At 43.8% G+C, this 72,089-nt stretch overlaps 1 protein-coding gene across 1 annotated transcript; it reads left to right on the top strand.

The window, feature by feature from the left end:
* Positions 1-15,106: 15,106 nt before the first annotated feature.
* SNX7 (sorting nexin 7) lies at positions 15,107-65,227 on the top strand. Its single transcript, XM_044432598.1, has 9 exons — positions 15,107-15,187; positions 31,455-31,637; positions 35,558-35,668; positions 36,721-36,885; positions 37,980-38,184; positions 40,978-41,177; positions 43,387-43,473; positions 47,415-47,567; positions 64,311-65,227. The coding sequence occupies exons 2-9, from the start codon at positions 31,494-31,496 to the stop codon at positions 64,398-64,400; spliced, it is 1,155 nt and encodes a 384-aa protein (XP_044288533.1). The 5' UTR covers positions 15,107-15,187; positions 31,455-31,493; the 3' UTR covers positions 64,401-65,227.
* Positions 65,228-72,089: the final 6,862 nt, after the last annotated feature.

Raw genomic sequence — 72,089 nt, 5'->3', positions numbered from 1 at the left:
TCTGTTCTGTTCGGTCACAAAGTTGGGGGCGACCCATCACAAACCCATGGACAACATTCCTCCAGATTTTCATGTCCACCATCCTCCAGAGTCCCTCTTGGCCTTTGGATACTGTCTATGGGGTTTTCACAGCAAGGATACTGGAGTGGGTTGCCATTTCCTTCTCAGGGGATCCCCTTTTGTCAGAGCTCTCTGCTATGACCTGTCCGTCTTGGGTGGCCCTGCATGGCATTGCTCATAGCTTCATTGCGCTATGCAAGCCCCTTTGCCATGGCAAGGCAGTGATCCATGAAGGGGAATCTTTCTATACCATGCGTTGATTTTACTAGTCATCCCTGGTTTTACTATATTATCGTTTGTCTTTTTTAGCTTTCTGTAGCTTATTCTCTACATTGTATTTCATTTTTTTCAATTGCATCTCCTGTTGTGTACTCCTTGAACAGCAAGGCCAAAATTTTAAAAATCTAACTGAAATAATAAAAGAAACAAATAAAAGACTCCACAGATTCAGATCAGTGTAGGTCAACCCATCTCCCTTTGATGAACCTATGCCCTGATATTGGCAACTGAAACAGCCACTGAAACAGAGAAACATTTTCTGCCACAATCCCTTCATTTCCCCCATGACATTATAATTCTGTTTATACAATTGCCACTGTTCACTTACCATCCAGCAATTCTAGTGGACTGTCTTCAGCTCAGTAACTCATCCAAAAGGTATCCAGATTCTAGGATTCTGCATACTAGGTACCAAATCCCCACTTGGGAACTTAATAAAGCATTTGTCTATTCAAAAAGGGAGGAATTTAATTGGTTGGCAAATGTTAATTTCAAGGAGATAATTTAATGGAGTAATTGTACTGATTAATTGATTTTGGCTACAATCCTGGGCACATTTTGCTGGAAATAAATTCCAGTGAACACAGTGTGATTTCCTTCTGAGTAAACATAAATTGGATGGTACTAGAATAGTTGCAGCATTGATCTTTAATTGCTTCAATGCCACCTTAAGGCACAATCCTATGGCCACTAGATTTTGTCTAGACAGCCATAGGAACAGTCTGAGGCCCAGCTGCATCCATGGAAATCCACTGGAACGCCAAATTCAAAGCATCATTCCTTCACCCTCACAGCTGGCTTTTTAGTTTTAATTTTGTCAATGTTTCAAATACAGTTGCATACACAACATTGCTTATGTATCTATAAATAATACAATTCATATATTATAACAATTGTTAAGTTCCAGATTAAAATATACTATCCCAGAAATCAAGCTGATTAACTAGAGGTCCATACCCCATTAAGTTCTTAATTAGGAATGGATACCAGGTTATTACAAAATTTTCATTCTTTATTTCCTCCCAAGCCAGATGAAACTGGCTGGTTGGTTTCTCTGCCAGTGCTACTGACAATATTCTACTAATTATTTCTGAAATATAATTGTATTTTTTTTTACAATAATTGTATGTTTTTTCCAAGTTCTAGCATTCTCAGTTCTTTCAGTACCTAAAATCACCACCACCAATTCTTTACAAAACAATGCCTCATTTTCCCCAGGATACAATGAAAACAATAATATTGCTTCATTGGGAATTATCTTTTGTTGTGTTACCTCATTCAGACAATATATTACTTCATGTCAAAAAAGACTGGATCTTTGGACAAAATATCCACATATGTTCAAGTGAACTGCGGTCTCCTCAACACATTTCAAACAACTCATTATTTTATGAAATTTTGTGGGGTACAATGCCATCAACTGTTTTTAATACCATTTCTTTGAACCTAGCGACACATTCTTATGGGCATCTCTTGCCCGTATTGTTGCCCGTGACTCTTCTGGTATGCTAATATTTAGATTATTTTCCTAAGTTATCTTGGATCCTATGTTATTACTATATTATTTCTTGATAATAGTCTTATAGATGACTGAGACTAACATTTTTTAAACTAAACTCTTCAGCATAATAATTTTGAAATATTGCAAGTTCTTCTATTCCTGCCATATGATACAAGCAAGTTGTGAAGTTTTTAATTAATATTTATTGAAATTAATTAATTCTTATTTGGGCAGTTTTATCATCTAATTGTCTTACTGAAATTGGTTTCAGTTTTAAAAAGGTTTCTAAGCTTATAAATCCTAACTTCTTTCCGTGACGTGAATTGCAGATTTTTATCTTGAAAATTAAAGTTGGGAAGTTCCAAAATGGAACATAAAGGATCAAGAAGAAATCTGATTGATGGGCTGTAGAAGAAATCTGATTGATAAATAAATAAATATAATGGAGACACAGTAGGTGCTAACTATTTTATATACTTACACCATATCTGAACCCATTCCGTATAAAACTGTTGGGTATTTCAATTTTATTTCTTTGGAGTTTGGTAAAAGAAATAAGACAGTGAAATTAGTATCATCAGATCCTTTTCAGTCTGCATCAGATCCTTATCTGAATCCAGCCAAGGCTACTATTCATTTTTATAAGTTTAACAGTTTGAGTGACCTGAAAAGCTGCATAGTGTTTCATTAAGCTTGGTCCTGCCAATCCACCTTTTGAAGCAGGCCTATATTTTTTACTGTTCATAAATCTTGAGATTTTATTAGTCCCAGCTATAAACTTTTTTCATTTTTGCCAGAATTTCATTTTATTTTGTTAAAATATGGATGAAACAGAAATTTTAAAAAAATTGTAACATATGAGCATTTGCTATTGCAATTTTACCTAAAACAGATCAATTTAATTTACCCCATTTCTTTTTTTTCTGTATGAAATTAAAAATGATCTTAGAATTACTATAAACTGATTAATATTTTGTTGTCCAAATTCCTAAATATTTAAAGCTAGAATAAAAAATATCCAAGTTAAATTTTTAATTCGTTTTTCCTCTTTCAAAGAGCTATCTTTGCATAATAATTTAGATTTTTCATAATTAATGTTTAAGCCTGTGTAGCAATTAAAATTTTCCAGTATTTGTTTTAAGGACTCTATATTTTGATTGTATTTTCAAGAAAGACAAGTTTATCTTCCATATACAAATTAATTTTATGTTTCCTATTTTTTATCTGTATTCCAGTAATATTAATATTTTTCTCTAATGACAACTACTAGCAGCTCTCTAGCTAAGACAAGTATCAATGGGGATAAAGGATCACCCTACCCTGCCTTGTACGTACAGAGTTCAAATTTTTCAGACTCCAATCCATTAATCTTCACAAGTGAACATGGACTCTAATATTTTTAATAACTGTAATATGTGTCTCACCCATATTCACCATTTTCATAAGCTCAAACATAGATTTCAGTTCCAGACAATCAAACATTTTAAATGCATCGAGTGAAAGTACAGCCATTTTTTCCCTTCAAGTTAGTCTTAGACTAAATATCTACGTAACACTACACATACACCTCCCTGGTATTATTATTATTATTATTATTATTATTATTATTATTATTATTATTATATGGTCTTGGTTTTGCAAGCCCATTTGCTGAAACACAAAGGCATGTTTCTTTCTGCACTGGCCATGCCTGCAGGGACAGAAGACCCACCCCAGAGCTGGTATTTTGGGGTGGGGAAAGTAGGTGTGAAGCTCCACTAGATTTCAGTGTATCTCAGCAGGGCATTCAGTCTTTCCTCTTTGTGAGCAGGGACAAAAATGTTAGATGGCCAAAATTTAAGGGCTTTGCAGAGCAGGAGGAACATGGAAGCCAATGTTGACTCTGTGCTCCCTCCATCCTCAAATAGAAGCCCATCATCCTCTGAGTTTGGAAAGTTAAGAGCACTTCCTATGGACCACATGCCCATTTGATTAGGTCACACATTCAAGATGAAACTCTGCAGCCTTCCCCTGTGCATGTTTTCTCAGGAACAAACTTACCTGAGTGAATGAGATTTTATTCCATGCACAGTCTGAAACTGAAGTGTATAGTCTGTCTTGCAGTTCAGATTCAAGACATGAATATCTCATAGAATCATAGAGTAGTAGATTTGGAAGGGATCAGAGGGGCATCGAGTCTAACCCCTAGGTCAGTGCAGAACTCCAAGTTAAACCATCCCTCTAAGATGGCTGTCCAGTTGCATCTTGAAGGCCTCAAGTATGGGAGAACCCGTAACTTTCCTAGGTCATTGGTTCCATTGTCATACTGCTCTATCAATCATGAAACTTTTCCTGGTATCTAGACAGAATCTGGCTTCCTGTAACCTGAGCCTGCTATTCTGTGTTCTGCGCTCTGGAAGATTGAGAAGAGATCTTGACCTTCTTCTTTGTACCAGCCTTTCAGGTACTTATAAAGTGATATTGTGTTCCCCCTCAATCCTCTCTTCTCAAGGCTAAACATGCCCATTCTGGTCTTTACTATTAATTTTTCACAGTAAAACATCTGGGACCAGTTTTGGAGGCAGATTTAATTTTCTGAATTAATTACAACTCTGTAGAATACCATATTTTTAGTCTGACCTAATTTATTTTAGTCAAAGAAGTTGATTACTTGCCCCAGCTCGTCCTTTTTTGTGGAGCACAGCCCAAAACAAATCTTTAGCGGACATTTGGATGGCTTGCCCCCACTAAGTTCTGATGGTGATTGTTACTGATAGAAAAGGTCTTTGCTTTTATAGCTGAAGAGGCATAGCACCACAGAGCAGAAGGAGAAAAATTATCTGAAAGCAAGTTTAGAAAGGACTTACAATCCATCAAGATTACAAAACTGTCTGCAACAACTTTCCAGAGAAGTTTTATCAGTGAATAGCCTTCCTGGCTTTACAGGAAAAAAATGAACAGCATATTATTTTGAGGGGCATTTGGACTGATCATGAAGGTTTAGATGATAAGGCTGGTTTTGAATACTAACTTCTGAAAGACTTTTGGAGACTATTTGAGTTCTTTTTCAAATAGTATTTTTGCTGATTTGTTTTAATTATTTCCTTGTTTTACAATTGCTTTGTTAGTTTTATGATTTCAATTACTGGAAGCTGCCTCAAGCATGGGGTGAAATGGGACATTAATTTTTTAAATATCACAACCCCCTTTTTTGAAAAAGCGAAGTAGCAAGGCTAAGCACTTCCTCCTGACTAAGCTCAACTAGATCAGACTTACAAACCTTTAAAAGACATTCTTTGTAAACAATAAGCAGTCATAATGCAGCTAGACAATAAATCAGAAGATTTTTTTAAAAAAACAAAACACCAGTAATCATTTTTCAAACTGAAATAAGAATGCTGAGTCACTTTAGGTCAAGTATATGAAAATAGAGTTTCCAACTGCAATTCTGCACAGAATACAGTGGACTTATTCTATTTTATAATGGATTGAAACCAGATTCTATACTTTTAACCAGCTTTTCCAGGTTTTGGGGCTTCAGATCCCATTATCCCCAGCCAGCAAGGCCAATGTTTAGAAATAAGGGGAGAGTAAAAAAAAAAAAAACATCTGGAGGCATCAGACTGGGGAAGCTGATTTTGACTATCCCATTAGACCTATGGCACTGTTTTGCTGTGTTTTGTGTTTTGTTTTGTTTTGTTTTGTTTTGTTTTCCCTACCTGTGGAAAGTCACACATGGAAGAAAATCAAAATGTAGAAGAGCCATTATTGCAACCAGTACAGGACAAAGCAATGAAGCTCTTAATATTTCTTAGATGCAGTGGTGCAGTGCTCATGGTGATATGGGCTATAGTGAGAGTCCTAAATTTCTTCTGAAACAGTTTGTAATATGGTATGGTATGGAATGGTATGAGTTAAATGTAAAGGCCCATTTGCAGATATGACCTCTTTACTCAGAGGCTATCTCTGCCAGCTCTCTTAAGGCTTTTTGACTCTTCAAATATCATCTTCTACTAGACAGATGTAAGGCAGATGTGAGATGCCACCATTTTCATATAGCACCCCCACTGTTACATCAGAAACAACAGTGAATGGATTTAGCCACCTACCCATCCACCCTTTATTAACAAGATCCTCTCACTGCCCATCAGTAGGTACAACATATCATGTTCCCGTCATGCTCATTAATCCACTCCAAACCTCAGTTTAGCTCCAGTTCTCCTCTCTGTTGCTGTCATGGCTGAGCTGCAAAATATGAGAGTGGCGACAGAAGCTGGAAGATAGGACAGAACTGAGTACTTCGTCCCCATGAGAAAGGAGTAGAGCAGGAGAACAGCTTCCAGTTCCAAACCGCCTTCAGGAACCAAGAAGTGCAGTCACAATGCTGCAACTGCCTGAACTTGGCGGCATCCAATGCAGAGTAGGAGAGTGGGGAAGGTCACTGCCTCCCTGATGCCCCCCGAGTGGCCAATGTCTAGCTGCAGCCCTTCAGAGGAGGTGGAATTGAAGCTGGAGTGCCACCAGGGCCCCAGCCTCCTCCCTTTGTGATCTTGGAAAAGCAGCCAGGGCAGGTCTGTCTGTGCCAGCTGTGAGGAGAGATGGGGTCAGAGCATGGCTTCCAAGCTCCAAGCCCGGGGCTCTGTTTCCGACCACAGAACTGGGAATCCGAAGTATCTTATGGCCAGAGATGCAAAGGATTGCTCTTTGAGGCATAACTGCAGAGAAATTATATGATTTCTACTCCTTTATTTGAAAGCAGATGGTAAATTATATTTGCTTCCTCTCTATAGATTTTTTTTTAAATGAGACAGCACCCATAGCAGAGATGTACTGGAAATGCAGAATTTTACTGTAATCTCAGGGATAACAGTCATGAATAATACTCCATGTATAACAAAATCTGTTTTGTGGCCTGGTTCTTCAAATAGCCAATTATGCTTTTTATTATTATTTTTCAGTGTTAGCAATCCATGTGAGCTGATTTTGGAGTTTATTGTTTCTATTTAGGTAGCCCTTGGCTACCTGTTAAGGAAGTATCTGGGAATGTCATGCAGTCATCTATGCCGGCTTGTCTCCATGTGCTAAGTTGACACTTTTGAATTTGCGAGAATGTATACATATTGCTCAAACGTTGGAGTATAACTAAAACATGGGTGTGATTAATCTGAGCATAAATGCTATAGAAGTTTTTGGAGCACCCCAAGCAAAGACCTTGACATATACCTGCACTGCAGAAGGTGCTGTGCATTTGACCATTTCCAGGAGTCCATCCCTGGTCATTCTCTGTTTCCAGTGATTGCAGGGACATAATGATCGTGGCCTCTAGTTTATTTTAAATTAACAGAATCTTTAGCCTTCACCAGTTAGTATGTTCATTGTCTCCAAATCCTAAAAGAATCATTGCCTTGCAAAACTTAGGAGGAAATATGAAAATGTTTTAAGAAGACAATCTGCAAAACAGTGTGATGGTTTATGCAGGTTCACCATAAATGAACCTCTGTTAATCAGAAGTCTCTGAGTGACTGTTTTATTTCTTTGTTCTGAGATCTAGTACAATGACTGAAGGAGAATCTCTCTCCTCTTCCTCCTCCTCCTCCTCATTTAAGTCATGTGCTACTTTTCCACAAAATGTGCCCAAATCAGTTAACAACACAACACCAACAGATTAAAAAAAACCTGAAAGCATATCCAGAAAGCACTTCAGATACAATATAACCATATGAAACTACCAAAACAGCTCATTTCACTTAAACATTGTAACATTACAAAACAATGAACATCAACCATTGCAGCACAGTATTATTTATTGTTTATTAATAATATATAAACTAGAGTCAACAGCATTGAATCTTTCCTATGCATTTAGGCATTAATAAACAATACAGAAGGCAAGCAGCTGCTCCAGGACTTCGAAATACAGAAAACAGTAGATCCAAAGATCTAAGGGCGATGCTGTTACTATTACTTCCCTGCACTCTGGTTGTTTTCTCCTTCTCCTTCTGCATGTTTGTCCTGCAGTACTCACAGCTTTTTCTTGCAGCAGCAAAGAGAAGCTTGTAGCTTCCACCAAATTCTTCCATGCTGCAGCAAATGGGCAGCCATGTTGGGAGAAAGGTGGACGCAATATCTTATCTGCAGAAATGATACCTGGTACAGCCACCTGGAAGCCATATTCATTCACAAGTTCCTGCCTTCAGTGCCACACACACACTGAAAACACACATTCATCTGTTTTCTAGGTGAATTACATATGAAGCTAAAAATACTATATGGCTTATTGGGGATTGGGGATCAACAGGGTGTACACCTTGATCCAGGGTGCCTTGATCCAGAGTTGGTCCCATCAAAAAATAGTTCCATGTATAAGAGCTGTGAAAAGCAAAGACAGACAAGTAGGTGATCACACGGTTTGGTTCTGCACGAGTCACTGAAATATTGTTTCAGTGTTCTGGAAAGAATTGCTGGCTGGAATGTGCTCCATTTGCTGGAAAGTGAAGCTAGAAAACAGCTGATGCCTCTAAAGCATGAAGCCGGGTTAGTGGGTTAAAAGTGACTGAAATCAGAACTGGCAGGTTAAATGTCCACCAATATTTTCTAGTTAGTATAAATTGCCAGAAACAAGTGCATGTGAAATTGTTGAGGAAAGTGTTTTGCTTTTGCTTCAGTAAGGAATACAAGAGTTAACCTAAAGTTCCTTGATTTTTAGTGCTCACTGAGGCATTATTCTCTCCCTCCTCCTCTTCTTTTCTTTCTGAGGGTTTTTTTTTTAAGCATACTGAGACTGAACTGTAAGGCATATGTAGCAAAATAATTTCAGTAAATACCCACCCAAAATAAACTGGCTAAAGATGTGCTTCTTCGTATTAGAAGATACTAAATAATCATGTAATAATTGCCTCTGCTGTCTGGGGATGATGGGACTTGTAATCCAATACACCTGGAGAACAGCAAGTTGGGGAAGGCTGACCCAGCCAACTGGAAACATTTCCAAGGATTAAATCCTGAACCCCACCCCACCCTCCTGCTGCTGCTCTGGAAGAAGCATCTATTATCTCTACTAGAGAAGGAACAATATGGATAAGTATATTGTTCCCCAGCACGGCTATCAGCCCCCTTGAAGGTTCCTAGGTGCAGAAATGGAGTTGGGGAGTTATTTTTCCTTTCCAAGCTCTGTTCCTATGATTGTAATCCAACCTTCTCTTTGCTCAGTTATTTTTAAGGAAAAGAAAATGTCAGATCAGATAATGAATCTTTCTCATTACATATGTTTTGTCGCCTAATCCCACTGATGTCAATGGGGAGTGGGATTAGGGGAGAATGTTAAATTCCAGCACTGAAATGTATGAGATGGAAAAGTGTTTTTTTGATTGGATACATACCCTTGCAATTCAGCACCCACGCAATCCAAATTTCCTTCCTCTGCCCCCTCCCCACATGAAAAAAAAAGGTATATTAGGCCATCTGTGAAATGTGCACCATTTTTATTTTGCATTCTTTATCCTGCTGTGGATTTTAATATTTTGCAGCAAAAAAAAAAAAAAAAAAACCAAATCTGGTTTTGCTAATTACATGGAGAGCCCATGAACTATCTAGACCACAGCTCCTCTGACCTCAGCAACTGGAAATGCGATTTGGCACATTTTTATGTAACATAAGTGAAATAATATTAATGGTCAACCACATACAATCCAAGACTGCTGTAATAGGGATGCAACACTGAACTACTACAATTTTATTGCATTTTGCTGTTTTAGCCCAGCCTGCAATGTGAGTAATAAAATTGCATCGCATCACATCATCATTTCTTCTTCCCTTCTTCCTCTTGTGATGAACCCTATGCAGCTTACAGAGTCCTCCACAATTCATTTTATCCTCATAACAACCCTCTGAGGTAGGCTAGGCTGGGAGTGGGCAACTGGCCCAAAGTAACCCAGCCAGCTTCACAGCTGGATCTCTTGAGTCCCAGTCCAGCACACAAACCACCACACCAGACTGGCTGTCAGGGTGCAAAACATTACGGGGCTGTTGTACTGACTCAGCAGCACTTTCACAGGGGTGTAATATTACTGGACAGCATAGCAGGGGTGTTGAAAACAGCCCAGAATATGACCTGCAGTACCCAGTGTGACTTGGGCTGTCATAAATAACTTTCTCCACTAGCTTCCAACCTATAGTACAAGGATAATGACCTGTATCTGGTTTAGAAGTTATTAGCTAAAGGTTTTTCTTCTTTTTTGTAAATATCTCACACTAAGTAAGAATGGCGTTAGAAAGAGCAGGACCTCTTCTCTGCTACTTTTTGCCCTTCCCACAAATCATCCTCATCCTCATCCGCATCCTCATCATCATCCTAATGCTGAATCCATAATTTCTATGGGTAACTCTCATGTGCTTTCCTTGAGATAATTAAAAATAGCTTCTCAAAACCATCCAAAGAATGTGATGCTTCCCTAAATTCTTTTAGATATCTGGGTATGTCTTCTTCCTTTCCTCTTTTCCCCGTCCTACCTGGTTTTCTCTTTTTCCCCAACAGTCCATCACCCACCCTTTTGTGCCCCCTGAGTCTTGTAGTCCTCACTGGGTCTCCCATACCTTTTCTCCCCCAAGGGATGTATGTGTGAAAGAGAGTATTTCTGCAAACTGGATAATCACAGGATTCTTTGGAGTTCTGCCCATTTGGCCACACACATGTAAACACTCTCCCCTCAAACTGGAAATAAAAAACAACATTTTGAAGCTTATTGAGTTGCATTGCATCAGATAAAAATGGCATTTTTAATTGCATTTCACACTTGATTTTTTTTACTAGTCCACAAAACAATCCAAAGATCCCACACTTCCGTAATGCTAACAAAGAAAATGAATAAATGCAATCAAGATCATCATACACTGAAAACCTATCATATTGGAATCCTAGCTGAAACAACTGAGAAAAACCAAAAGTATGAATTAGTTTCTCATCTGAATTATCTCCTGTGAAAGAATTGTCAGGTGAATGGCAATGTAGTTACCATCTGTAGTCACCTTTAAAAATTCTCTGTTAGGCACCGAAGCTCACTGTTATCCTTATTCAATATCCTTTCATATTCAATCTAATCAGTTTAATTAATCAGTCAGCTGCATTACAGGCAAGAGAGTTTATTGACCAAGAATTAATAGCCTCACCACCCTGTTAGTGACACTGAAACACTCCCAATGCAACCGTCGGCTTTGGTGACTCCGCACCATGGCCTGAGTCATGTTACCTGAACAGTGTGGGACTCACTGCAGCGTGACTGCCTCCCACGCCGTTTCACTAACATTTCAAGGAAAGCAATAATGTAAGTGGCCAAATTATGGTGGTGTTTCCATGCCAGAGGTACCACAGTGGGCTGTGCCCAGGCCAACCGGTCCCCCAACGCTCAGCTTATTTCCTTTCAAACACTATTGTATCATTTAGGAAGCCTAACTTGCACTGACCTGAAAAATATATGAATTGCGTTTTGATGTCTTTTGTACTTAGACAGGCAACAAGAAAATGTGTCCTGCCTCAACATGTATTCAAATTTTTCTTCAGCAGTGCAATAGTTTCCTTTGAAATGCCGGGCTCCAAAGAGCTATGGCAAGCACAGTGAGATTTTTTTTTTTTTTTTGCACACTTTTGTTACCTCTGTTTTCAAACTCCTTCTGCAGCCAATATTTATTGCTTTATTATTACATGTCGATTCTGCTTTTCTCCCCTTCTGCAAAGTGTCCAAGCAGCCCACCTGGTCCTCTTCTGCTCCATACGATTCTAACAATTCTGTGGGGCAAGGCAGCAGCTGGGCCAAAGTCCCTAGTGAGCTTCATGGCTCAGTGGGGACTAGAACTACTTTGTTTTCAAAGTGCCGTTTCCCTGTGCCCCTCACCTTTCAGAGTCCTTTAGCTGCATTTCTGGATGACACAAGAGCACTTTGTCAACAGTATTCATTAGCATAGGTTCCAACAGTGGTAAAAACATTTTGCATAAATACCACAACAGAGCTCCCTGTTCAACTGAAGGGAGTTTAGTACAGATCTGCCCCAGACTATAGTCTGGTACCTTTGTATCCTGGGACAACATGGGAACCATGAAGAAACAGAAAAGCTTCTTGACCACTCATGAGGCCTAAAGGGTGTGTGTGTGCACACTCTCTGAACACTTGAACTCCTAAGGCATCTGTTGCAAAGGTTATGGCACCAGGGGCATGGCTTGTGGCACTTAAAAGATCCAAATGGGACCAAAATCCACATCTTTCTGTAAGAGTGTGTCCAGTTTTGTGTTTCACAGGAGGCTAAACCAACTACACAGTGAATTTCTTATCAGATAAAATATTCAGATCACCCCAAAGCATGGGAGACTTTTTGGTGTGCTTGCTTGCTTGCTTTGTAAACCTCAGTTGCCAAGCAGGGAGATGTTTTTTCAGGGAGGGGTCATTGCAGCATATGAAAATAGAGAGTTAATCTTTCCTCCGCAATGGCAGGCCTTCTGGAAAATTGCCTTCTGCATGACCAACTCACTTGGTGAGGAGAAAACTTTCTATTACTATCAATGGACACTCAAGACTCTGTGGGATGGATCTAGGACCTTGAGAAATAGAGTTGGTGCTGGGGTCCTATAGAGATCCATAGATTTTTCAAAAAATTGTTTTGCGGAGTATTTCATTCCATTTATCCACTCATTCATGGAAAGTGTTGGCAACCATGTATTTGTGCAAATGCATATAAACATTATGCATTAGTGCCAATGTACACTTGTATGAACAAAACTGCGCAAAACTTCATGAGACTTGGGGGGAAAAAGCAGTCTGCTACAACATCCACAGAAATTCACGGAAATCCAAATGCATGTAACTCTATTGTAGATTTCGCCAACATCTGCAGGCCAAACAACACTTCTGCATGGCATTCACCTGCCCTCACTCCCCAGGCTCATTCTTTTCATAGCCCCTCTCCACCACTTACTGCTTTCTTTCTCCTATTTCTTCTGGAATTGCTGCTTCCTCATGCAGATGGCAACCACGGCCCATGTTCTTTACCTTGCTTGGTCCTTCAGGCTATTTGCCCTCCTCCAAATCTAATCCACATGACCTTGTCCTGTATTGTAAGCAAACCGAAGTGCATGTAGTTGAAGTAATTACAAATTCTTCCTCTGCCTTCTCATGCCTCCATTTTTTCCTCTGTTGTTTCCCTGTTTCTATTTTAGATTGCAGGTCCCTTGGGATAAGACCTTCTGTACCTGTTCTCTATAAAGCATCATGTGTACAGATGGCACTAAATAACTAAAGATGTGCAGTGCCCGGCATACCTAGAGTAGTTTCTTGGTTATGGAACAGCATGATGGAATACCGGGGTATTTACGAATATGGGTTTTCTGACTCTCACAAGCCAGATCTGTGAAAGGCCAGGCACCTCCTGAAAAGGGCCTGCATCTCACACCTAAGGGTACATGTGTGGTCCTATTGCCATCTCTGTCTGGATGAAGGGAAAAGTGGGTGTTTGATCAAGTGCTCATGTCTCTTTGGCAAATCTGGGTCATTTTTGGTGGAGGAGGACTTGTGCTTAAAGGCAAGCATTATCCCAGGGTAACATCAATAATAATGATTCTGGCGGAGTTATAAAAATATCGTATCAATGCATCTGGTCCTGGTAACTATAAAGGGCTGCTGTTTTGTAATGTAATAAGAAACATAATTTTAAGGTGGGACTTAGTATTTCAAAAGAGGGCTTGTAAGTTCATATTAGCCATCTCTTTCAGAATTGGGAGTCTTAAAAACTGGAGACTCTGTTGTTCCAAAGACGTTGTAGACTGGATAAACTGAAGCCTGAGCTATGCAGAGAGAATTTAGAAATGTTGCGAATGGCTTGCCAAAATATGCAATGATGTGCTCTTTAGTTCAGAGCCAGTCACTTGGAAACATGGCCAAGCAAACATTTTACGTCTCTGCCATACATTTCTCTTGCATAAGGTCAATCTAGGATAGCCTCCATGTATTATCTACAATAAACAGTGTGAAAACAATAAAAGAATTACACAGCAATGAGTTTGGGGCAATTGAACTGCCTTGTCTGGGGGTCCACCTTTCACTCTCCCATTCAGAGCAGAGCTGGATTAACCCTTTGGGGGCCTTTGTTTAATTACCAGGGAGATGTGATGGAAATAATCTTCATTCTACTTTAAAACTCCTTGCAGCTTGGCAGAACTTGGCAGCAAATGTGTGTTTCCTACCAGAAGTAACCTAAGACAGAACAGGGCCAATCATACACATCGATGATCTGACAGTCAGGCATACCTCATAAATGGGTGGGAAACAGATGCTCTTCTGACAAAACCAAAATGGACAGAAATAGACAGTCCTGGTGATTTTGAATGTGGTTTATATGGCAAGCAAATGAAAATAAGGATGCCCCAAAACCGCTGACAAAACACTGATTTATGAAACACATGGAAGAAATTCAACCACAGGAGGAAACAGACTTTTTAAAACGATGCAAGGAATTCACTGATAGGAACACAGAGTAGAAGACACTGTCCAGTTAGCAGATATTGGATGGCTGGATATGTTATGGTTCGTGCGTTTTCATAATTTTAAAGTCCTGCATGGCTATAAGAGGTGGAAATGCCTTTCCTTTTCGGATCAAAAGTCTTATCACCCTCTATCCAAGAACAGCCGGTCAGGTCTGCCATCTCTCCGGCAAACTTCATGTGCTTTTCACTGCTGTGTGATAGCCCATGGAGCTTCGCCCCTCGGTGCTAGAAGGACCGCACCGTGCAATGGCTGGCTGTCCCTCATTTAGAAGCACGGGGAGCTTTGCCGTGCGTGCGAATTGTTGCAATCCTATCAGGCTGTGGGAAACCCTGCAGCAGCGCCTCATGGAGACTGCAGTCGCCCCTTGCTCTTTGCTTTCTCTGCTTCTCCCTCGCCCCGCGGCTTCTCCTGTCCCCGCGGCTTCTCCCTGGCTCGCAGGAAAGCCTCGATCCAAAGGCAGCCCGCTCTGCGCACGGATCTGAGCAAAGCGCCAGCGTCGGCGCCGCTCCCTCGCGGCGCTCCTTCGCCACTCCTGCGCAATGGAAAGAAAGGAAAGGGCGAGCAGCTCCGGCGGCCAATTGCCGTGCTGGGAGGAGGGGCCCGAGCAGGGGATTGCCCGCCTCCCAGCTGGGACGCCCCACAAGCCAGCGAGGGAGGGATGGAGGCTGGTCGCTGCCCGCCGCTCGCGTCCCTTCCCCCTGGCGGCGGTGGCGGCGATGTGGCTGCAGCAGCGCCTGCCCTCGCCGAGCCGCCCGCGGACCGTGCGCCGAGCGCGCTTCTTCCCGCCTCCCCGGAGCTGCTGGAGTTCGACGACGACGAGGACCTGGAAGTGTTCAGCAAGGTACACTGGGGCGGCGGGGGCGGATCCCTCTCCCCGCTGCGCCCGGGGAGCCTGGCAGCCCTCGGCGTGGCCGTCGAGGCTGCTGAAGACGGGCGGGGAACGCCCCCGGCACAACCGCGGGGCAGCCGAGCTCCTCGCCGCGCCTCTGCGCGCCGGCCAGAGCCCGTCCCCTCTCCTGCTGGCCTTTGGTCTTGAGCTGCCCGGGAAGGGAGGAGGAGGACGAGGGCGAAGGGTGTGAGGACTGGGGAGGAGAGGCTACGCTCGCTTTCGCAGCGCGGCGAAGAAAACGTGGTGGGGACAAAAGGGGGTGACTGGCCCCTGCCCTGAAAGTGCTGCGGGAGGTCCTGCCTCTGCCCGCTGCGCGGAACAGAAGTCGGCGAAGTCCTTTTCGGAAAGCTGGGCGTTCCGGCGCCCCGCTTCCTTCTCTTCCCTCCCCAGAAGAGCCGCCTTGAGTTGCGAGTAGGAGAGCGGGATAGGCTTTCCTTGCGCTGACGCCCCTCAGATGGGATTTGGGACTGTGAGGCCCATCATCCCCAGCCAGCGCGGGCGTCGAAGTTCTAAACAAAACCGCTAGAAGACTGGGGCTTCCCCCGCACGTAGGAACTGCCTTCAGTGGATTTGGAGTGAGGGGGCAAAGCAAACGCCAAACCACTTTCCTGCCCCCCCACACACACCCTTTCCCCTCTGGTTACAGTTCATATGCTTGTCCACAGGCTAGGAGAGTGGGGAGACCTTGGCTCCCCATCCATGGCTCAAGACTGAAAGTGCTTTGCACTTGCCAGAGAGGAATGGATTCTGCAGTAAGCCCCTGCCTTCCATCACGACTGATGGGACTGGCACCATCCTGTCAGAACCCCTTTGTGGCAAACCGCTGAAGAGGTGAGGGTGCATGTGTGGTCTTGCAAAGTTTAGGGATCGTGTGGGGGGCCAGAACCTTGCAAGCAGATTCTCTCTTATCTTACTCTCTCTTATCACCCTCTTTTGTAAGGACTCAGGAGTGCCACAGATTTGGTCATTCTGTTTCATCCTGTGCAGTGAGGCAGGGGAGGCGAAGAGATGGCTTCCTAGCTCAGGGAGTTTGGCAAGCTGAATCTGAGCCCACCTCTTCCTATTCCAGGTCCAGTGTTCTCCATGGCTCCAAATGTCGTAGCAGGAGAAGCAGGATGCTGCAGCTTGTCTTGGCTCTCTAGCGAGTTCTCATTGGTGGTTCCCCTTTCCTGAGTCCATTTTGCAGCAGGGAAACTTGGGAAGGTTTGTCTCATCCTGCATTGACGTTTGGGCAGGCAAAGCTGTGATGAGGTGTCTCCTGCGCCTCCTGAGCTATGGAATGCCATCTGGAAACACCTGCCTGCCCTGCCCTCCCTCCCTCCCTCCACCAGCTTGGAGTGGAATGAACTGTTTCCTCATGTCATGCTAGGCTTTGGAGGAGGCAGATGTGGCTGCCCCAAAGCCCAGTGCAGTGCGAACCTTTCCCCCTGCCAGTCTGGACTTGCATGCTCTTCTGAGACAAGTGGATCTGGGGAGACCTCAGAGAGACATTTCTGTGTGTGACATTTACTTTGGCCCCAGCCCTGCTTTTCTAAAGGCCCGACTTCATTTTTTGTGAGGTGCACAACTTGCAGCCTTTCAAATACTTTTGCCTATAACTGCCATGTAGCCATTGGTGAGGGATCATGGGAGTTTTAGGCCAAAACATCTGAAGAATCACAGGTTGCCTCTTTATGTTGCTGGTCAGCAACTGTGTTGCTCAGTGTGAGAAGCCAAACTGAATGTGACACACTTTTACTCTCCTCTTTCCCTCATTGCTGTTTGCAGCTAAGGCTGGAGATGGAGCTGCAGCCTTTCCTTGACAGGACAGAGAGCTTCAGGGGTGGGCAACTGTCCTCTTCTGTCCAAAAGTTCATTCTAAGGAGGTTGGCCAGGGCTTCACCAGTGGGAGTGGTGCCCCAGCTGGTGGCCCTGCATGAGACAGTTTCAACGAAACAAGCCTTCAAGTATCTCAGCTAGCAGAAGGTATCTGCATTAGCCCATTGAAGTAAGCACAACAAAGGATCATGTGGCATCTTAACAGCTTTCTAGCACAAGCTTTCAAGGACCGTCTGATGAGTTGACTATAGTCTGCAAAAACACATACCTGGCAGCAGTTTACAGGCATATACGTTCCTGATGCCAAAAAGAGGAACCAGTCATCAATGATGCCAAAAAGAGGAACTAGACATCAGTGCATGTTTGCCTGCACCATCGTTGTTTTCATGGATCTGCTTTTTCTCAGCTGAGTTTATGGCATGTCGATAAAGGAGCCTCCCATGGGATGGTTTGGTGCATTTGTACAAGGATAGGAATGCGCATTCAAATAAGAGTAACTGTGAGCCAACATAGTCATTACTTTAGATCTCTTTGGAGCAGCTAAGCCTTGTTTCCTTTGTACTTTGTACTGTGTTCCTTTGCCTACCTTCTATGCTAGGGTGCAGAGAGACTGGCACCCTAGCATAGAAGGTAAAGGAACTTGTATGATTTAGAGTGGAACCTTTTACTCTTCAGCAGGGGTAGGCAACTGGTAGCCATCCAGGTATTTTGGGATTTGTAAGCTAAACATCTGGAAGGCCAGAAGTTGCCCATCTCAGCTCAGGAAATGAAAAATTAACATCCGTTTTGGCCTTGATTAGTCGGTGGCTGGGTGGGTTCCTTGGCTGCATGGATCAGATCAGCTATTCTGATATTCTCCTGATATGCTAAGCTGACTACTGAGGAGTGTCAGGTGCTTTGTGCATAGCAGCTTTTGGGGTTGTGCATTCATGTAAATAATGCATCCTGCCACTGCAGTGAATGTCAGATGTAAGACAATTTGGTCATTAGGAATCTTGGCAGAATCACCTGCTTCCAAGAAAGACTCCCTGACCGGGATACAATCTCAGGAATTGAGTTCCTGCAGCTACCACTCCAGACCACACCTTATCAAAGAGAGCAGATCCTGGCATTTGGCCATGCAGCCATCATGTACGAGCCTGATGTACCCAGTTAGAAGACTTTGCATAGAAAGAAGAAGATCCTGGCATTTTGCTTTTCCTATGAATCAGGAAGTTCCCTGTTTGACCATCACTCATTGGGTGCCTTTCAGAAAGCCTGTCTCTAAGAGTGTTCAGACACATCTTTTCTGGCTTAACCTTATGCTTAGCTTCTCCAGCACCAATACACCCATGAACAACTCTCACAGTTTCAACCAGGCTTCATGCCCCTCCTGGTCTATATTTTATTTCTCAAGATTTTTAAAATTAAAGCCATTTAGGGAGGGGAACTGGGAGGCTGGCTTGCTGTAAAGCAAAGTGCTGCTTTCCAGTGCTAGGTTGGTGGGAGTGCATAAAAGTAGTTTTGTGTTTTGGAGCTCAAGCTTCCACTTTGTGTTTCGATTCTTGGGCAATTCATGCTTCTCTTGGTTTCACGTATTTGATTTCTGGAAAAGGGTGTTTTTGTGAAGTCATGCTCAGCATTTTATAGTTGGACACACTCTCCCTGGCAGCAGTTTTGTGAAAACATCCACAGCATGCTTCCTGAATATGCCCCCCAGCTTTGAAAGGTTGAGGATCACTGATCTAAGTGCATCTGCAATTCCCATCTCTGTCTCCTGTACCCACGTCTCTCTGCCATCCATGTGTTTGACAGAGAGGTGAACACACACACGCCTTCTTCCCTTCACCTCCATGTGAGCAGGAATTCTGGGAGGCTGTGATTCTCTCTTGCAGGGAGGAGGCTGACCCTGTATAGCAGGGGTCTCAAACTCAACTTACCTGGGGGGCTGCTGGAAGTAGAGTCTGGGTGAGGCTGGGCCGCATCAAGTATTCCAGCACTGTGGTGGGGGTGGGCCGCTCATCCCATGTCGCTCCCGGAGGCCGGCCCGGGCACCGCCAGCGCTTTGAAGGCCGCAGGGCCCCTCCCCCGTGCCCCGTCCATCCCGGCAATTGGCCCGCGGGCCGCACGTTTGAGACCCCTGCTGTATAGGGTCCCTCCGTGCTTCCACTGTATGTATGGTTAGCAAGCACATGGGCTTGACTGGCAGGGGTATCAACATTTCACACTGTGGGTATGGTCCACTGTCACATGTTCAGTGGTTTCTGTTTCAGTGCTTAATTCATGGCCAAAAGACAGATGACATTTGATGCTGTGAGGTTTTTTTTCTTTTTGCAAGTTTTTTTTTTTCAAGAAATCTGGCATTTGGAGATGGCAAAGGGATTTTTTAACCTTCCTCTACCAGTCAGTTGTAGAGAAACCATTTGCTTTCCCTACAGCAGGAAGAAATAGTGTGATTGTTGAAGCTTTGTGTGTGATTTTAGAGGAAGGGCGGGGAATCCACCTCAAGTTCCTTCCTCCTTCCATTCCTCCTCCATCCTGACCCTGCAGTTTCACATTCCTGTCTTCTGTGGGGCTGTTTCTTGTGGCAAAAAGTACCATTACCTTTCCTGGAACTACGTACAGAGCAGTATCCATCAGAGCTGCTCCGCCTGCAATCTGCCTTGCACTCATGGGACCCACTGCTTGTGCAATGGGGCATGTACCCTTCTACAGATAATCTTGGAAATGAACAGAAGCACTCATTGCTAGTTTGAGGCAAGCCAGCAGAGCTTCCTTCTGTGAGCTCCACTGTCCTTCCTGATTCTGGAAACAAATGCTGATTTCAGCTTAGTTTTTTTTATTTTATTTTTTATTTTTCAATTTATACCCTGCCTTTTTCCTACAAAGGGCTCAAGGCAGCTTACATCATTCTCCTCCTCCATCTTATCCCCACAACAACAACCCTGTGAGGTAGGTTGGGCTGAGAGTCTGTGACTGGCCCAAAGTCACCCAGTTGGTTCCATGGCTGAGCGGGGACTAGAACCCAGATTGTCTGAGTCCCAGTCTCATGCTCTTAACCACTACACCAGACGCCCCGCTGCCCACTCATACAGTAGGATCTGTGATGTGTAATTGCGGCCTCTGCCCATCTCCTGTTGCAGTTTAGCATAATACTGGCCTACGTCACAGAGCTGTTGTACACATTACAGAACAAGAATGTCCATGCAGTGCTTTACATATTCTAAAGCACTATGTTTAAATGCTTTGGTAAATGCATTCTATGGATCCATTCATGATGTCATGCTCTTCCAGAGGTTTCTGTAAGATTATTGGACAGTTTTTCTATCTAGAAAATATTATCACAAGTGTTTGGTTTTACAGTTCTCAAAACTGTGAGTTTGGGTCTGCAGAGATCACATGCCTCTTCTTCACAGCAAAAATATTATAAAATAAACATATGGAGTTGAGAAGAAAACCTTAATCCTGTTGTTCCTTTGCAAATCTATGTACACAGAATCAACCCCTTACCTCTTACGCACTAAGTTTCAAAAAATTCAATGACTAAAAAGATTCTTGGGAGTGGAATAGATCTACACAAGAAGCTAAGTGTGAGGAGAGAGGGGCACACAGTAAAAATGAAAGTGAAACCTTTTGAGCAGAATACTTTTTGTATTTTTGTTTAAAGCCTGAGATTTATCATATTCTTTCCCTGGAGGATAAAACTTAAAATGGCAGCAGGCTGTAAATGAAACCCAGTTTGGAAATATTTTATTGAGGTTCCTCTACCTTACAGGTAAAGCAGGCATGTGTGCAAATTATGTAGAAAACTATTGTTTAAATCTAGTCTTACTGACTAGAGATTTAAATCAAATCCACCCTGATGGTATATAATGAACAGTATACATGTCAACTTAGAATTAAGCCCTATTGAACTCTGTTGAACTTTCTTCTAGGTATGTAAATACGGGCTTGCAGCCTAAGCATCATTATTACTTATAATTTTGTTTTTATCACAGAGTTTGAGTTGAAAGGCAGGTGAGGAACTCCTAATATCAAAGTGCACTTGGAAAAGTGGATGAGGGTAAATTAGGTGTGACATAGTTCACATTGAAGAAATTAGTATTCAGTCATGTATTTCTGCATTTTCTTATGCACCAACATGTGTATTTGAATCTGTTTCTTTGATCAAAATTTTTTATCCTTGCTACTAGGAAGGAATGCTTAGATCATTAACTTAGGTCAAATAAGGTTATTGTCTAGCTTAGCTATCCATTTAGATATTAAAATATATTTCTGTCCCAACTTTCAACTAAAACAGGTATTTAAATAAAATAGAAATATTGTAACATCATACATGCAATAAAAATAAAATAGGTTCAGATCAGTGGAAATGATTGAAATAAAATACAGGGAGCTAAAAAGCTAAGAAATCAGAAGATCAGATACTGAAGAGGATAGTTTTTATACATCATGCCAAGGCAATCCAAGATGAAATGAAATAGGCCTATAGGTTAGAGGGATGCAAAGAAAAGTATCTCCAAATGATCTTAGTGACTGGGTGAGATATTGGTTGATGGTGCAGGTGAGTCAAGAAGAATTCTTTGGCCTGGTTCACACAAAACTGTAAGTCATGGTATGGCTTGTTAAAATCTCACTTTTCTTTGACTTAAATTTGCATGAACAAAACAGAGGCATGTGGTGGGCAGAATCTGCGTATCCAAATCCTGCCCACAGCTTGACATGTCTTCTGAATCTGAGAACCATGCAAGGGTTGGACGACTAGCCAGCCACATACTTCAGCCGACTACAACTTCAGTAAGCCATGATGAGCTGTTCAATTACAGGAACCAGCCGTTTGTGTCTGAATCCATTCCTTCAAACAACCCATGGTTTATTATAAACCCTAATTAGAACTGACACTTTGTTGACTTACGAGTCTGAGTTGGTGGCATGCTGTGATTTCTGAACCCAGAACTGTAATTCATCCATGCCTTCTTTGAACGGTTTGCTTTGCAACAGGCATCCATCATGAGGAGCCTAAGAATTAATGTACTTCCATGATCAATCTTTGATGCAACATTTGCCATGGAGTTACAGTACACTAATTATTGGTTCAAAACCAGCTGTTCAGCGTGACATTCAGCATTGCCATTTTCCCAAAACTTAAGCAAAAGAGCATCCACCTAGCAGCTGTGGAAGGGCACACACATGTCTCGTTCTTGAACATCACAGAACTGTCGATGACAGAAATTTATGTAGTGAAAACTCCAAATGTCGGTATCATGAGAGTCAAGCTGACTGGGTGATTTGCTACTGAATATAAAACTAAGAAGCATTAATGAATCAGTTATGAATTGTACACTTCCTAATGTTTAAAGATAAACCCTGGAAGAACATTTGTGCTTCTTTATGCAGGCTCTTTTTCTTTCAGTAAATACTTTGAGTCATTGTCGTAACACCTAAATGTGCCATTTTGGATATTCTTGGAAACCAGAAGCAATTTCTGTCAGGTGGGCTTCAGGGAAGATAAATGGGCTGGAGGTGTCTGTCTACTGGGGAAAGGTGGGTTGGTGTGGATCAGGGGAACAACTTGGGGCCCTCCAGATGTTTTGGGCTGCACCTTCCATCAGTTCTGATGAGGACACCAGTGGCGACAGCCAATAGGGCAGAACATCTGGTAGGCTACAAGTTGCCCGGCCCTGAGGTAAAGGGACATCTTCATCCCCTCCTCACCCCATTCCTTTTTCTCCTTGGCCCCCTCGCATATATCCACATGCCCCAAAATCTTCCACCAGCCACAGGTCACTTCCCCTGTGCCCGCTGCTGCTCCTGCTCTGTGGTCCACCATGTCCCCCACTCATATTTATTCTGTCTCCTTCCCCACTTGCCCTGTCATTTTTCGGCCCCTTCCCTGACATTGCCTTTGATTGTACCATCCTAGTAGCTGTGGGTGTTGTCCCTTTGCTGCTGAGAGGCTACATGGCAGGAAGTAGGGTGGCTGGGATGAGGCAGGTTAAGGGGAGGCGAGGGACACCCTGCCCCTTAGGGTATAATGTGTTCAATTTCTGTTCCACCCTCCCTTGCAGAGAGCATAGTTCCAACAACCCATGGGAGCAATAGAACCTGTAAACACTGTTAGAACCATAACTCTGCAATGACAATAAAATGCAATAAAACCATCATTAAAATACTCAGCTCTCACCTATAACCCAAAGGCATCTACATATAAATACATCTTTATTTGGTGCCTGAATGACAACATGCCATTTGGTTGTTTAGTTATTTAGCAAACTTATCTGCTGCCAAATACCTTTGGGATGGTTTATACAATCATTATTAAAAAGCAACAACAAAAACCAAGGTTATGAATAGGAATCCTTCCTTTTCACTGGTTGTGGCAAAGGTGGTGAGATGGGGCATCAACATTTCAGATACTCTCCTTTTCTCTCTGTCTGTCTCTCTGGACCGTTAGAGCTGATGACATAGACCAAAAATGTGTTTCATGTATTTGTATGCCAGCTGCCTCCAGTCAACAGCATTACATGTGATTGCACACAGAAATGATGTCAGCTCTTCTCTTTGCTGGAAAGAGGGCATTAGAGCTGGCACGCTCTAATAGGGATTTTTGACATGGTAACCCTGAGCACCAGTGCATTCATGGATTCCTCTCTGGGTGCCCCCCAGCCAACCTTTCTCTTTTTAAAACCAAGAAGCCTCCATACCACAAAGCAAAATGCTGTTCCAGCCCCATATTTATTTGTGTTCAAAAGAGGTTTTCTGGTTTGAAGCTGAGCTCCGCCTTGTTCTTGGACAATCTACATTTCTTTCAGTATCACCAGATTGGCTTCTGAGAAATGTGTATTTTGTGAGTCTACCAGCCCAACGTGGCTGCCACTTTGTAAAACCATCCTTTTTTAACATTTCAGATAGGCTCATTGATCCAAAACAGTTTGGTGTCTTCATTCATGCTGTCTGTTAGAGTCAGTGCAGCGTAGGGCCACAAGGTTGGTGGCCGGTTTGTAGGGGATGGGGTATGAGGCGAGATTGAGGGAACTGGGTCTCTTCAGCCTGGAGAAGAGGAGACTCAGAGGGGATCTGTTGGCGACATACAGGTATGTGAGGGGATGTCACATGGAGATGGGTAGAGACCTGTTCTCCCCTGCAGAGGAAGGCAGGATGTGCTCCAACGGAGCAAAGCTCAGGGAGCCAAGGTTCCATTTGGAGGCCAGGAAGCATTAGGACCCCGAGGGTGTGGATTGGGCTTCCGCAAGAGGTGGTTCAGGGATAGGCTGGACACGCACATGGTGGGCATGTCATGAGTGGAGCCGGCTGGAGCCGGGGGTCAGACTAGATGGCCCAGGAGACCCCTTCTGACTCGCTCTGTTTCTATGTTTCTATCTGATCATGATCTATACTATATACAATGCACTATGCATTATCTGATCATCGTCAAATATTTGTGAAGCCAGTCATGCTATTGTATGGTGACAACTTTCCTGCCCTGCCCTGCCCTGCCCTGCCCTGCCCTTTCCTTTCCTTTCCTTTCCTTTCCTTTCCTTTCCTTTCCTTTCCTTTCCTAAAAGGAAAAAGCCAATATAGGGTGACATATTAACAAGGGCAGGAAGCAAGGGCTGCCAGCTCCTGAGACCTGCTGTGATGAAGAGAAAACATAGCAGAATAGCGGTGTTTCTTCAGTGTGGCACCTGCTGTAGCTGCAGCCTCCTCAGGAACGGCAGCTGTTGACTGTGGCAAACATCACAGCCTAGAGCTCCATCTGGCTTGCTGTGGGCAAGGGGCAGAGCCCTCATGTGCTGCATTCGGACCACGGAATGCCCAACCAGCGAGGGCCACTGCCATCTTCTCAGTGCCAGGTGAAGACTTGGTTCTACATCCAAGCCTTTCACAGGATATGGAAGGTTTCTGATTCAGCTGCTTTATCAGGTCCCGGTATTTTCATTTGTTTTAGCAGTTTTTAAATCATGCTCAATCAACCCAATGTTTTAGGTCCTGTTATAAGACAACTGCTTCCAAATCAGTTGTATTTATTCATTAGATTTTCATCCTATCCATTTTTCCTCTTGGAAGGAACCTGAGTAGAGATGTGGTTCCCCCTCCTCTCCATTTTACCCTCACAACAGCCCTGCAAGACAACCTGGGAGTCAGTAACTGGCCCAAAGGCACTCATGTCTGAATGGGGACTAGAACCTGGGACTCCCATGTGCCAGTCTAACACTCTAACCACCGCACTACAACACACCGCACTACAACACACCGCACCACACCGCACCGCAGCACACCAGATGTCAGCTCCAAGTCTGCATAGTCAATGGACATACCCTTCCTTACTTCACAAAGACTTTTAGCCAGGTTTTTGTACTGAAACACCATTTCAGATATTCAATCCCTTCCTTGAACAGAAAGCAGCCCCTTGCCTTCATCTCCAGATTGTTATTTTGCAAAAACCAGGTTTGCAAACATTAATAGAAGTGTTCCTACAAAATCAATATTAATACGAGGGAAATTCCCTGATTGCTGTCCTCCCTCCATATATTCATCTGCAAAGTTTGCTGCCTAACCTAAACATCATTTTTCCTAGTGCGTGAGTACCTGCGAGTAAATTGACTTCATATATCATTCCTCGCAGCTTGCACAATGGAAACAAAACAGCTCCCTAAGTGGTGAAAAATGAGAATCTTAAAACTGTCAAGTTTAATAATCCAGATTATTACTCAAAAAACATAAACGTGAAGCACGTACAATTTAGAAAATACCTAGCTGTACAGCAAATGATGCCCCCGGAGCACCAAAACCTTGAATGGCACCTCAGGAGATAATCATGTAGGCCATCAGCTGTTCCCAAGGCATGAGAAGCCAAGACTTTTATATTCTGTATCAAGAGTTGTAACTGTGACGCTTTGAAAGATCAAATGCTGTCCAGGATAGAACGGGCTTCACAGCTTGTTTGTGCCACATTTAAATCTCTCCAGCGTCAAGAACAACTTACACCCCGTTTAGCTCCTTTGTGCCCACAGAGCAAATGTAGTGAGTGACTGTGCTTGGCCAAAAATGACCCAGTTCAACTCTCTCTGCCTTTCTTTCATGCTCATCAGTATCCGAGGAGTCAAAACTCCTGTAGCAAAGGTGTGTTGTATAGATTGCTTGAGTTGATCTAGGGTGCAATCCTGTGCAAGTTTGGACAGAAGGAAGTCCTACAACTTGAGCATTGCCCAGCCCGTCGTGGGAGATGTAGGACTTCTTTCTCTCTAACCATGCATAGGATTGCACTTTTAAAGATTATTCTCAGCCTCTGCAGCAGCTTGTGTTCCCGCCTCTACCACCCACCAAATTTCAGAACTTCTCTAGAATGCTAAATGTCCTAAACAATGTAGGATGGAATTCAGGGGGCTGCTTGGGGGTGAGGGGAGAACTTTGCCAGAATCTGAGTTTGATGCTAAGGTAAGTTAAGTTTCCTATTCTCTTTCTATTCAAGTTCTCTTGGCCTTTTCCATATTGTTCAGCAGGAGGTCACAAGGGAGACTTCCATTTGGAAAGGAAGGAAAGTCGGTCTGTAATATAAATCTTTCAGAACAGGCTTCAGGGTGGTAAGCAAATGAAAGGAGATGCTGTGCTTTGTAAACGATGATGTTTGTTTGTTTGTTTGTTTGGACAACTTGTATGCCGCCCCATTCGCATAAGCCTCGGGGTGGCTTCCGGTACATAAATACATATATTTCTATACAAAATACATAAAATACTGCAGACATCCTGGCAGCAGACTTAAAATCAATAAATAAAATCAACAGTTAAAATAATGTTTAAATAAAAAGGTCTTGGCCTGGCGCCAAAAAACAAATAACGACCACGCCAGGCGGACCTCTCTGGGGAGCGCATTCCATAAGTTGGGCGCCACCACAGAGAAAGCCCTCCTCTGGGTGCTCACCCTCCTAATATCCTTCACGGAGGGCTCCCGGAGAAGGGCATCCGTTGATGATCTCAAGGGGCAGGAGGGCACATATGGACACAGGCGCTCCTTCAGGTAACCAGGTCCCAAGCCATTAAGGGCTTTGTAGGTGATAATCAGCACCTTGAATTGGGCCCAGACTTCGATGGGGAGCCAGTGAAGCTGACAGAGGACTGGAGTCATGTGAGCACAATGCCCAGTCCCCGTCAGCAACCTGGCAGCTCTATTTTGCACCATCTGAAGTATCTGGACCATCTTCAAGGGCAGCCCCACGTAGAGCGCGTTACAGAAGTCTAATTGGGAAGTAACCAATGTGTGTGTCACTGTTGCCAGGCAATTGTTCTCCAGGTAGGGACGCAGCTGATGGATGAGCCGAATCTGGAAGAAAGCGTTCCTCACCACCACTGTTGCTTGAGTTTCCAATGATAGCTCTGGGTCAAGGAACACTGTCAAGCTGCGGACCCTGTCCTTATGAGGGAGTGCTACCCCATTCAGGACAAGGACAAGGTCAAGGTCCCCTACCCCGAAGCCTGAACCGCCTACCAACAGACCTCCGTCTTGTCTGGATTAAGCTTCAGTTTATTGGCCCTTATACAGCCCATTACCTCGGCCAGGCACCAGTTCAGTACAGCCACTGCCTCACCTGGATTGGTTGAAAACGAGAGGTTGAGCGGGGTATCATCAGCATACTGATGATTCCGCAGCCCACACCTCCTGATGACCTCTCCCAGCGGTTTTATGTAGGTGTTAAATAGCGGGGGGGGGGGAATGGATCCCTGCGGAACTCCATAGCATAGCTACCATGGTGCAAAGCCATAGTCCCCCAGCACCACCTTCTGAAATTGGCCATTGAGATAGGAGCAGAACCACTGCAAAGCAGTGCCTCCTACCCCCAATCCCGCTAGCCTATCCAGAAGGATACCATGGTCGATGGTATCGAAAGCCGCTGAGAGGTCCAGGAGGACCAACAGGGACGCACTCCCCCTGTCTCTCTCCCTGCACAGGTCATCATACAGGGCGACCAAGGCAGATTCAGTACCGTACCCAGGTCTGAAGCCAGACTGAAATGTGTCCGGATAATCAGTCTCATCCAAGAGTGCTTGGAATTGTCCTGCCACCACCCGCTCCAACACCTTGCCCAAAAACGGGATGTTGGCCACCGGTCTGTAATTGGTGGCCATCTCTGGATCCAGGGATGCCTTCTTTAGGATTGGCCTTTAAAGGGGCAGAAACCCGGCCATCCCTCAGAGAGGCGTTGACAACCTCCAGGATCCAGGTCCCTATCCCGTGCTTGGCTTTCTTAAGTAGCCAAGATGGGCAAGGGTCCAATTAGCAGGTGGTGGGACGTACTTGTCCAAGCACCTTGTCCACATCATCAGGCCGCAATAACTGAAAGTCATCCATCAATTTTGGACCAGATGGCGACATTGGCACCTCCCCTGAAGGCTCTGATCCACTAGTGGTGTCCAGCTCGTGACACCAGCTCTGAGCGATTTTCTCCTTAAAATGCTTGGCAAAGTTGTCACAGCGGGCCATCGAGGGTGGTACAGGGTCTTTCTTAGGGCCTGGATGAACCAGCCCTTGTACCACCTGAAAGAGCTCCGCCGGATGGCATTGTGAGGAGGCAATGGAAGTGGAGAAGAATTTCTTCTTCGCCTCCCTCACTGCCACAGCATAGGCTCAATAATGAGCTCTCAAGTGTGTTCGGTCAGATTCATCCCGTGATTTCCTCCACCTACGCTTTAGACGTCTCCCAACCCGCTTCACCGCCCATAATTCAGGTGGATAAACGGGCTCTGCCAGGCGGGAGAGGACGCTTGGGAGCGATCGTGTCAGTAGCCCTGGGCATTTCCCCATTTCATAGTTCAACCAGAGCATCGACAGGAGCACCAGTCTTGTCAACTGGAAATTCCCCCAGGGCCTTCAGGAATCCATCCGGATCCATCCGGCTCTGGGGGTGGACCAGCACAATCGGGTCCGCACCCTTACAGAGGGAAAGGCCGTTCTTGAGCTCAAACCCACGAGGAAGTGATCTGACCATGACAGGGTTGTCAGACATAAATTCCTCACTCTCAGATCACCCTCTTCCTGCCCTGTCGAGAAAACCAGGTCCAGAGTGTGTCCACGTTCATGGGTTGGGCCAATGGCATGTTGAGACAGCCCCATGGCCGCCATGGAGGCTATGAAGTCCTGTGCTGCCCCAGTGACCAGGATATGTGACCAGGACCATCGCATTTTTTGGATCATGTGCTTATAGCCAGATTCAGGGTTGTGTGATGGCTGGCATGTTGGACTGGAGACTTGGTAGATCAAGGTTCTAGTCCCCATTCAGCCATGAGGTTTGTTGGGTGACTTTGGGCCAGTCATTCACTCTCAGTCTAACCTACCTCACAGGTTGGGAGGAAGATTGTTGGGAGGAAGAGGACTGTGGAGGACTATATAAGCCACTCCAGGTTCCTTGCAAGAGCACAAGAGGCAGTACATAAATGCAATGGAATGATCCAGTTTTGCAGATAAGATAAACGGAGGTTGTTTGATTAAAGAGATTGAGATGAGAATTGGATCAATTGCTTCCTGTTCTGTTTCCTGCAACACTACCCTGGTTCAAAACCTAGAGAGGCAGCTGTGTTTTTGTGCGTGTGCACTTGCAACAGTTTTTGCCCACAACTCTGAGCGCAGATGAGGGATCAAACCACCGTTCAGGAAGTAAAGTCACGTTTTTCTGCAGCTTCTCAATTTATAAAATGATCTGCAAGATACAGAAGTATATTGGCACAGGAGAGGGCTTGCATTGTAAAGTTTAGGTGCTTATCTGCAACTTGAAAAAAAAGTAAAGCAGATATGTGTGACCTTAGTTTTGCTGGTGTGGGTCGGTGTCAAGGAAAACAATGCAGTAGGCCCAGACACCAAGGCCATTTCCAAGAAAATAAAAGCTATTGTGGCTTGCTGGTTGATTGATGTGTGTGTCCCCCCCCCCCCCCGCTCTCTGCTTCATTGATGGGTAGCCAGTGTTCACGGAGATGGCCATTGTGGAAATGGCTATTGCCTGACAGTAAAAGAACAGCTGGTTGTGACTAGTGTGCCAGTGTGCAAATAAATTCTTGCCTGACGGGGGAAACAAAAAACAGTTTATTCTAGAGCAGCGAGCCAATGTTTTAATCTTTCTTTTGTATCTTATTTTTTTAATAAGTTTTATTGCTATTTTCTACTAAGCAACAAAACTAACAGAAAGAAACTAAAAAAATTCTCAATCATCAAAAAACATAAGGCCTACTGGCTCAGCCCCCCAAACTTTTTCTTTCTATGGTAATCCATAAACATATTTAAATCTGTGCATAGTCCCGTTTCTCTAGCCAATAGTAAAAGGAATTCCAAGTTTGATAGAAGTCTGTATCCTCTTTCTCCTTCAGAGACAAAGTCAATCTGTCCATTTCAGCACAGTCCAAGATCTTTTTTAAAATCAGTTCTTCGGTAGGTGGTTCTTCACTCTTCCAATGTTGGACAAATGCAATCCTCACCACAGTAGTTACATGTAAAATCAAATACATTGCTTGATTACCAACATCCTCAGGTACAATGCCTAATAAGAAAACTTCAGGTTTCAATATTAGGGGTTTTTGTAACATTCCCTCAAGCCTTTTGTGTATTTTAATCCAATAAATTTTTGCTTTATCACAAGTCCACTGCATATGATAAAAAGTACCTGGTTTGTGTTTACATTTCCAACATCCATTTGACGTATTTGGGAACATCTTAGCTAATCTATTTGGTGATAGATACCATCTATAAAACATTTTATACAGGTTTTCTTTGTATGAGGTTGCTAATGTTACTTTAATGTTTCTTTCCCACAGTTTTTGCCATGTCTTTAACTCAATATTGTATCCAAAGTTTTGTGCCCAAGTTATCATAGTTTCCTTAACTTGTTCATCCTCCATTCTCCTGTCAAGAAGAAAATTATACAATCTTTTAATCATTTTCTCATCTGATTTTAAAATCACATGGTCAAATGTTGTTAACTCCTTATAAAACCCCACATTCTATGGTCTTTAACATATCTCGATTGCATTTGAACCTTGTGCCACCAAGAGATATTAATTCCTCGCTCTTGTATTTCTTGATTGAGTCTCAATCCTCCTTCATTATCCAAAATATCATCATATCTCACAATCATATCAAAATTCAATGCATTTGGATATACAAGAGCTTCCACTTTCTTTTATATATTATGAGTGTTCCTTAAAAACTAAGTTACACAGTTAGCAATTTGTATATGAACCCTGCCAGCATTCTTGGCCTTCGGATAAAGAGCTATAACAAAACCAAGAAATTCTTTGATGTAGCATTTCAGATCTGCCCTGCTGTATTGCATAGCAACATTTGGTGATGGGTACATAGGATGCTGTCCCAGATGCTGGAAGTGCTATCCATCAGGACTAGTAGTCTTGGGATGTCTCACAGTCTCTTGTCTATCCACAGGATGCATCCCTAACAGAGGTAAATTCATTCAGTCCTTTGATGCCAATGTCTCCCTCTTCGATGATAAACCAGTACAAATTTGAGGATGAGTCAGAATCAAAGGATATTTTCATTATAGTTGATGACCCGGAAAGCCACGTCACTGCCATTGAGACGTTCATCACTTACAGGGTTGTTACAAAGGTGAGCTTTTCCCACTTTTAAGCAATGATTCAGGCATGATTCAGGAATTTAAGACAGGAGCGTACAACTGTAGCAGATTGGGGGCCATTTTCCTCTTTCTGAACCATCGTTCCCCCTGCCTTGGCCACAGTGTTAAAACAAATTAAAAATTAAAAACTGATATGTTGCTGAATTCCGTGGCAAACCACATTTCCTGGTAGCGCTCAGGTTGCAATTTAGCTTGTGAGTCAGCCGAATGAAACCATTTTCGCACTCTGTGGCTGCTGTGTCATTATTTAAAACATCTGGGCTGCAGTAGTCATGGTGGGGGCACTCAGGGAATGTTGGGGGGCCTTGTGAACTATAGGGTGTGTGTTGCCCTCTCCTGATACTCATCTTGTTGGGTGTAGGCCAACATTTGCACTGACATTCAGATCAACCAAGGTGAACATTTGGCAAATGAGGAATATTTTTCTAAACAGCTAAACCAAGTCCAGTGATTCTCCTAGACGGGGAACCTGTGACCCTCTGGAAGATGTTGGATGCTACAACTTCCTTACTGTTAGTCATCCTGAATAGAGATGATGGGAACTGTAGTCTAACAATTACTGTTGTACGTAACCTCCATTGTATATTGTTGCGTATTGTTGTATATTGTTGTTTTATTGCCGTTACATAATGATACATGACATGACATGACATTGTTACATTGTTATTTTATTGGTATATTGTGATTCTATTGTTATTTTATTGTTGTCAATTGTTATGTTGTAATCTGCTTAGAGAGTCCCACAGGACTATTAGTGCAGAATACAAATTTAATGAAGAAATAAACATCAGGATGGCCACAGGTCACCTACCCCAACATAAAGATTTTTAAAAAGTGGCATGATATGGCGAACAGGCTGCTATCCAGAGGAGCGTGCAAGCCACTGGGGCTTGTGTCCTGGTGGCAGCAGCCCCCTATGTCATATGACAGCCTTGATGTTGTGGACTACAGCTCCTGCCTTCCCTGTCCATTGGCCATGCTGGCTGGGGCTAATGGGAGTTGTAATCAGAAATAGCAGGAGAGCTCCTGCCATGCGGCAAGCTGCTTTGGAAGCCAAGCAGGTCTGTAGAAGTCAGCGTCTGATATGGCAGGTAGGACTGCTTTTCTAGGGGAAAAATACTCAGGAATCGCTCAAGGGTGTGACCAAGCCCCTGGATCCTGGCCCTGGCTTTTTAAGTGCATGGTTAGATCACCAAGGAGTTGGTCATGGTGCTGCCTGCCACTTGGGGATCACTCCCCTTCTGCCACTGCTCTTATTTATAAACACACATCTCTGACTCTACTGATATCTGTCTAGGCAGAGAAGTATCCTGCCTCAGTGAAATAATTGGCTGCTGTTAAGAACTCCTTTGTCACCTTTCACAGCCCTTTTTGCTATACACATATATGCATGCACATGACTAAATGACAGTTGTAAAACAATACTAAAATAAAAGTGGCTATTTTAAGCATAGGAACACACACACACAAACACACACAAAGAGAGAGAGACAGAGACACAAACAGAGAGAGAGAGGTTTAATTTACTTTGTCCAAAACAAAATTGAAAAGAACATGTAAGTAGGTACTTTCGTTTCCCTGGGAAATGCTGAGCTTATGTGACCCTCTCTTTTAACTTGCATCTCGTACAATTTAAGTTGCCATTCATAAATGGCTGCATCCTGATCCTCTGTGAGTTTACTCACAAGCGAGTCCCACTGCATTCAGTGGGTCTTGCTTCCAGTAAGTGTGCTTAGGCTTAGAAGTATCAGAAGAGGCCATCCAGTCTTGTTCCATTGCAGGTTGTTCTGAAGCTTAGAAGTCTATAGAACATTGAAACATAGAAACAGAACGAGTCAGAGGGGGTCTCCTGGGCCATCTAGTCTGACATCCGGCACCAGCCGGCTCCGCTCACGACATGCCCACCATGTGCACATCCAGCCTATCCTTGAACACCCGCACCAATGGGGCCTCAACGACCTCTCGTGGAAGCCCATTCCATACCCTCGGGGTCCTAACTGTCAGGAAGTGCTTCCTGGCATCCAAATGGAACCTTGGCTCCCTGAGCTTTGCTCCGTTGGAACATGTCCTGCCTTCCTCTCCAGGGGAGAACAGGTCTCTACCCATCTCCGTGTGACATCCCCTCACATACCTGTATGTCGCCAACAGATCCCCTCTGAGTCTCCCCTTCTCCAGGCTGAAGAGACCCAGTTCCCTCAGTCTCGCCTCATACCCCATCCCCTGCAAACCGGCCACCATCCTTTCTGTAATGAGGGGCCCAAAACTGAGCACAATACTCCAGTTGTAAGTGCACCAGAGTCATATAGAGTGGTAGCAATACCTCTCTCGATCTAGAAGCCACACTTCTGGCTATGCAACCAAGGGTGGCGTTCGCCCTCTTGACCACCGCATCACACTGCTGACTCATGTTTAGCCTGCAGTCAACCAGGACCCCGACGTCCCCTTCACAAGTGCTGCTTTCCAGCCACTTGTCACCTAACCTGTTAAGACACCTATTCCTATGCCCCAAGTGCAAGACCTTGCACTTATCCACATTGAACGCCATCCTGTTGTCTCCTGCCCACTTCCATAGTCTGTCCAGATCCTTTTGGATCTGGAGTACCTGCTCCTCAGTTGTGGCCACTGCTCCAGTTTTAGTGTCGTCTGTGAATTTGACCAGCAGACTGTTCACCCCTTCTTCCATGTCGTTAATGAAAAGATTAAACAGGATCGGCCCAAGGACAGAGCCCTGGGGGACCCCACTTGTCACTGGCCGCCATCCTGACGATTCCCCACTAATGGTTACCCTCTGCTTTCGGTCAGTCAACCGTGCCCTAATCCACCAGACAGTGCTTTGGTGTATCCCAGAACTCCTCAGTTTCTCCACCAGGATATCATGGGGCACTTTGTCAAAGGTCTTGCTTTTGAACAAGGGGTAGACAGTAAAATCCACTCCAGCTTTTTTAGACCAAAGTTTCTGTCATCCCCAGCCAACATTCCCTGTGGTAAGAGATTATGGAATTTGTAGTCCAGAACAAAGAGCACTGGGTGCCTTGCCCCAGCCTGCAAATGCAAGTAGAGCAAACTACCTGTATTGAAATATTTTCAGCCACAGAGTTCCAGCTCATGCACAGATTCATAGATTGTAGTTGTGCAATGGTTTCATGCCATATTCCACATGGCTCTTGGAAAATCTCGTTAAAATTAGTGATGACAGTCTTTTGAAAAAGAAAATGAACGAGCTGAGGATTGCTAGGTTGAGGGAAAAGAGGCATACTGGCTTGGAAGTCCAGAACTTGCCTACAAAGAGAAGGACCTTCATGGGAGAGGGGAAATCCCATCCATAGTGAATTCTCAATTTGATCTAGTTTTTGATCAGGATATGCCCAACTTGCAACTTCCAGATTGAACACATGCTCAATCCGAAGTCCATACATTTCTGAGTTTGCAGTGGTATTTGCAGCACCCAAACAATGCATGCATACATTTGAAAAATGTGCATGAAAAATGCATGGCTTTGAAAAATGCGTAGAAATGTGCATTCATCAAAGGGACATTAATCATCCATTTCAAACATGCATGCAGTTGATGAGTACATTCAGAAGAGCACACACTAAAATATGCACAGATTTTCATGAGAAAAGAAAAAGAGCAAAGCTTGCACTCTGATATGGACCTGAGTTGGAATGAGGTTCCGATTGGAGCTTTAGCAGGTTCAAGCTTCACTTCTCTACTTTTAAATTTCTCATCCTCTTGGGGAATGGGGAGCATGTGCCCCCCCCCCCCCGATGTGGTCAGACATTCACCAATGACTATGCTAGATAAGGCTGATGGGAATTGCAATTTTACCTGGAGGCAGCACATCTCTCAGCCTAGAAGTTATGCTTTTTTGCCTTTTTTTTCTGGTTCGCAGACAAGCCGCAGTGAATTTGACTCCAGTGAATATGAAGTTAGACGGCGGTATCAAGATTTCCTTTGGTTAAAGGGGAGACTTGAAGATGCACACCCGACACTTATCACTCCTGTAAGTCTACTCAGTTTTTGTTTTCATTTGTTTACTTACACAGAAAACTGGGATACAGAGAAGAGCTAAAATGCATAGGGATTAATATAGCATAGGGTCATAAAGTACAGAGGATCATAAAGTATATTCATAAAGTACATAGGGATTCATACAGCGAGACACCTGACATTTGTGCTGCAGTTCCAGCTGTTGAAGAGGCTGGCTTTCTTTACAAACTCAGTAGAGTCTTGTCTCTTTAGTCATATCACATTTTGACTCCTTGGCCAAATATTTAGCTATGTTCCCAAACAAAATAGTTTGTTAAACTGAGAATTGGACACTAATTTTTAAGTGACAATTAGTGTTGTCACTTGTTTTTTTTCCCTGAAACATAGAAACAGAGCGAGTCAGAAGGGGCCTCCCAAACCATCTAGTCTGACCTCCGGCTTCAGCCGGCTCTGCTCATGAGTTGCCCACCATGTGCACGTCCAGCCTGTCCTTGAACAGCCTCACCAACAGGGCTTCAGCCATCTCCTGTGGAAGCCCATTCCATACCCTCGGGGTCCTAACTGTTGGAAATACTTCTTGGCATCCAAATTGAACCTTGGTTCCCTGAGCTTTGTTCCATTGGAATGTGTCCTGCCCTCCTCCACAGGGGAAAACAAGTCTCAACCCACCTAGGTGTGACACCTCCTCATGTAACTATGTCACCACCAGATCCCCTTGGAGTCTTCTCTTCTCCAAACTGAAAAGACCAGTTCCCTCACTCTCTAATACGACTTTCCCTGCGATCCGGCTATCATCCTTGCAGCCCTATGCTGACCAATTCTAACCTGGCTATATCCTGTAATGTGGAGCCCAGAACTGAACACAATACTCAAGTCGTGGGCACACCAGAGTCATATAGAATGGTAGTAATACCTCTCTTGATCTAGAAGCCATGCTTCTGGCTATGTAACCATTATATTTGAAGCACCATTCAATCTAAGGACAGCATTTTTAAAACTGTTACTTAGGCGTACATGCAGTCATGCAATTTAATAATTTTGTTCCTCCTCTCTTTTCCTCCTTAGCCGTTGCCTGAAAAATTCATAATGAAAGGAGTTGTGGAACGATTTAATGAAGAATTCATTGAAACAAGAAGGAAAGCTTTACATAAATTTTTAAACCGTATTGCTGATCATCCAACTTTAACATTTAATGAGGACTTTAAAATTTTTCTTACTGCACAAGCCTGGGTAAACAAATTTTAAAATACTGTTGTTACCATAAGGGAGGATTTACCATGTCAGAATAAGTATTCAGCTAGGCAGGGTGTTATTTTTGTTTTTACTATGATCCCATTCACTTTCTCCCAGGATCATACTTGGGGAGACACCACATGTCACCTTCAGACTTGCTCATGTCCTCCTTCAGTCTCCATTCTCTTTACTGCAAGGAGAAAAGAATAGTAACATTGGGAGAAGGTGGCTAGGGAGAATATGGGTCCAAATGCATATGAGAACTCCCAGTTTGCTACTTTAGAGGAGCGTGTAAGCTTAAGATCTTCTCTTAACTATTTCTAGGTCCAGACCAGGTGGGAAAGATTGGCTGGCTATGCACGTAATGACTTTATGGTTTAACTGTATAAAGATGAGTTACATCAAACCTTGGGTTCACATAATCCTCTTCTGGTTTGGCCATAAGAGGAGACTGGTAGCTTTTCCTTCTGTACATGGAGAAACTATATTTAAGCTTTTATTGTTGTTGAAGGAAACAAACCAGCTTCAAGCTATAGATTATGAATATGCCTTGTTTTCAGTAACCATAGTTCAGAGTAATCACAGTTCAGATCTAATTAACTGTGGTTAATCTCAAATGGAGGTGGAACTTTCCTGAAGGAGGATTAGAGAGATGGAGTGCATAAGCGCAAGTGTTGCTACCAAGTATTCTAAGTATTGTGAACCGCAGCAAAATATGCAGACCAAGCACTGGATTAACAGGGCAGTGTCTTTGTTTTTCGCTTTTGAAAACGTCAGACAAAGGATTCATAATCGTAGAGAAGGCCATTTTGAAATAATATGTTTCCCCAGAAGACTTAGTTGGAGCCATAAAAAGCTTGTCTCTGTCTCCATTGTGTAAATGCCTTTGGATCCTTAAGGACTTGCATTTACAATTACATGCTGGAGTTACAAGACTGCCTTCTTTTTTTTTGGTAACCGCCATGGGCACATAACCTGCCAAGTTTCATCTGCAACAATCCAGATGTGGACTATGATGTAAATGTGAGGCTTCACTACATTTTGAAAAAGCACAGGTAAAGAGCCATTCACTTACCTCCATCAAATTTTAGGAACTTTCATCTCACAAGAAGCAGGGTCCTGGGCTGTTCAGCAGAATGGGACAAACAGTCAAAGCAGTTGCTTCATCCATGCGAGGAAGCTCCGTGAAAAGCCGCCCTGAAGTCTTTACTGAAATGAGTGACTATGTGGACATATTTAGCCAGAAAATCAGTCTGTTGGACAAAATCTCGCACCGAGTTTACAAGGAAGAGAAAGGTTGGTGGAAAAGAAGAGCCATGCATAACTGTGTGGCATATAGTGGTCCCAAATCTTTCTGGGTTGGTTGGCATATTCCGAATGTTGAGAGTGTTGTGGGTACTTTCACAAAATGGCTGCCTTAGTGTCTAGCCCATTGCTATGGTGGGAATGGCCAGTCCCAGAACAAACTTCCTAGGAAGTCACCTGCAGAGACCAAACGAGAAGTAATATGTCCAAGAATCCAAGGGCAAGGCAGAGTTCAGCTCTGAGACCTAAAACCTTCTGAGAAATCCAGATAAGGTCTCAGAGGGCAGCAGTTCAACATGCCAGCCTCCCAATTTAAAAAGAAAAATACAGTAGCTAATTTCTACTTCCGCATGTACATTTTGCTCTGCCTCACTAATAAAAGTAGCTTGCAAAGGACTGGCCAAGCAGGGCAAGGATAGTGCTGTAAAATTGTTTTGCGGCAATTCTTCATGTCATTTCATCATGCCTAAAGAAGGAATTTTGAGACTTTTTGTTTTAAAGCCCTCCCTGAACTCTGCTTGTTGGATGATTTGTTGCTTTTTCCAGTATTGCACAATTGGGTAAGGTGTTGGAACCTGCAGTGTATCTCCACTCTAGTGTTTCTGGATGAAGCTGATTATCTAGATTAGGGACTGGCGCTGTGTGCTGCCCAGAACCCTGATTATTCCCATGCCCCCACAGATGCCATATTTCCAAATCTGGTGGCACACTGGTGGCAGTGGCAGCAGCCAGGGAAAATAGTCTTCGTTTAAAAACCAAAGGTTTGGTTTGCTAAGAAAACCACAGTGGTGTTGCAGCAACAGCAGTACGGAGCCATTTCGGAAAGCACAATAGCTACTTCCTGCTGTACCCCAAGATCTTATTGATGAACTACACTTTTAGCTTTTGAAATCGGGCTATTTCTCTTTGTCATCAGCATCGTGGTGTAGGGCAGGGGTGGGGTCTGAGGGGCAATTTGGCAATGTACCCCCATCTCAGTCCACCTTTAAGCCTGGTTTGAGACAGAGACTGTTGGCCTTAGTGGATAATCCATGCCAGGAACAGGATAGGGTTCTGCTGGACCCCACAGTGGCTTTCAGTACTGAGTATAGTCCTGCTGTCCTTCTGGACCACCTGGCTGGGATGGGACTTGGTGGCACCATTTTATCCAGTCCGTTTCTGACGGTGGTGCTAGAGCTCGGTGGTGCTAGAGGATTCCTGTTGGATGCCATGGCCACTGGTTTGTAGTTCCATCTTGTACTTCATGCTATTTCAGATATAAACAAAGCCAGTGGAAAAGACTGACGAGCTTGGACGTTTGGTGCCACTTAGTATGCTAACAACACCCAGTTCTGTCTCTCCATCTAAATGCAAGGGAGCGGTTTAGGTTATAAATCAGGTCCCATGTTGGCTTGATTTCATTGGTGGTATGAAGTACATTTTCACCACTAAGAGTAGGGCATCAACTGTGCCTGTATCTGAAAATGCCAGAACTCGCTATGGTGATTCACGCCTTTTGGATCATTTGTGTATGAGAAGGTTGAATGCTACCGACTGACTATTGACCAGTGATGCTAATAGGGAACACACAACTCCCTTCTTACAACAGTGTCACTATTGTGGGTCTGTTTCCAGGCACAATTTATAGTGCTAATTTTGACCTATAAAACTGTACATGGCTTGAAGCGGGATATTTGACAGAAGCTGTTCTTCCGTATGAGCCTGGCTGGGTTGTGGCATCTCTTGGTCCTGCCACTATTTGTGGCTGTCTTGATGGGGAACTGAGAATGAGTATGAATTGCTCCCATGGTTTGAAACTCCCTGCCAAGGAGGTCCAGATGAGCTGTGTCTCTGTTATCCTCGTGCTGGTAAAGGGACGTTAATTCAGAAAGACTTTTACATTTTATCCCACCCAATAGCCCTCAAGATCTCTGGCTGGTTTACAAAATCTGGTACATAAAACAAACATAATACAACAGAACAGTAAAACCAATAAAATCACTAAAACACCAATAACAAACAAGACCACTGTCACCATTAAAACAGCAGCACAATGAAACAATCCAACAAGGCCACTGCCTCCACAATCAAGTTAAAAATACAGACATAGGAATGATATAAGATACAATATTAAAACTAAAGTTTAGCTATGAAAATATCTAGAGAATAAAAAGGTTTTCACTGGGCACCAGACAGAGAATAGGTACGCCAGGTGTACCTATTTGGGCAACTGATTCTGTAAGTGGGGTGCCACAGTAGAAAAGGCCCTTCCTCTGGCTATCACCCTCCTCAATTCCCTTGGAGGGGCTCCCTAAGAAGGACCTCAGAAGAGGTCTTAAGGCACAGGTAGGTACATTTGGGAACCTGTTTAGCTACTTACGTAGGTTTTGATCTTGTGAGACTTGTTATTTCTTTTTAATTGGATGTGGTTTTATTGAATATAGTTAGATCTTTCCATCATTACATTGTCAGTTTAATCATTACTTTGTTATATTATTGTTAGCTGCCTTGAATACTCTTTTTAGTAGAAAGGCCAGACGCACAGTTAAGAAACAAATGAGTGTTATTTTAAACAAGAGGCTGCTTTTTGACATGTCAAAGCTTGTAGTCAAGAGCAGGCCTCAGATCCACCCTTGCAAACCTACGCACTGCTGAAACCTGAAATGGAATTTCTACAGATCATTTCAAATAATATGCAACGATCCTTCCAAATAATGTGTGATGTAAACCCCCATGTTAATTTCCTGCTTTGAATGCAATCATTGTTTTAGAAATTGCTCTAATTGCAAATCCTTCTTTTCCAAGACTATTTTTCTGAAATGAAGGAATTTGGCCCAATCCACACGCTTTGGTCTGCCTCTGAAGAAGACCTCGTGGACACACTTAAAGGGATGGCCGGCTGCATTGACAGGTGTTGCAAAGCTACGGAGAAAAGGATGGCTGCACTCTCCGAAAGCCTCTTCCCTGCCATCCATGAATATTTGCTGTACAGTGAAATATTAATGGTAAGGTGGCTCAGGGTACTGGGGAGGGGGCATAGCTCAGTGGCCAAGCACACGCTTTGTGTGCTGAAGGCCTCAGGTTCAAACCCTGGCGTCTCTAGGTAGGGCGGAAGAAACCCCTGAAATCTAAGACGGCCCCTGCCAGTCAGTGTCAGCAGTACAGGGCCAGATGAACCAAGGAGCTGACCCCAGCTGAGATGGTTTGCTGTGTGTTGCTCTCTTTTGAATACCATTTTCTCCAGTTCCATTGCTGCAGTGGCTCAGCTGCATGACTGCAGTCAGTACGTTTTCTGAATTGGTGCATTGGTAGTGGCTGGCTAGAATCTGCTCCAGCACAACGATAGCACAGTGCATTCTTATTCTTTACCATGCTTTCATAAAAGGAAGCATTAATCTTCCATTAATGGCAGTTCGTCTCCAAGGAAAAATGGCAAAAGGCTGTCAAGAAATGACATGGCAGATGGCAGCATAAGTTGAAAATGACACGATGGGCTCTCCCATCAGCAGGAACCTGTGAGATTCAAGGGGACCCAGCGGATAACCATGGCTGTGTTTTCCACCCTGTGTCCACATGTTGCAGTTGGTTCACAGCTCCCTTACACGTGCACAAAAGTTGCATGGCGGGACATACGTAGGCCAGCATACATGTGGCAAATGTTGTAATCTGCAACGTACAGAAATTTGATCTTGGGTGGTACAAATTCCTGCCAGGACAAACTAATATCTGAAGCCGTTAAAAAAAATAAAATAAAAATCCCCACACCCTGGCAGGATATTACTATCGACTGTTAATGAGTTTCCAGAGCACCTTTTGTAGGCCAGGATAGGCAGTGCTGTGCAGTTGGCAGACTTTTTGCTTCCTGTATTCCAGGGGGTTTTACAGCCCCCCAAAGCACACCAGAATTGTTTTCTTAGAACAATGGCACCCTTGGATGCCACTGAGCATTAGCAATGAATTTTTGTTTTATCTTTACTGAATGAATTGGAGGCCATTCGCATACTACATTTTGCCATAGTCAGATTGCCACCAAGGTGGTTTTACTAAAGCACTTTCACATGAATGTTTCTGAAATGCTGCCAGCAGTGTTGGTACACCTCAAGCGGTAACAGCGGGTATTTGCCACATTTGGAAGTCATTTAAGCAAGATATGGATGTTATGGAAGTGATGTGCTTAATGCTCCTCCATGACTCCATCCCTCATTATTTATTTATTTATAAAATTTGTATGCTGTCCAATTACTTGTGTCTCTGGATGGCTTACAACATAGATAAATTGACAGTCCACACTGGCTGCACATTAATACAATACAACAATAAAATTCAATATTAAAACCTATTAAAATAGTGATTAAATAAAAAGGTCTTGCTCTGGTGATGTTAAAAAAAAGTAGCATATTACAGGGAAGAAGCCAGGTCACATGGGAAGTGATACACAAGAATCAGAGGCTGGATTAGGTTCTTCTTCCATGTGGCTTCTGCATTACTGAGGCATTATGGGATGACACCACAGAGGAAAAGCAGCTGGATGACTGCACTGATGAAAGTTATTGGGCATCAGTCTCAAGACGGAAGCCATAAATACCAGCTGGATCCACAAGGGGGAGATTTCAGAAAAGATTTGCCGCATCCTTAAAAATAACCTCACAGTGAGCTGATCAAGGCCTAGAGGGACATCTGCATCATTCACTGGCATTTTAATATAGCGGGAGAAAAGCCCTGTGCTAACTTAGGCTGCCAGTCTGAGGAAGGTGCAATGAAGTCTCAAGGATTTTACTGTGTTCGTTAGGTCCCTAAATGAATCGGCCATACAATTAGTTTCCATCCAGTGCATGTAGGAACAGTTCTTCCTTCCTGCATCTTGGGTATAATTTCCCTCCCATTCTGTTCCCTTGGCAGCTGCAGGAGCACCAGGCGGTGAAAGGTAGCATTCCTCTAATAAAATTCTTCCTTTTTGAAGGATTTAAAACAGCACAGCTGTGTGCTTCTTGCACAGACACACTTACACCAGGCTTTCCTCTTAAGTGAGAGGAAAATGACATAAGGACAACCTCGAGTTTTAGTATTATATGAGAGGGAAGAAGGGAAGCCCTCTTTGCTTGCTCTCAAGTTCTAACAGAACAATACAGAGGGAGTTCCATTTTTCAGAACTATTTATTTGCACAAGACATTGCCCTGTAACAGCTATAGTATCTCTACTGTTTTATGATTCAGGGGGCTTTGAAAAGAAGAGACCACATCCAAGCAGAACTGGACTCCAAACTCGATGCGATGTATAATAAAAAGGCAGAAAATGATCTGGTAAGAATGCAAACGGATTTTTTAAGATACGGCTCAATGTCCTTCTTAGGCTGTGTGACATAGGCTGTTGTTACTTGAGGCTGTTAGTGAAGACTGTTGACTGAGTGCTTTCACCTGGGTTTTAGCATCTGCCCTGACTTCCTGGAATGTAAGAAACTTTCTTGTATGGAGACCTGGGAACTTAACAGAGTGAAACCCGATAGGGCAGGACTGTGGCAGAGAAGAACAACCACTGCAGTTCTCGTTACTGATCTGGAAGCTTTTCTAGAGGTCACCTGACCCATTTTGGCCTACTGCTGTTTGAGGGCACCATTGCTGATACTGCTGGTTACTCTGGAGGTTTTGCTTGCCACTTAAAACTCACATCAAGGCCCAAGTTGAGCATCTGCCTGGGACTTGAAGGCTGATGCTTGTGAGGGAGCCGTCCCACACCAATTGATATTTAGCACACTAATGACCACTTTACCACTTAATAACAGAAAGATCAGAAAATCCAAACAGAAATTGCTACATCAATTACATTTTTAACAACGATGATTGAATGAAAATTAGAAGTAGACTTCAAAAGGAGCTTCTAACCATTATGTAAATTGGGCACAGCTGCTTCTGTGAGCCTCAGTATGTAATTTGCTTGGAATTTGAGTGCAGCCATTCACTTGCAGATATAAAAATGGTGACCGCCTCATTGTCAAGTTCTAAAATATTTATATCCAGGTTCTCTTCTGAATAAAGGAACAGTTACTGTAAAATGGAAATAGTTTTGCATAAAACTCAACATGGGCTACAAACCTATAACACTTATCTGAGAGTAATTATTGAACTTAATGGAGTATACTTCTGAGTACACATGTATAGAATGGTGGTTAGTCATATTTCTCTATTTATTCTTATGATGGCTGTTATTCCAAATTATCCCCCTCCACCAACAGCCTTTGTTTTAACAAGCAAAAAACAGAAAGATCCAATTTTTCATTGCACTAAAGGTGACAGACAATATTCTTCAACAGCTTCACATTTTCATTTATAGCTCCGAGTCACCTATTGGATTTTCAGTATTCATATTTTCAGTATTCATATTCGGTATTGGTTCTCTATCTTTTTATGTTCACATTTAAACAACATTTTATAGTATCAAAGCAGAAATGGGGTGTTTTATAAGGAATACTGAAGAAAGCATGAGAACTTAAAATGTAATATACCTACCTCTTGTTGCTACACAAAAAAGGACCTTTTAAAAAATTGTGCCAGCAGCATAGCAGAGCCCACGTGGCTTCAAAGCAATAAAATGAAGAACACAAGTCAAAAGCTGCCTGCCAGACAACGAAACACCACATTCTGCCTCTCAGCTCCAGCCTTCCCACTGAACCTGCCACTGTTGATTATTATTTAGGACTGTAGACCCTGACACTTCACATGATCAGAAGAAAGCCACCTGACCTATGTCATGATTTAAATCACTCTAGAACAACCCATGGGATGGTTCCATCTTTAACCAGCCATATTGCCAGGGTTTGGATGACATGACAAGCTGCGTCTAGCTGGGGATTATGGATAACACGCCTCACATCCACCTAGCACAGCAGTGACTTGAATATGTCATTGGGCACAAAAGCCAGGAAACCACCAAGCGATTCCTCATTCCCCGGTCCCATTCCTTACTTCAGACAGTTGTTGATTGGAGTAAGCAACAGACCAGGGGGATGGGTTGGGTTCAGTAGCCTTAACCCTAACCATTTGACCTGATTTGGCCCATGGGGGATGAGGAGCTCCACCTCTAGCTAGCTGAGGCTGAATTTCAAAGCACGGTCTTTCAAGTTCAATAGCTCAGTGAATGCTGCATGCCAAGCGTCTTTGGGTTACTTGAGAAGGGATTTGGAGCAGAGGACATGCCTTACTTCATTGTTGCGCAGAAGAAACTTGGGCTCGGTTCAGCAATCTTGCCCTCCCCTCACCGAGGCAGCCCCCTTGTAGGTCTTAATGAGCTGTCCACTAGAGCTCGTCTTTGAAAATGGAGAGCTAAAAATTATGTTGACAGTGAGTGGCATGAACTTGAATGCAATGTGAAGAGTATTTGTGCCAGAGAAATGGAATCACAAACATGTCATTAGTGCTGAGAAAAGGCTACACTGCGTGGTCTTTAAACGGGACATCAATTCGTTCCTGCAGAATGCTCAAGTGTGACGTCTGAGAAACAGGAGCGGAGAGGGAGGCTGGGAAAACTTTTGTAGCCATCATCACATCTGCTTTAAGGACTGAATATGGACCTGATTAGAGATGTCATATAGTTTTCAAACTGAAGCTGACAGTATAGCTGGCCACCACAAACTGACCCAGTTTTGGTGTATAGATCAGCTCCTTTTCTAACAGATCTGAAAATGTGATATAATCCATAGAATGGGAATAGGCAAACTGATGCCTTGAGATGTTCTGGGCTGCAGTTCCTGGACTCCCTGAGCAATCCCGGAATCTGCCCATTCTGGCTCAGGCTTGCAGCCAGCATGGCAGAGTGGTTGGAAAGCTGAACTGGGGATCTGGGAGATGCAGGCTGTACTCCCCACTTGGCCATGGAGGCAACTGGGTGAGTCTGGGCCAGTCATGGACTCTCAGCCCAACCTACTGCACAGAGTTGTTGATGTGAGGATAAGGAGAGTAGGAGGAGAATTATGTAAGATCCCTTGAGTTCCTTGGAAGGAAAAAGGCAGGATATAAATAGAATTAATAATAAATATGGAATAGATAATTAATTGTGGAGCTGAAGTCCAATACGGACTTCAGCCTGCCCTGCAAATCAAGTGCTGGACTTGGACGAAGGAGATTCAGGATCAAAACCCTACTCAAACCAGAGACTCTGACTGAAACCCTGGTGAGGTGCAATTCCTCAGCCTAATGTGCATTGCAGGGCCATGCTGAAGATAAAATTGGAGGGTTGCACTAAACAGGAACACAGTTGTTTTAAACTGAGCCAGGCCATTGCTCAGTAAAGCTCAGTATTGTTTCCAGGGGGTGAGCAACTTGTGGCTTTCCAGATACGTTGGCCTACAACTCCCATGAGCTCTAGCTGGCTCAGCTAACAAAGCTGCAGGCCAAAACATCTGGTGAACCATAAGTGGCCCACTCCTGATCTGCACTGCCTGCCAACAGCTCTTTCAGGTGGCTCAGAAGAGGCTTTCCTTGCCCTCTTTGAAGATGCCAGGATTGAACTTGCAGCCTTTTGCATAAAAAGCCTGCACTATTCTTATGTCCTTGGAGCATAGCCAGGCTAAAAATGCAGTACATAAAATACCACCAACCATCTGTTATCTTCACTCTAGAAATTCAACAAAGCTCTTGTTTTGATGCTACAAAGTACTACTACTAATTTCTTGATAAGTGATACAGTGGTACCTTGGCTCACGAACTTAATCCATTCCAGGACTCTGGTAGTGACCCAAACTGGTTGTGAGCCAGGTCAAATTTCCCCATAAGGTGGAATGTAAATAAGGTTCATCCGTTCTGTGACTGTTTTTTTTTTAATCACGATTGCAAGTGTGCTGGGGGGAGATGGGCGCGATTGCGGGCGTGCCGGCCGGTGGGGGGGGGGGATGGCCAGGATAGTGGCTGCGCTTGTGCAGGAAAGACGGGCACAATCACGGGCGCGCTCATGCAGGAAAGATGAGCTTGCTCTCGGCCATCTCCTCACCCCCTTGAGCACAACCACGATCGCGCCTGTCTTCCCTGCTTGAGTGCAACCGTGATCGTGGCCATCTCCCCACTCAGAGCGGGGGGTGGGTGGGAAGATGGCCGCGATGGCAGTTGTCACCCAATGTGGAGTTCACAACCTGAGTCAAAATTTTTATGAAATTTTTGTTCCCAATTTGGTCGTGAACTAAGGCGTTCGTGAGCTGAGGTACCACTGTATTCTCTTCCAATTTCTTAGTCTGAGAATTGTTTTTTTGCCCTAGCTGTCTGAAGAGATTGGAAAACTTGAAGACAAGGTCGAGTGTGCCAATAATGCTTTGAAGGCTGACTGGGATAGATGGAAGCAAAGCATGCATCTAGATATGAAGCTGGCATTTAGTGACATGGCAGAAAATAATATCCACTATTATGAACAGGTAAAACATGCCCTTTAAAAAAGTTGTGTCCAGTTGCTGTTTGCCTCTCTGCATTTTGCTTATAAAAGGGGTAATTGCTAGTATTTGGGGTAGACAAAAAATGTGTTGAGAAATGCTTTTGCATACAGGCATTTGAATTAACTACAGTGTACTCAAACAGCTTCTGAGTTCACTATCGACAGAGGGCAGTCTTGTTTTAGAAAGCATACGGTTTTCTTGCTTCAAGGGAGCTTCTCAGGTTGGCTGGGACTTAAGATAAATTGCCATCTGTTTTATTGTCTGCCCTGCTGTTGTTGCACTTTAGACAGCAACCCAGTATGTAGATAACAAGCTGATAAACTTTTCCCAGTACTTATATGCATGCCAGAGAAAGTTTCATCTACTAAACTTTTTATGTCAAGACTATGTTAAAGGTCTTGGGGAAGAAAAAGGAAAACTAATTGAAAGTCACAGATGTTTGACTTTCATAGAGCTATTTTGCTTCTGGCAAGTCAGTGGCTGTGTTTGCCCTAAAAGATCAGTCAGGATTCTGGAGAACCCTGGCGTATTGAGAATAGGTTGCTATAGCACGTAGCCTGTTTGTTCCTGGTTTGTCCTTCCCTACTAGTATGAAACCACTAACTAACCAGATAGTGAAACTTGGTGTGGTCTGTACTGGGGATCTTGGCTTATTGCTCCCACTATAAGGCAAAATCAAAAGCAGGATGTTGTTCTTGGTGTTCAAATTCTGGTTTGTTTTGGAGCAGAATGCTGGCTTGGAGCAGAATGCTGAGCTTTCAGTGGGCTTGTTGCAGGGAGAAGCAAAGTAGGAACAACTGGAACCATGGCTTAGTGACCTGTGCAAATGTAGCCAGTGTCAGAAGGAGCAAAAACCAAAAGTAGAAAAGATAATATTTTTCATATCAATGAATGTCTTTGGTAGTGGAGCTCTCTCTACTATGAAATCTAAGTAGTAATGACACTGTTCCACACAAAACATGGCTGTATTTAGTGATTGATAGGACTTCATGCAGTTGTTTTTCATTGATAAGTTTTCATACCTTACAATGCTTTTTTGCTAATGTGGGATTGTTTATACCTGACCTCTGCATTCTGAAAATGAGTTCATTCAGTGGATTGTAATTGGAAAGACAGAGCTCCTGATAATCAGGGCCACTAAGTTAGTCTTGAGAGGGGCATGAACAGATGGCTATTACAGATCAAGATCAAAACAATGCCTGACATGGGAAAGAGTTGCTGTTTCTTTATATTTCCTCATCTTCCTTTTGTCCTCATGTGACTTCTGAATTTTTCATCCATTCCATGCTCCAAAGCTGTTCATTGTGCTCTAAACATATTAAGACAGTTTGCAGACAGTCTTGAAGCACTGCTGCTTTTCTTTGTAGAAGAAAAAGTATTTGCAACCCAAACATAAGTGTTGGCTTCCTTTCATAGTTTTCTCTACCCAGTTGTCATTCAACACATCTAACCCAGCCTTTTCTGACCAGGTGGCTTCTAAATGTCTTGGACTACAACCCCTATCACCCCACATCATGGCCTTTGGTACACTGCTGTATTTTATGCTGGACCACACCTCTGTCATTGGCTGTGCTGGGAAATGTAGCTCAACACAACTGGAGCCAGCAGCTCTGGGACAGTGACTCGACTTCAGTCCCAGCATTCCTGTGTCAGCAGGAAATGAGCTATCAGTTTTCCACATGACAACCACTCGCCTGCTGTTAAACCAGGGGATTCATTGCCCCAGGAAGTGGTGATGGCTGCCAATCTGGATGGCTTTCAAAAGGGATTGGACAGCTTCATGAGGGAGGAGGCTATCAGTGGCTACTAGAATTATGGGCTCCTATAGCAGAGGTGGCTTGTCTGTGTGCAGCAGTGGCTGGGATGCTTGGGCAGGAGGAGGCCTTGCACCCATCCTGCTTGAGGGATCCTGTGGGCAGCTGGCTTGGCACCATGTGTACAGAGTGATGGACTAGATGGACCTTTGCTCTGATCCTGCATGGCTTTTCTTATTGTCTTATGCTCTTTTAGAGGATGGATCCTTTTGGAATATAGTTTGTTCTTGTTCTCCTGTTTTAAACAAGAACAATGTTCAAATTAGGTGAATTAATTACACTGATCATATTTTAGCATTTTGCAGCATTTCCCTTAAGTACTTCAAGCACTTCACATTAGAGATGCATTAATGTTTGCCCAGTTCACTCACACAAAGTCTAAGGCTTGTGAAGCCTTCCTCAGACCAAAGGCAGCACTTCATAAGCCCTGAAATTCATCTCAGACTTGCTTCAGATCCCATGCCTGGAGGGATTCCTGGCTTCTCCATCACCAGCTGCCCTTGGCAGGAGTCCCACAGAGTTGCCCTGTTAGCCAGGACAACAGGACAATGGAGACGAGAGAGACCCACCTCCTTTTCTGTTCTTGTGGGCTGGCACAGCTGCCAGGGAGAGGGCGCAATGAATGTTTGCAGGGGAGGATGGCACTGGCAAGTGGAGGAAATGAGAGTTTTGGATTGGTTCAGGAAACTTTTCTGTGGTTCCCAAGTTATTTTTTCCCAGGTGACATTGAAATGCTCCCAAATCATTCAAATATAGGTTATCACCACTGCCACCATGATCCTTCCCGTATTTAAGATGGGGAGCTCGGTGCAAAAGCAGAAGCTGAAAGAGTACATGGCTGTGCTAGGATCTGAATCACTGGTTTCCTGGTTCACAGTTCATTCTCAACTCCAGGATGGGGAAGCTGGTCCTATAGACATTACTGGACTTTGTCGTGATACTAGAACCTGGTCAGGGGTCCTCCCATGAAGCAGAACGTTGGGAGATTCAGGCCCAATAAGAGGAAGTACTTCTTCACCCAGTGCATATTGTAAGTGTGGACTTTGCTAGCACAAGGTGCAAAGGTGGCCACCGGTGTGGGTGACTTTAAAAGGGTAACCCCTTCATGGAGGAGGAGACCATCAGCGACTACTTGTGCCAGAAACAGTAGGTCTCTTATTAACACACCCTGGGGAACATGAGTTGACGGGTGCTATTGCCCTCATTACAAGTTGGGCTTTCCCACATACAGATGGTTGGCCACTATGTGAAAATCATGCTAGACTGATTATACTGTGGTCTAATTCAGCATAGCTCTTCCTATGTTGCTGCATTCTTATTGGAACCAAGAACATGCAAAATGGTTTAATTTATTCTGGCTGTTGAAACATCGGGTGCTGTTCGCATTCAGCACAAACCGACTAAGGGCCAAGGTGATTTTTGTGACTGCCTGAAGAATGACAGTTACAGGTAGGCTACCCGACTTTCTTCAGTGAAAAAAGGATCACAGACTATAAAGCCATACAGGTATTTCTAAAATATCATTTCTCCTTTGTTAAGCCTGAGCCAAAGACATGACCTTGGAGTTGTTCACATCCTTTCTTAGGTGCATTTTGCTGTGGATTTTTGCTGTCAATCTGTCGAGCTCCATTTAGCAAGCATGTAAGAGCAGGCCTTAATCCTCCTTAAACCAGATTAATACTGTCGCTGTGTGAAGTGTTTCTTCAGAGTGTACCTATGAATTGGTCTGGACTGAGCAGAATGTTTCAAAATGAGCCACCTGTAGCTTTTTGTCTTGCTACTGGTACCTAAGATTTCCTTCAGCTATACACCAGTGGAATTACATTCGGAGCACTCTTTTAATTAGGCCCTTAGAAATTCGTATGAGGAGCCCTAACAAAACAGAATGCTTCCTCAACCCATTGAACTGTGTGACAAAACCCCTACGCAATGTAATTAAGCACTCAACCATTTTACAATGCAGTCCCATGCAGGTTTGTTCATTTATTTCAATGCTTCTTCAGTCCCAGGTAAATGTGCTGATACATGCTTGGGCATTGGCATTCTCCACTTTGTCTGGATCCAGGTTTTGGCTTGCAGTTTAGGCCTCAGCTTCTGGTATCCTCCAAATGTTTTGGATCAACTCAGGACAATAGGGATGAAGGAAGGTCCCACTTCCCTTTCTGCCCTTGCAGGTTCCTGCAGTTGCCCTGGGAAGAGAAGTTTACAGAAATGTGCAAGGTAACCAGTTTTTCTTGGCTCAGGAAATGTGTGGCTCTACAATTATTCCCATTTCCCAGGGAATTTTGGAACATTCCTGGATCATTCTGAGGAATGACTGCTCAGTTGGTTTGCCCACCTCTATTTCAGAAACACATTATCTCACTAATTCTACAAGAGCCTTCTAATATAAGCTATTGCTAGTATTCATGTGCTTAGATCCACAGAAGTTGCAATTTCAGCAAAAACCAAAATGGTCTTCACTTCTTCATTTCTAAATGCATTTTTAGCATCTTTCCTGTTAAATCTGTCAGAAGTACCAACATAATACTGTTTTACTAGTGTATTAATTTATTCCTCCATGTAGCTAGTCTAGAAAGCTGTAAATCTAGATTCAAGTATATTATTATTTGAATTTTTAAAAATACTTTTTAAAATATTGTTAGAACTGTAGTATGATTGCAAGGACCTGGCTAGGCAGAGGTAGAATGAGAAAATCCACCAGTCGGCCATTACTTCATGTCTTTCAGATGATGTGACCTAAAGCTCCCAGGATTCTTGATAATTGGGCTGATGTTAATGACAATAGCCTGTATGAGCCTGTGTAGTTACTCTGTGAGACAGCACCTCCTGTCCTTGGAAAGTACTTTCAATAGCCTTTTGTTGCTCTTTTTAGTAGAAGGTCTGAATGAAGATTCATATACATTGCAGGAGGGGAGGAACCACTCAGCTTTGCAGGACCAAAGGAGGATGTATTCATGGAAGCTGTTATCTTCTTGCATGCTGAGTGCTGCCTTGATAGAGAACTGGGCTCTTTCCCACAGTGTAGCATAGTGCCTGCTGTTTTGCTATTTTTGGCGTTATTGGAAGTACTGAGTTCCTCTCCTTCTGCATGAATGAGCCCTTGTTTTCAAATAGTGCTCTGTCAAGGCATTCTTGTGTGATCCCGTTTGCATCTGAGGAAGCAGCTCAAGCTAATTCAACCCTTATCTGTGCAATCCTTTGGCTACATTCTTATCAGTGGAGGCATTGTTCTGAAAAGACAGAAATCATGTCTCTGTCCCTTTAGGTGCCTGCCCTGAAGCTCCTTAGCGATGCATGCTGGCTGTGCGCACACAGAAAATTTGTCCCTCACAGAGGTAATGTTGCCCCACTGACCCCGAGGAAAGGCAGGCAGGTGGGCATGGTTGGTTCATAGTGCAGTGCGGATTTGCTATATGTAAATAAGCTCCTCAGACAGGACATAAGAACATGGAAGAGGTGCAAACCCTAGCTACTCCTGGGTTCTGCTTCCATAGGAGCCAACTGGATGGGAAGTCCAGAAGCAGGAAGTGAGTACCTTCTTGCTGGTACCTCCAATGGTGGAGATAATATGTAGCCATGACAGTTAGCAGCACTGAGAAGTCCTTAACTGCTATGAATGTGCATAATCTCCTTTTACAGCCACCCCAGTCCAGTCCCTGCTGCATCTTGTGGTAGCAAATTGCAGCATTTAAAGGACATGCTCCATAAAGTGCTTCCTTTTACACCTTCAGTCTTATGTTTCTCCTTGCACATAGCAGGGTGCCCGACTTTCAAGGATCTTTTTTGCCTGTTGCAGCTTCCAGCAGTCTCTGGAAAGCTACTGAAAAGGAACAGATACCAAGTCTGGGTCTGGGAAAGTCAGTGCTGTGCATGCACTATGAACTGTGTCCCATGTGTCTGCTTTTGTCCCTTCCTCCTACTTAAAAAAACGGGGGGGGGGGATAATGAAGTCCGTAGTGGGAATTATAAAAACATGGACACTCAAATGCAGCCTGCTTTGCAATCAAAAAAAGAGTGTGCTGTTCACAAAGCAGCGGGTAACTGGCGTGATTGTGTTTGTATCACATGCCAGCAGTGATGAGTTTCCTGCTCTTCTCCATAGCACTCCACATCTATAATGTTTGATTCATCACTTCAGCGGATAGCTTCATTAGCAATCACATCTTGCTTGAAGGGGTGCAGTATGTCCTCAGGAAGTCGAGCAGTTTTCAGGCTGGGTGATATCAAGGGGCTTAAAAACACTTAACCGTCCAGACGGTCCATTTCCTTGGGAGAAGATGACGCTGGGCCAGTGTTCCTGCATGTGGGGAGAGAGGCACACAGCAGGCTCAGCCACTTGGGGAAACATAAGCTTAGAGGAAGATGCACCCAGTGGTGCTGCTGCAGTAGCAGAAAGCAGTCCTGTTCACAAAAGGCAGGCAGCCAAGCCTGTTGCCAGGGCCACTTGTCTGCTGCCTGCCTCGGTGTCATATCCCATGCTGTTCTGAGTTTCCCAGCCCTCAGAAGTGGCTTTCCAAGACTGCTGGAGGCTGCAGCAGGCAAAGAAGATCCATGAAAACTGAGCACCCTGCTTGTGCAAGGAGAAACGTTTTGTGCTTGTGCAAAGCTGGCTGCCTCCTTTATCGGACGAAAGCTGGGCATGTGAGCTAGGCATCCCCTCCCAAACGAGACAGACGCTTCAGCAATTACTGAAAGAGTCTTTATTCCGTACAGAAGTCAGTGTATTCACAGGCCTCGAAACACACACACGGGTGGAATGTTGACCTGCCCCCCTTCATCCAAAGCTTTGCTTATGGACCCTTCAGGGCCGGGCTCTGGAGGGAGGCACACTGTGGAAGCGGGCATGCCAGCACTCTTCCCTCTGAGCCCCTGAGTAGTCCAGCTGGCAGGTGCATCAACGGCCCCTTGTGTTCACATCTCCTGGGGTGTCAAGTTCTCCCGTGAACCCCTCCCCAGCCTGTTTCCCACTGGCTTTCTTCCCACAATCAGGAGGGGGAGGGCTCTGTGCTTGTCCTTGAATTACTTTGATCCAGAGCTGGCTCAGGCTGACTCTCAGGAGAGTTTGGGCCACTGGGGCCTCGCTAGTCTCAACAACTCCAATATCAGAGTGAAAACTCGGAGCTACCGCTGGGTCAGCTCTCCACTCCCCTCCTCCGAGTCTGAGCAGCCATTCCCACCAAAGCCCTCCGTCTCTCACGTGTGTCTGGGAATCTCGTCCGAGTGCACACGCATGACAGCTATTCAGCTACAGAGGAGAGCACATTCTCAGCAGTGGGAATCCCATTAATGCTCCCCATTTAGAGGCTAGTCTGGCACTTACCTTTTGGGTGCCAGGAACATTCCTTGCATGGGTTTTAAAATTGCTTTAGATTTGTTGAAAAGTAATTTCAGCCGAAATCCCAGCTCAGCATTTAAGGAATTTAGATATTCTGTTGTTCTTATTCTTATGTTCATGATGATGTTCATTTTGGTTCCAAACCACACCAAAAGCTTAAAAGACTGCTAGAAAGAAGTGCACAACCTCAGACCTTTGGAGATCCCAGTCTGACCCTCAAGGCTTCCCCAGAAGGCTGAGCCCTGTTCCCCAGACACTTCATTGTTTGGAGCTTTCTCAGCTTTTGTGCAGCTTTTCTTCATTCTAAAAGGTTGGATGGTCCTACAAGAACAGCTGCTGGTAGTAAGAGCTTTTATCTAAAATAGGTTGGTAGTATAGTGTTTTTGGCCGTGCTGTTTTGCCTCAGTCTTGTCCAGCTCTGAAATACGTCCCCCAAGAACTTCTCCAAAATGGAATTTGGAAATGATAGTGGTCCTGCATCCCTGGTCCATAAGCACCAAGATCAGCTAGAGGCCCCATGCAAATGTCTTCCCATGGGAGTAGTCAGCTTGGTGGACATGAGAGACAGGGCCTTTTCCATGCTGGCCCCATACTTCCTACCAAAGCACTATAGTATACGTTTATTGCCTACTTTTGCTTAGATTGGCCTGAAAGATACTTTTATTTTAGTTGGCTTTTAATTATGAGGGTGGGTTGAGTTTCTGTTGCTGTTTGTTGATTTTCATGGCTCTATGTAAGCATTATTTATTCTGGAAGTGGCTGGCCTGAGATCGCTTTGTTTCATTTTGTTATGTTAAATGTTGGTATTTGCTTTGCAACGGACACGAGTGGCGCAGTGCCTAAACCCCTGAGCCACTGGGCTTCTCAATCAGAGGGTTGGCAAGTCGAATTTGTGTCCCAGCTTCTACCAACCAAGCAGTCCAAAAGAATGCAGGTGCAATAGCTAAATGGGTGCCACTGCAGTGGGAGGGCAACAGCATTTCGCGCCTCTTCATGTTTAGTCTCCACGGAGACTGCGGAGTAACATTGGTTCCCTTGGCTAAGAAATGGAGATAAGCACCACTCACTAGAGACAGACACAACTGGATGTAATGTCATGGAGAAACCTTTACTTTTACCTTTCTGTGTTTTGCAATGGCTTTATTGTATTCATGTGCCCTCTTGTAATACTTTCACTTTGTCCAAGATAACTTAGAAATCAATTAAATAAAATCTGAATAACATGGCAGGAAGTATATTTTAAAAAATCATTGGATACAGCCCCATGAGTGCGTTATGTTTATAGCCCGTTGTTCACCAAAATCCCCATTTTTCCTCGCCATAGCCTTGCAGGGAAGGTTACACTGAGAGGAAGTTGCTGGCCCTGTGAGTTTGTGTTGCTGAGCAGAGATCAAATCGACGGTCCTTGACATTGAGGGCAAGCATGCCAAGCACAGCTCCACACAGAATGCCCTGAATCGGTGGTCACAATTCACAAGAGCCATGGACACATTATATGAAGAAAGGGAGGAATGGTACCTTAAGAGCTTGGAAATGTGATATGCTTACAACTTACAAATGGCCCAGAATTCAAAACTGGAACAGAACTGGTGCTGGTCAGATTTGTGGCACTTTTCTTTAAGAATTTCATGAAGTTTTCTCACATCTCTTTCATCTGAACATGCCTAGGGAAGCGAATCACATGCTCCCCTTCACTTGTCCGCTTGCCTCTTTCATCTGCTCTCTTGATTGCTGTATGATTGTCCTGTCCTAACATTGCAGACCTATAATAAAGTGAATTATAGGTTTTACTAGGTCTTCTGTAATATTATTTCAGTACTCTAACCGCAGGGAGGAAAGGTTTCCCTGGAACGCCACAATGTTCTTCTTGGGTGTTCTACCTGCAAGTTCCTGTCGACTTTCATAGCAACAGAGGAATCTGCCTAATATGAAGTCAGGCCGCTGGTTCATCGAGCTCTGTATTGTCTGCACTGCCTGACAGAGACTCTTTGGGAGTTTAGGAGGAGTTTTTCCAGCCCTACCTGGAGAAGCTGAGAAGTGAGATTGGGCCTATCACAAGCAAAAAATACGGACTGTACTGATGAACTAGTGATCCACCTATGTTATAATAAGAAGAAGGCAGTGCAAGGGTCTGGCACTGTTGTTGACCCTTGATGGTTAGTTGAACATGTAGTTGGGAGCTGAAACTTCCAGCCATTTGCGGAGCAATTTCCGCAATCAAATGCACTGTGCAAGAACAGTCATTTCCAAAACGAGCATTATATGCAGACATGAGCTAAATACAAAGTGGCATTGTTTAGAACATTGACGTTCATTTGGCTCATTTGTCACTGACAAAACAGGAATTTTAAAATTAAAATCACATTAAACGGCTCATCTTTGAAGGAACAGTACAGTGCAGCCTTTCGAAGCTAAAATCTAAAGCCTCCTTTGCTTACATAAGTTACTCAATTTTTAAAGCTTATCTGCATTTATGTAACCAAATGTGTGTTCCCAAATTTGAATGCTTCTGTAGCTTATTTTGTTGTCTGGGAACTGAGTGCTGCTTCAGCTGACAAGATATATAATTAACCACACGATACAAAAAAGTAGGTCTCTGTGCCGCAGGCTCTAGGCCTTTCTTCTCCAGAATGTCAGCTGCAGAAGTGACATTACTTTTGAGGGGAGCTGCTTGGAAATTGTCTTCCAGCCCTTAGCACAAAAAGGAAGGGGACTGATTCCAGATAAAAGGCCATTAACGCAAAATAATCAGCATGAGTAAAATGTTAAAAAGAGATTTTAAGTTACATGTGTAGGGTTGGATTTCTGCTTTAAATGCTTATTACTCTTTTGGGTTACAGGGAAAAGAGAGCAACCCAGCCATGTAATGGGGAGAGCACATCTAAAATTGCACTTTGTATCCAAGTATCATTGCAAGTTGCAACATACAAACTATACCATCAGTTTTAGGAAAGCAGTGGGGAGACATAGAAAGTATTTCAATATTGCAGGCAGCTGTGTGTACAGTTCATTAGTGACGATGATAATTATGTCATAATCCTGTCTGGAGCGTTTGCAACAACCATGAAGTATTTAAGAATGGGAAGTAATTTCTGATCCACTGCATTGAATATTAAATCTTCTATGTTGAGCTGAGATCAATAAAGCACTCTCTTGGCTTTTGGTATGTGAGAACACTGCAGTCTTCACTGCAGTTGTGGCAACCTTAGAATTCTCCAGTTCAGGGTTTCTCTTTACAGCAAGAGATAATGGAGACAGTAATCGGAGTGGGACAAAAAAACTGCATCTCTGTTTCTACTCCCACTTTTATCTACTCCATCTGGAGTAGATGGCAACCCAGTTTCTGTATTTAACCTCATTACTGTGGATTATTTTGTCCATAAGCTGTACTGTAAACACTCTGATGTTATTACAGTTAACAAGGTAAACAAGGATATATCATTATGTTAATTAAATGCAAAACAGAAAAGGCTGAATGTCGGGGTAAAACTGCCTCTCAGTCCTCAAACTAAACATGTAATCTTACACATGTCTACTGAAAAGCAAGTTCCGCTGAGTTCAAAAGGGCTTAGGCCCAAGTGGGTGTGCTGCCTGAGATTGGAACTATAAGCACAGGGGTAGGTAGTGAGCAACCCATGGGCCATGTGCTGCCACCCCCATGTGGCCCCTGAATCTCCCCTTGTTGCTCACCCTGGTATACACGTTCACCTGGGAATGTGTCCTATTGCACCCAAAGCACACTCATCCCTGAGGAGATGTGTGGGTCCACCCCTGGAGCCGGATGGATCCGGACGGATTCCTGAAGGCCCTGGGGGAGTTTCCGGCTGACAAGACTGGTGCTCCTGTCGAGGCTCTGGTCGAACTATGGAACGGGGAGATGACTAGGGCTGTTGACACGATCGCTCCTAAGCGTCCTCTCCCGCCAGGCAGAGCCCACTCTTCCCCTTGGTATACACCTGAATTGTGGGCGATGAAGCAGGCTGGGAGACAGCTAGAGCGTAGGTGGAGGAGATCACGAGATGAATCTGACTGAACACACTTAAGAGCCCATTATCGGGCCTATGCTGTGGCGGTGAGGGCGGTGAAAAAGAAATTCTTTTCCGTTTCCATTGCCTCCTCAAAATGTCATCCGGCAGAGCTTTTTTGAGTGGTACAAGGCCTGGTCCGCCCTCGAAGGCCCGCTTTGACGACTTTGCCAAGCATTTCAGGGAGAAAATTGCTCAGATTCGTCATGAGCTAGACTCTATTAGTAATTCAGAGGCTTCTGGGGAGATACCAATGTCGCCGTCTGGTCCAAAATTAATGGATGAATTTCAGTTATTGCGGCCTGATGATGTGGACAAGGTGCTTGGATGAGTACGTCCCACCACTTGCCTATTGGACCCTTGCCCATCTTGGTTAATAAACAACACCAAGCACGGGATTGGGATCTGGATCTTGGAAGTGGTTAACGCTTCTCTGAGGGAGGGTCAGGTACCTGCCCCTTTAAAGGAGGCAGTAGTCCGACCGGTCCTGAAGAAAGCATCACTGGATCCAGGGATGGCCACTAATTATAGACCAGTGGCCAACATCCCGTTTCTGGGCAAGGTGTTGGAGCGGGTGGTGGCGGGACAACTCCAAGCACTCTTGGATGAAACTGATTATCTGGACCCATTTCAGTCCGGCTTCAGACCCGGGTACGGTACTGAATCTGCCTTGGTCGCCCTGTACAATGACCTGTGCAGGGAGAAGGACAGGGGGAGTGCATCCCTGTTGGTTCTTCTGGATCTCTCAGCGGCTTTCGATACCATCGACCATGGTATCCTTCTGGATAGGCTAGCGGGATTGGGTGCCGGAGGCACTGCTTTGCAGTGGTTCCACTCCTATCTCAATGCCCGATTTCAGAAGGTGGTGCTGGGGGACTATGGCTCTGCACCATGGCAGCTATGCCATGGAGTACCGCAGGGGTCCATTTTGTCCCCTTTGCTGTTTAACGTCTACATGAAACCGCTGGGAGAGGTCATCAGGAGGTGTGGGCTGCGGAATCATCAGTATGCTGATGATACCCCGCTCAACCTCTCATTTTCCACCAATCCAGGTGAGGCAGTGGCTGTGCTGAACCGGTGCCTGGCCGAGGTAATGGGCTGGATGAGGGCCAATAAACTGAAGCTCAATCCAGACAACACGGAGGCCCTGTTGGTTGGTGGATCGGGCTTCGGAGAGGGTGAATTGAACCTAGTCCTGAATGGGGTTGCACTCCCTCTTAGGGACAAGGTTCGCAGCTTGGGAGTGCTCCTCGACCCAGAGCTTTCACTGGAAGCTCAGGTGACAGCTGTGGCGAGGAGCACTTTCTTTCAGCTTCAACTGATCCATCAGCTGCGCCCCTACCTGGAGAATGACTGCCTGGCGACAGTGACACACGCATTGGTGACTTCCCGACTTGACTTCTGTAACGCGCTCTATGTGGGGCTACCCTTGAAGATGGTCCAGATACTTCAGTTGGTTCAAAATAGAGCTGCCAGGCTGCTGATGGGGACTGGGCGTTATGTTCACATGACTCCAGTCCTCCATCAGCTTCACTGGCTTCCTGTTGAAGTCCAGGCCCAATTCAAGGTGTTGGTGATGACCTATAAGGCCCTAAACAGCTTGGGTCCTGGTTACCTGAAGGAGCGCTTACGTCCATATATGCCCACCTGCCCCTTGAGATCTGCAGGAGAGGCCCTTCTCCAGGAACCCTCCGTGAAGGAAATTAGGAGGGTGAGTACTCGGAGGAGGGCTTTCTCTGCGGTGGCGCCCACTCTATGGAATGCGCTCCCCAGAGAGGTCCGCCTGGCGCCGTCGTTGTTTGTTTTTCGGCGCCAGGCAAAGACCATTTTATTAAAATGTCATTTTAACTGTTAATAGTATTTATTTATTTTATTCTTTGGCCAGGATGACTTAATTTATACTGTTAAGTTATATTATTTTAACAAAGTTATTTATGTTTGTGAGCTGCCCTGAGGCTTCGGCAAATGGGGCGGCATAGAAATTCTCTAAATAAATAAAATTAATAAATGTGTACAGGAGTACAGTGGTGGCTGGAGGAGTTTTTCTTACAGTCCCTGGTCTGTGAATGAGTTCTGTTCCTGAGAAAACAAATTCATCTTTAGGTCATTTTTTATGTAAGTTGGATATCCACCTTTTCAAGGGTTAGAGGCACAGGACCTCCATGAAGGTGGAAAACTGGAAAAATCTCTATCTATCTTTCTATCTATCTATCTATCTATCTATCTATCTATCTATCTATCTATCTATTTATTTATTTAAACATTTTTATGCCGCCCCATTCGCCGAAGCCTCAGGGCAGCTTACAACAAATAAGTTAAATAACATTTTAAAATATATACATTAAAATAAATTACAAATATACAATATAAAATAAGCCGCCCTGGCCAGAAAAATTCAATAATATTAACATTTAAAATGCTGCTTGAATAAAAGGTCTTCGCCTGGCGCCGAAAAACAAATAACGGCGCCAGGCGGACCTCTCTGGGGAGTGCATTCCATAACTTAGGTGCCACCGCTGAGAAAGCCCTCCTCCAAGTAGCCACCCTCCTAATTTCTTTCACAGAGGGCTCCCGGAGAAGGGCCTCTCCCGCCGATCTCAGGGGGCGGCTGGGCATATATGGATGTAAGCGCTCCTTCAGGTAACTCTAGTTCCCCATTCCACACAAACTCACCAGCCCCTCCTCTTTGCACCAAGGAAATGTTGGCAGTATTTCCCTCTCCATTAGACCAAGAAGACCTGCTTTAGAGGCCTCCCTCTCTCCCCTTTTGCTTCCTTTCTATGGGGATGATAATTTCCTGCAGTAATTTTTTTAAATGAATAGGCTTTATGGTCATTCATTCATAAGTATGGGTTTTTGTAACTCAGACATTCATAACTAGAAGACTGCCTCTGTCTGTCGTCATCATCACCAGCTGGAAACTAGGCCCTCTTTGTGCGTTGTTCTTGTGCTGGGGTTCCTATTCAGCAAGCTTCCAGCAGCATCGTTCAAGTGATCCATCAAGGAACTTTCCTTGCCAGATTGTGGCTGGCAGGGCCAAGCATAGCTGGTAACATGGCCTGGATTTGCACAACACACTAAGACACTGAGGAGGCAGTGTAGTCGGTCATGTGAACCCCTCTTCCCTTGTTTAGGAAACCCTCTGCAGCTTGGAATGTTGTACAAATCTGGGAGACTCACAAAGTGAAGCCCAAAAATAGAAGAGTCCCCTTGGAAAGAACAGCAAAGAATAGCTCTCACTCTGGCCAAGGGATTCTGGATGCCCTGCACTGCCTCCTTCACAAGCCCCGTTCAGGGCTCAAGACCCAGGAGGTGTCCAGTAGAGGAAGGGCCTGTTTGGTTTTGCGTCCCCGGAGCAGACTTTTCCCACTGTGCCAACTCAACTAACAAAGTTCTCACTAGCAGGTCATTCTGCCTCTCCATGCTGGGTCTTGTGGGACAGAATTGCCCCCTCCACAACCCAGCTAGCAAGAACTTCAGGAATCAGGATGTGGAGTGGGGGGCAGCTGAGTGGCGGGAAGGCAGATCCAGGCAGCCTCCTGCCACCCAGCAGGGCAGCTCTGCCCTTCCACTGCTTCACTGGGCGTGCTCTTCGCAGCTCCCGCAAGCCCTTGCTAGTTGGGATAGAGGAGGTAAATTTGCCTGTTACACCACTCACCGCAAGCCAGTGCTGAGCAGCAAGTGCTCTGCCTCCGTTCTGAGCAAGCCAGGTGGCTTAAAGTACTACACAAATCCCCCACTGAGTGGCCTGACCTAAGAATAAATACTATTGGATTCAATGGGGATTGCCTCTTAAGAAAGCCTCCTAGGAAGGCCTGGGCAGTTACATATAGGCACCCTATAAATATGTGTATAAATAAATACGTAAGAAACATAAAGAGGGTTTGTACTGTATGCCTTCAGAAGGACCCTAAAGATTCATGCAGCCACCTTGAACCAGGACTGGATTTATCCCTGTGCATAATCTCCATTGCTGTTGCATTGCAACAAGCTAAGAAAAGATCTCGGGTGACCCAAGGCACGTGGCGCTCACTGCAGCATTTCTGTTCTGGCTTGATTTCACCCTGAGCAACTGTAGCTCTTGGCTTGCTTATTTATCATCTCCTTGCTAGAGCTGCTTTTACAAACCAATCCTGTCTGCTCAAAAGTGCACAAAAAGCTTCTGCTCAAAAGTAAGTCCTTTTGGCTTCAGTTGGGCAGACTCCCAGGTAAATAGGCATAGTTAAGCAGTTGCTACTTTCTGGTTTTTGCCTTTGGAAGTCTGCTTTCTGCGGAGGAAACAGACTGGAAGAATAAAATGATCTGCATATAACCAGAAAAGTAAAGTTGTTTAGCATGCACAGTCTCTCACTAACAGAAATCAAAAGGTGGTTTGACTTGGCATGGAAGAACTGTCACAACTTGGAGATCAATCAAACTCCCTTTTGGTGGTAATGCCTAGATTCTACAACTCCCTTCCAAGTGTGTCAGCTCCCCTTAAGGATTTTCCAGAATCTAGTTAAGACCTGCTTTAAGAGAGGCATCATTTTAACTTGCTGCTTTAATTGGCCTCCGGTTCTTTTTATATATTTTAGCTATTGGAGTTGCCATTGAGTTGTGTTCTGCTGCTCTTTTTGTGCGTTATATGCATTTTAATTGAAAAGATTGTTTTAACTGTGACATGACTGACTTGTTGCAAGCCACCTGGAACTCTTTAGAGACTGGGTGGGGTGTGAATGTTTTAAAACGATTACAAATAAATAGAAGTAAACTCTCAAAAAGCTGCCACAACTAATTGTAGCTCTGGAATATATATACTGGTATATAACAGCTGGCTGAGTTTGCAGTCACCTCTGTGGCATTCACACTACATCTATCCAAACATCTTAAAAACATCTTACCGTGTGTGGCCAGAAGTTTGATGCAGGGCTTTGTAGTTTTTCCACAGTTTTTGCACACTACTTTCTGCAAGGATGCACTGAAAACTCTGTTTGTGCTTCCATATTTCTTTGACCCTCAGCTCTGTGGAAGTTCAGAATGATCCTTGTAGTCCAAGACGGGAAGTTTCCTCTGACCGTGTCAGACCCTAGAAATCCTGTGGAAAGCCAAAGGTTCTCTATCCTCTAAATCTTTACCTGTAGACACAACTGATATAGGAGAACTGGCAAATCCTCATGCTTCAGGGGAGAAGGCAGGCTGGCTTCTCCATATCCTTTTTCTAAAATGCTTCCTTCTTCATAGCCATTATTAATCAACCCTTTCAAGCAGGTTGTTCATATGACTCAAAACTAATGGCCAACACAGACTTTTCAGCTGACAGATAGTTGCAATATGCAGCCCTGTAGAACTGAATGTTCTAACTCAAGATAAGACAGCAGCTTGCCAGTGTAAATTGAAGCACTCCTCGTCTTCCTGGTGGTTGTTAAATGGGCATAATTATTTGCTTTCATTAGAAATATCAGTGGGTTCTAGCATTTCACTGTGTTCACTGTGTTCACTACTTGATGACGTAGACAATGGGTCCTGTATAGGTTTACAGAATTTTAATTTTTTTCTGTTTTGTTTTCAGTGCCTTGCTACCTGGGAGTCCTTCTTGACATCTCAAACAACAAAAGACATTTGCTTGGAAGAAGAATCAGAAGATCAAACCTCCTCCTAATGGGGATCTGTTAATCTTCCTCTGAAATGTCGCTAGCCAAAGAAGTGCTGTGTATAGAAGATCACATCCTTTTATTCCATAGAACCATTATGTTTCAAAAATAGGTGGAAAGCAAACTTATTAAGTCTCAGGTATTCTACTGTCCTGGATGTATTTGAATAACGGTGTGTGCATGCATGTGTGCGTGCGCACACACACTCACACATGCATACACATACACACAAGGAGGTAGACCCAATTTGGATGTGACAGTAAACACTGGTTTAGCATTATAATGATGAGCCTGGGTGATAGGCTCATACACTCCCACCTCTTTCATCCTCCTATGTAGCCATCAGGAGGAGGTCAAAAGCATCCACTTCAATTGCAGATTAACCACAAACTGAATCCTAAATTGTGTGATCCCTATGTTAGGTTTAATCTTAACTATGGTTTGTTGAAACAAACTAGCTTTTTAGATGTTAGGTTGTTTCAACAAATCATGGTTGAGGTAAACCACAGTTTGCCAGGTTTGAAGAACATAGTGAGCTGAAATTAGTTTTTAAAAATCAGAAGTGGAAAGCTTCCAGATTTCTCATGCATACCAAAGGAAAGCAGAGGAGGAAGCACGTGCAAACCCAAAGGCTTGCCTATGCTTATTTTGATAGTGCTAAACTATAGCTTAGAGAGTGTCTGAACTCAGCCACAAACACAAAGAGAGGGATAAATCTGGTTCCCAACACTTTTTTGAATATATGTAGAATTTTTTTAAAAGTCTGTAATTTGGATATAAAATATTTTAAATATGTAAAATTAGTTCCATTTTAATAATAAAAGTTTAAGAGGAATTCTTTAAATCTCGCCTTTCTCTTTATGCTTATTGGTGCATTGATGATTTATAGCACCTTCTAAAAATTTTCAACAGAGAACTTTTCAAGTGAAATAATCCACTCTACATTCAGGAATGGGGTCAAGTTGCATCATTTCAATTCACTTTTTAAATTGTTGTTTAATTGTTTCTAATAACATTAACATTGTTATTAAAAACATATTAACAATAACGTTGAATATTTTTAATAGCAAGAACAATTTCAATGTTTCTGCTATGTCTTTAAAATAATTTTGTTTTCTGAATTTTTGTAAACTGGTGTGGCTTTTTCTAGAAAGGCAGTATTCTAATGGGAGGAGAAATTGTAAGCTGCTTTGCACGACTTGGAATCGCAGATTTGATACCCTGAACCCTTCACAGAGCTGTGGAGAGTCAGCCACATTGTACCACCCCTTTTGAGTGAAGCCAGAGCCACTGATCCCCCAGGCAGCTTGCCCTGGTGCACCACTTGAGTCCCCAGTGGAGGGAGGACTCCTTGCCACCTCCATTACGGTGAGATTTGGGGATTGCCCCACAATGGGAAGAGGAGCCATTCAGCCCTCTGTTTCAAATTACCTTCCCACCCAGGATTCCAGCTGTACTGATATCTATGTGCTGAATAGGGAAATTTGCCCCGTCTGTCTATTGTTGGGCTTACTATCTGCTGAATCACCCAGAGGTCTTCTAAGTGGATTACAAAGTTGTTACTGAAGGCTTCAACCACACTGGTACATTTAAATTAATTAAAATAAACTGAGTAACTTGGAAGATGTGAGCCATTAAGATCCCCTTGACATGCATGCCAGGTTTCAGATGTCTCGGTTCCATAGACATGGACAGACACACAAGTACATACCTCCTATTGCTACTACTAATACTACTCAGATGTGCACCAGCACACAGCATGTTCTCAAAGCCATATCCTGCTACCTTTGCAAGCAATGTTATTTATTATTTGAAATGGGCGCTGTAAATTGTAAATGGTTTATTAGTAGAGTGAAGGCACAATCTTATCCATTGTTAAACAACCCCCGCCCCCACAAATCTTAGAATTACCCCAGCCAGCATGGTGACAGCCTAAGTGATTAAGCTATTATGAAAGGGCATTAATACATTTTAATTGGGGACCTGCAAGTTGGAAGCACACTTTGTGTGTGGGGGAGGGGGGAGCAGCTTTAGTCCTGGTACATTTTTCATTTTTTTAGCAATAGGTGGTAGCTTCAGTAATTAAATGTTAAGACTTCTTACATTCTATTTATTACCCCAAAAAAGTGCCTATGCTGAGGTTTTAGTAACGTCCCAAAATTGTGCCCAAATTTGGTCAATTACTATTCAGCCTTTTAACTATCAGAGCAATCTCGCCATGAGATTGCAGCGAGGGAGAGCCAAAGACTGAGGATCTGCCATATCTAAAGGTGTGCCAGGCATACACACTGGCATGATGGAAAGGAGGAAGGAGTGGCATTTTACCTGCAGGTGTTTTTCTGACCATCTTCCCATTGTTCCTTTCAAATCCCATAGCACTGATTCCAATGGGAGAATCAAACACTACGACTGGTGTGAATTTTCTGCTTCTCTGGTGGAATGGGAAGGTATTGGATTGTGTGAATCTAAGCTTTCTCCTAAACATTCCTTGACATACACATGGAACACCCTCTTCTTGTCTTTACTGAAATTGGAGATCAGATGCCAGTAAGACGATCTACCATGGTGTCTGGGAAAGAGTTTCTGAGGTCAGCTCTCCCATTCTGATGATGGAGCTTTCTCTCTCGCTGCTAAGAGGAAACCCTAAGGCAGGACAAAAAGGGTACATTTCTCCAAGTAGTTATATATACTTTATGACAGAGGTCTCCAGCACAACACCTGCCTGCTGGTGTTGTGGCACTTGGGAAGCAGTCTCCAACCTGATGCCAGTGGGAATCTGCTTTAAATGTACGTACATGAATTTGTAAGAAATGCATGCAACTTTCTAGCAGTTATATATAGGATTCAACATACATATCCAAGTAAGTTTTTATTTGAAGTTGGCATCTTCATGCCAGCTGTTCATTTATCAAAACCATTGTAAGTTTCTCAATTTCTTGCACCATAGAGATTGAGCAATCCTTCCAATTTTGTATTATCACTCTTTTTAGCTGTCAAAAGGGCACAGAGATTCCATTTCTCCTTCAATTTGTTACATTAATGAAACAGGTAGATTATTTAAACTAGCATATGTCAGTGAATAGTAGAGGCTGCTCCAGTACAAAATTTATCTGTGTAATAAACTCCTCCCAAAAAAGAAGCAACTGCTGAATATTGATAAAACCTATGTTTAAAAGAAGTATGAGCTGGATCACAGCATAGGCAAATAGCTAAGATATGTATTAATGAGACCTTGTGATGTCCAGCATGTACAAAATGTTTTTGCTGAACAAGATTTAGCTTAAGATCCATAGATGTAATAGGTAGCTGCCGAAGTGGAGATCCACTGATTAGATCATTAGGCATTTTGTGATGGTGCCCAGAGCAGTTCTGACCATTCCCAAATGCGTCCCTGGATCCAAAAAAAGGGGGTCATGACCCCATTAACTAAAGCTCTAATTCTACTTCCAGAAAATCTGCAAGTTCTTCCTTCTTCTGTTTTTAGGGTAAAGAAGGGCAAAATATCTTTTTCAGGGGGTCCTGTTGCTTAAAATAGATGTAGGCTTAAAACCGAAAAGTAAGCATGCAGGTGTGTTGATGCTGTCAAGTTCCAGGTTGCTGTGCTTACTCTTCTCCTTCACTGGAATAAACCAGGGCTACATTTCTTTGAAAAATGTGTGCCTTGTAATATTTTTCTAATTCCAATCTCCACTTTCATTATTCAACAAAGGAGCAAACAAGGGAAGAAAGAATCTCATCAGCGATGCACAAACATGGGAGTTCTTTTACATCACAACACTGCCCATTCTATAACCTTCATCTCTAATACAGCCTCATAAATTATTCCAGCCAGTTCTTGTTCTCATGATTCATTTATAGTACTATACAGAATAGAGGGGGGATCGTTCTCAAACTGCCTCTAATATATATGAGTGTGTGTGATTTTTTAATATGTGGTAGTCTACTTTATGGCTTTTCTAGAGTCATGCTTCTGACAATTTATTGCCCCTTTAGCCCATTTTCTGGAGATTTATTTCTTTAAGTAAATATTCTTGTGTACCAACATTTGTTTTTCCTTGAGGCCGCAGCTCACACATTTCAAGTGCTCTGCTAACACCCCAGCCCCTGATGGATTTTCATGGAAATGTGCTTATGTGCTGCTCTTGGTTAGCCTTCTTCAGGCTAACGCTAAATGGTTTTTAAAATAATTCCGAGGCAGAAGCAAGCTAAGAGAACTCTCCTGCCAGTTAAAGAACCCTCTGCAGGGAGGTCCTGGAGAACCTCCAACTGATGGGTTCCTGTCAGCAAAGCAGAAGTCACAATAAAGCCAGTTTTTCCCCTTCGGTGTGAATTTTTTCTTTATAAGCAAAAGCTGGTCGAAACATTCCTCTGTGATGGGGAGCAGGATCAGAACCCAGAAGGGCAGAGAGTCTAACCATCTCCCACCCACGGGGGCATAGTCTGACACACCTTTTGTCCTCCATTGACAAGGTTGGAATTCCAGTCTTGGGAAGGAAGGTTCCAAAGGTTTCTGTGGAGGCTGGGAGGGCAGGTCCTTGCTCAGATTTTATTCTCCAGTCAGAGCTCTCTCTGTACCCTTCGAGAGGAGTATCCACTCAGTCCTGGGACACTGTTCTTAAGCCCATAGTATTGCTCTCTTGCAGGCCCCAAAGGAGAGATTTTTCTTGATGTGCTAGGTACACTCCTCTGTGGCAAGCATTGTATGTGAACTCCACAGCTTGTTTCTGAAACACAAGAAGCAGGCAGTTTTATGGAGCAATTTAATCATTTTAAGTATTTTGTTTCCTGCAACCCATGATTTTAATAGTGCACCCCAGATGAGACTTTTACTCTGCAGTTCACAGAACTTTACAAAGGTCCAAACAATATTGTCTTTTGGCTTTCCACCATAACAAAATCATTAGGAGGAAAAGAAGGAAAACCTTTGTAAGGCCTTTTGAGCAGTAGCTCCAAGCACCCTCTGGCTGTTCCAGCCTTGAGCCACCCATGGGTCATCACTGACAATTGTCCATGCTGGTAAGGGCTGATGGGAGTTGTAGTACAAAGCATCAAGCTGGCAATGGGGAAGGCTGCTCCAGCAGTACTTTAAAACAAATGTGTGTTATTGTACAGCGGGTAATTAGTGAGAAGGTCTGGATCTGCCCCATAGGCGGAGAGATAAATGCAGCCTGCATCCCCGTGAGCAATGTGTTGAGTTGCTATTTACTCTCAAGCAGAAAAAACATAAATCAATGTGTTTCTGAAACTCCAGCAGCTGGGTTGCCACCTTGGACTACGACTTTTCTAGCAATAAAAAGAATGCCTGCTTATTTTGTCTGCAACCATCTGCATAGTTCTGCCATACATCTCGCCATATAAATAGCTTCTATACCATTCCCTGAACTAGCTGGGTCGCTTGCTCACTATATTATCTGGCAAACAGCCGACTGAGGCAGACTCTTGGTTTGCTTGCTTTTAACTGGGATGCCTCACGGAACCTGCTGATGAGCAAACTGGTGAGCTGTAGCTTCACTGTTCTGCTTGTGAGAGTTGCTTGCTGCAGAGGAATTCCATTGCTAAATCTCCTTGATGCAGGGTTTATTTTTCCATGGAATTTTGAAACCTCTGACCAGATTGAATATCAGGTAGGAGACGGTGGGAGAGTGTGCTCTGTGATGTGATCCAGCTGCACGAGACCTTTGCAGAGCCTGCTGGCTACAAGGCAGAAAACTGCCCTGAGACAATGTAAAGGGTGGGATATAAAATAAATAAACAAACAAGTAAACAAATCTGAGCCACCTGCAAAATGCAGGCGGGGCCATCCTCACAGAATCATCTGGAGGAACCCAAAGTATTCTGCAGCAGCCCCAATTTAGGATTTCTGCAGATGCACATTGGATTTATACTTGGGTCTTTGTGGTGCCACAAACCCCTGTGTACTGCACACACAGAAACACCGATGGCCTATAGAGCAGAGGCAAAACGTCTTCAGTGACTCTTGAAGACAGAGACAATGTTAGGAGCTGGTCCACAAAGGCTGGAGCCCTGAATCTCTGGGAAGGCATCTGTCCCCCCACCCTGCTGTCCATGATCACTTCCTGAAATTAAGGTACAAGCACCCTGTTGATCTCCATTACATCTGATCCCCCTGAATGAGCTGGCCTTTTGCCTACATGTGTTCTACTTCCTGCTTGAATTTTTTCTGCCTAAAACCAATTGTCCCCCTTAAAACAAGATGCATTTCTCTCCTTATATACCTTTTTACAAACAGGAGGTAGGGGTCTTTCACACAAACACACACACACAGCCCTGTGGTTCTGAGCCCCTGACCTTTCCAGCACCTACCACTGCCCTTCTTTAAATAAACTCTGTGTTCATCAACGCTATACGTTGATGAACACTACTGTATGCATCTTCTTGTCTTGTCTTGTCTTGTCTTGTCTTGTCTTGTCTTGTCTTGTCTTCCCTTCCCTTCCCTTCCCTTCCCTTCCCTTCCCTTCCCTTCCCTTCCTGTTCAGAATAGGTGGCAATATCTTATCCTGTACTTGGAATACCGATTAGGAAACAGTTGTGTACTCATAGGATTAAACTGAGCAATGCAAACACCCTGTAATACAAATGCTGAATGGGGATTGGTTTGTTTCTTTGTTTAAGCATTCAAAAGAATGACTAAACAACCCAATACTCTCTGACTCTTGTCTAGAAGGTTGGGGGAACTTCTGGAGCAGAAGAGGGTTATGGAGGAGGGCCTACAGGAGAGACCAGGGGAAGGGGCATGCTCACTGCATGAGCAGAAGTTTGCTTGTGTGACATTGTGCTTAACTCTCTGGCAACATCTTTTTCCACCATGTGAAGTTCACTGGTAAGACCATGAATTCCAAGCAGAAAAATGGCAATGGCTTCACCTTTGTCTTGCACACAGCCAGGAAAAGGACTGTTTTTGAGAAGTCCACCACCACCTGGAGCCTGTCTGTAGCCCCAGGGCAGGTGCCTTGTTTCTGCAGGGGGGAATACTGGGTTAGCACCAGCAGGTTCCGCCTGCCTCTGTTCTCTTCACAATAATATGGTGAGGGATGATCACCAGATGAAGCAGCCTCAGCCATATTCTTGCAACATTCCTAATTTGGATTGACATTTTCAAAGTTCACATATGGGAAAAATGTGTTAAAAGTGGCATGTCTACAAGCAGACAAAACTGGGGGAAGTAGTTAATCCTCTATATAGTTAACTGGAAGCAAGCCTAGTTGACATCTATGGATCTGACTCCCAGACAAATGACTGTAAGGTCGTAGCCTCAGAATTCAACACTAAATTGAATTCACTGCCTGGTGGGAGAAAAGGAAACTTCTTAAGTCAAATTAATTTTAGCAGAGTGTCCTGCTAAAGTGAACCTTTTAATATTTATCGGTGTACTCTGAAAAAGGCTTTTTCAATGCCCCAGAGGGCAGGAAGGGCGACCAGAAGCTATTTACAGGTACAATAAAATTAAAGATTTATTTCAGCAGGGTGCCTATGAACATGCTGCACAACAAAGAAGGAAATGAAAGAGTGCTTATCTACAAATGAATTTTAAAGAAAATACAAGAAACACAATGCATGTGAGAAACATAATACAATACCTACATGAAAAAATAAAGTGTTCAAATAACCTGAGTTAAGACATAAGATGAAATGAATCATGACATGAAAGACTTGCAATATGCAAACTAGCTACAATT

Source organism: Varanus komodoensis, unplaced genomic scaffold (genome assembly GCF_004798865.1).
Source record: "Varanus komodoensis strain SLA01 unplaced genomic scaffold, ASM479886v1 scaffold24, whole genome shotgun sequence".
Taxonomy (NCBI): Eukaryota; Metazoa; Chordata; class Lepidosauria; order Squamata; family Varanidae; genus Varanus; species Varanus komodoensis.
Note: the sequence above shows the minus strand (reverse complement) of the source record. Positions and strands in the feature narration are given on the sequence as shown.

Excerpts from the sequence above, each read along its gene's own strand:
- SNX7 (XM_044432598.1), top strand. The coding sequence starts at position 31,494 with ATGCCAATGTCTCCCTCTTCGATGATAAACCAGTACAAATTTGAGGAT. Across the intron at positions 36,886-37,979 it reads TTCTTACTGCACAAGCCTGG|GAACTTTCATCTCACAAGAA; the intron begins GTAAACAAATTT and ends ATCAAATTTTAG. Across the intron at positions 47,568-64,310 it reads ATATCCACTATTATGAACAG|TGCCTTGCTACCTGGGAGTC; the intron begins GTAAAACATGCC and ends TTTTGTTTTCAG.